This window comes from Apium graveolens, chromosome 2 (assembly GCF_009905375.1).
Source record: "Apium graveolens cultivar Ventura chromosome 2, ASM990537v1, whole genome shotgun sequence".
Lineage (NCBI taxonomy): Eukaryota > Viridiplantae > Streptophyta > Magnoliopsida > Apiales > Apiaceae > Apium > Apium graveolens.
In genome coordinates this window covers 54171922-54244010 of record NC_133648.1, presented here as the reverse complement: position 1 = coordinate 54244010, position 72089 = coordinate 54171922, and the positions used below count along the sequence as shown (strand labels likewise).

Genomic DNA, 72089 nt, shown 5'->3' with positions numbered 1-72089 from the left:
AGCTAACTCCAACTATTCTACCAGCTTGTAAGAAATGACTGTTTGGATAATATCTTGCCTTGAGAATCCTTGACACTAAAGCATCTGGTTCATTCACTAATTTCCAGCACTGTTCCAGAAGTGCAAAATTGAAACCATTGATATTCCCGAAACCTAATCCTCCATCTTTCATCGACATACACATTTTGTTCCACTCTAACCATCTAAACTCTTTATTGCTCGATGTCTGAGTTTGCCATCAAAATGCATTCCTCGCTCTCTGAATTTCCTGACATAAAGATTTAAGTAGCAAAAAGGAAGATATTACATACGCTGATATTGATTGCACCATATTCTTCAATATCATTAGTTTTTCAACTCGAGAAAGCAGCCTTGAGCTCCACCCTCTAATCTTTTGAATCACCATTTTTTTAAGTACCTAAACACAGTCTTCTTTGAATGTCCAGTCAATGATGGTAATCCAAGATACTTATTGTCACCTATATCTTTATGAACACCAAGCTCCTGTTTGATCTCCTTTTATTTATCCCTCCGTATATTATAGCTAAAACAGATTGTTGACTTTTGATAGTTAACAACCTGTTCTGATTGAGCTTCATATTCATTCAAAACTCCTTTGAATGTTGATGTTTTAGCTGTAGTAGCTTTAAAAATAGAAAATTGTCGTCAGCGAATAATAGATGGGTTATCGAAGGTGCTGAGTTGCATATATATACTGTTATGGATAAAAAACCAAGGTTATCACTTGCTGTATTTAATACTAAGATTCGGGAGCTCAAGGCCTTTAATGGCTGCTCTCGTGTTTCGTGGCTCGATCTGCCTTTACGAGATGCCTACGTATCTCTGTGAATTAGAGAATCAAGCCAAAAAACGTAGTTCTGATCTGTGGGGTGAGGCCCCTTATATAGATGTTGGGAGTCCTTGAATTGGACTTGGTATAGGAGACTTGGTGGGCAAGTCTCATAATTAGAATGGACTTTGGAGTCCTAGATAGTAGGAAACTGATTCCTTATCCTTTCAGGTCCCCTTGAGGCTAATCTCCAAGGATTTATATCCTTATCGGGACTCTTTTCAACATCTGTTTTGTCCCTTATTAATTAATTACGAAATTAATTAATAATCAGGGCTTTTGGGCCTTTTTTATTCCATCAGGCCTGATCTGGTCCATCAGGCTTAACCTTTCTGGTCTGAGTATCATTTATCTTTTTATTGGGCCTGGCAGCCCACAGCTTGTACAATTAATGCAGTATTTAATTATACAATCATAATTTATTTATCCCTATCATTTGCCCCCCAACTTTTGGGAAACATCGATTAGGTTTCGCAGAAGTTAAGTCTATTCGTTCCCTTACAGGGTTTCATTTTTCCGTAAAGTGTGGAGCGACCTACACATTTACAATGAATTTTTCCTTTTATTCATGAATTATCTTAATTTCCAGGAATTTTTCCCTTATTTAAGGGATTCTTCCCTTATTTTCTGGGATTTTCCCTAATTTTCTGGGATTTTCCCTAATATTCTGGGATTTTTCCCTATTTTCTGAAAATATTTAAGGAATTTCTGGATTTTTTCCCTAATTTCTGGGATTTATCCTTTAATTTTTCTGGATTTATTCCTAATTTCTGGGATTTATCCTTTAATTTTCTGGATTTATTCCTAATTTCTGGGATTTATCCTTTAATTTTCTGGATTTATTCCTAATTTCTGGGATTTATCCTTTAATTTTCTGGATTTATTCCTTATTTCTGAAAATATTAATATTTTTCAGAAAATATTTAAGGAATTTTCTTATTTTTCTAATTAAATGATCAGAAAAACAGAACTTTTGCTGCTCAATACATCCTAGGCGTTGTTGATCTACGCCTAGGAGACAGTTTCCTAACAACGTCTAGGAAACTTGCGTCCTGGGCGTTGTTGGAGGCTGATGCTTCCTGGGCGTTGTTGATCCACGCCTAGGAGACGGTTTCCTAACAACGTCTAGGAAACTTGCGTCCTGGGCGTTGTTGGAGGCTGATGCTTCCTGGGCGTTGTTGATCCACGCCTAGGAGACGGTTTCCTAACAACGTCTAGGAAACTTGCGTCCTGGGCGTTGTTGGAGGCTGATGCTTCCTGGGCGTTGTTCATCCACGCCTAGGAGACGGTTTCCTAACAACGTCTAGGAAACTTGCGTCCTGGGCGTTGTTGGAGGCTGATGCATTCATAGATCCTAGACGTTGTGCACCCACGCCTAGGAGACAGTTTTCTAACAACGTCTAGGAAACTTGCGTCCTGGGCGTTGTTGAAGACAGATGCTTCCTGGGCGTTGTTGTACCACGCCTAGGAGCCAGTTTTCTAACAACGTCTAGGAAACTTGCGTCCTGGGCGTTGTTGAAGACAGATGCTTTCTGGGCGTTGTTGTATCACGCCTAGGAGCCACACTTCTAACAACGTCTAGGGACGAGGCATCCTGGGCGTTGTTGAGGCTGTTCGAGCCTTGATTCATTCAATGAACTTTGATTTTAAATCTTTTCAAAATTCAAATCTTATGGGCTTCCCGCCTTTTTCTTAGGCCCAGGCCCGTTTGTGCATCTTTGAGCTCCTCTATATAAGAGGTGGAGTATGAGTTCATTTCTCACACTTTACTTTCACAAAAATTTCTAAATTTCAACTCTGCAATTAGTCTCTCAAGAATCGCCACCTCCAAGCGATTTCCGGCTTTCTACTCCGCCGCTTTCTGGGCTTATTTTGAAGATTCCGTTTGAATCTTCATCTTCTTTACTTACTTTCAAGAGCTTCCTGGGTTTTTGTCTTCATCCATGGCGGATTCCGATTCATCTCACTCCCATGTCCCCCAAGCTGTTGCCCGTCCCTCTAGGGCCAGCCGAGGTAAAAAATCTCTTGTACATTCCTCAGTTATTTCTCTTAGGGATCTTTTAACCGAATTTGGGCAAGCCTTTCCTAATATGTTACACTTAGATGCATATAATTATCCTTCTAGATTTGGTCCAGATCAAGTAGGTACCATAGCCCGTCTTTTTGGCATTTCTCACCCTTATAGGGCCGAGGCTCCAGGCCCAAATGATAGGGCCTGCTACCCAAAACCTGGGGCCATTCGGGTCTATAAGGAAACCTTCTATGCTGGTTTTCGCCTACCTCCTCATCCTTTTGTTTTTCGCCTTTTGGCTGAGGCCCGAGTCTGTCTGACCCAACTCACACCCAACTCTTGGCGTTTTATTCACTGTTATATGGCCCAATCTCGTAAACACGGTTTTGAGCCAAATGTTTGTGTCTTTCGTTATTTATTTAAATTTGTAAATGCTTCTGAGGACCAAGGATGGGTCAAAATAGTTCATAGATCCTTGGCTCGTTCCTGCTTTATTTCTGGCACCAATCCTGACTCGTATCCAACATGGAAGAGTGAGTGGTTTTATATATTTCTGGATTCCGAGGAGGGTTGGGACCATTTTTTCAGGCCTAACTTCTCAAAAAGTATAGACGGGTCTTTAAGAGACCTAAAATTGGGGATAGATGAGGATTCGGCCATCAAGGCCATTACTGCTGATAACTTGCACCATTGCGCTCTCATCCTTTCAGAGGGTAATTTGCAAGGTTTAGGTCTAAGTGACCTTGGTCCCGAGGGTATTTCTTTCCCCTTTTTGTTCCATTTCCCTCCATTCTCTATTTGTCCTTTTTTCTTACGTGCTCGTATTTGCCTGCAGCTAGGGCTGCTTTGGACACGATCTTTAAGAAGCGGGAGGCCCGTGCCGCCAAGGGCTCTGCTGTTGAGAGCCACCGCGACAAGCGGGTTAGGATTGGTGATGGCCCTTCAGTCACGGTTCAGGAGGCCGTCCCTACTTTTTTATCCCAGAGGCCTCCTAGCCTTGATGAAGATAACTCTCCCTTCACCGTCACTTGGGGCCTTCAGAGGAGGGACACGGTGGTAGGGAGTTCCGAGGCTGCCGCCGTTTGGTCTCAGAGTGTGATCACGCCTCGTGACAGGGCTGAGATCGTCGAGTCTTCTGATGACCTACAGATTGAACGTCTGGGTGCTCAGGCCGTGGCTTCTGTAAGCCTCTTCCTTTTTTTTTTTTTTTTTTTACTTACTGTACTTTGATATGTTCGTGCAGATGAATACCTATCTCCAGGCTGCCCTTCACAATTTGAAGGATGTGAGGACCAGCCTAACTATTACTGAGAGGGACAGGGATAGGTACCTCAAGGCTTCCGAGGCCAACTTCACTCGTTTCCGTGAGGTAGAGAAGGAGCTGGCGGACGAGAAGGAGAAAGTTCGTAAGCTGGAGCTGGATGCTCAGAGGGCCCGAGCTGAGGTGATAGCTGAGTATAAGGCATCTCAGGACTTTCAGGATGTCCTAAATGCTGAGTACGATGCTAACTTCCCGGAGACCTTTTCTAGCTGTTGGGAGCAGATAGTAGAGGAGATTGGGAAGAAGATTCCGGAGGTGACTCTCACTGCCTATCCAGTCCCTGATATTCCTGGGAAAGAGCCTCTTCTTGATGATATCCCTCTTTCTCCTATTCTTGCTTCTTCTGCTGAGGCCGAAGCTGTTTCTCCTCAAGGTGCTGATCCTGTTCCAGTTCCTTCTTCTGCTGCCAATGAAGGAAACATCGATGATGACTTCTTCAAGGATCTTTGAGTATTTTGTTTTTCTTGTTTGGCCCATTGTGGCTTTCTATGTATTGACTTAATCGTATTCAGAACTTATTACCCTTCGGGGCTTGTATTCTATATGTTGCTTTTCTTGCCTCTTTATATTTTGACTTTACAATCTTAATATGCATTTGAATCTTAAACATCCTTAGATTGAAATAATTTCAAACTCTTTAATATGAAGTCTGGTTTTTCAAAACCTTACATAGCATGGGTTCGACCCTAATTAATAATAACTAGACAAAGTAAATTCTACTGGAATATAAAATCCTACGCAAGCAAAGCTTCAAGGTGCTTTTAAACCTACTTGTCATAATGACAAGTGAGAATCGTACTTCACCTATCTTACACGTAGTAAACCTTCAGGTTTTGTGCGTGCCAGGTCCTCGGGACTTCAAAACCATCCATAGTTTCCAGCTTGTAGGTTCCTCTACCCTGAACGCTCTTGACTCTGTACGGCCCTTCCCAATTTGGGGCTAGCTTTCCTTTCTGTCCGACACCAGAAGCCTCTATTTTTCTCAAGACTAGATCGCCTTGTTTAAAAAACCTTTCTTTAACCCTTAGGTTGTAGTAGAATGAAGCCTTTTTCTGATATTCTACTACCTTTGCATGTGCCGTATCTCGCACTTCATCGATCAGATCCAGGGCTAACCTCTGCCCTTCCTCATTTTCTACAGCATTGAAAGTCTGAATCCTTGGAGAGGAATGTGATATCTCCACGGGAACTACTGCTTCCGCCCCATATGCCAACATGAAAGGAGTTGCTCCTGTCGTGACTCTACAGGTAGTCCTATAGGCCCATAATATTGGAAGTATCTCATCCACCCAATTATTTCTTGACTTCTCGATCCTCTTTTTTAGTCCATCCAGGATTATCCGATTTGCTACCTCTGCTTGCCCATTGGCTTGCGGGTGAGCCACAGAGGTGAATCGTAACTCAATTTCATTTTCTTCACAATACTTCTTGAATTCCTCATTGTTGAATTGTGTTCCATTGTCAGTGACGAGGATACGGGGAATTCCATATCGGCACATAATGTTTTCCCACAGGAATTGTGCAACCTGCTTAGTTGTGATTTTGGCCAAGGGTTTGGCTTCGATCCACTTGGTGAAATAATCAATGGCTACAATCAGAAATTTCCTTTGTGCCGTGGCCATAGGAAAAGGCCCTAGAATATCCATCCCCCACATGGCAAAGGGAATAGGCGAGTTGATAGAGGTCAGCATTTCGGGGGGTTGTCTAACAACTGGTGCATGCTTCTGACAGCGATCACACTTCTTCACATATTCTTTGGCATCAGCCATCATTTCTGGCCAATAAAAGCCTAAACGAGTTATCTTATGAGCCAAGGCCCTGCCCCCCAAATGTTGTCCACAAATACCTTCATGCACTTCTTCAAGAGCCAAGCGTGCCTCATCGGGCCTGAGACACCTCAAGTAGGGAACCACGAAAGATCTTTTGTAAAGAATCCCATCTATCAAAGAGTACCTTAGTGCCCGAACAGTTAACTTCCGTGCTTCAGTTGCATCACTTGGCAACCAACCGGTCTGAATGTGAGCCTTGATGGGATCAATCCATGACGTCCCCAAGCCTATGGGAGCCACCAGCTTAACATCTATGCTTCGTGTCTTCAAAACACGGAAGTACACACTTCCTGAACTTTCTTCAATCTCAGACGAAGCGAACTTTGATAGCGCATCTGCCTTAACATTTTCTTCCCTTGGAATGTGTTCAACATAGCATTCATTAAATTGGGTCATCACAGCCCTTACTAGGCGGACATACTTAGCCATCGTTTCATCCCTTGCCTCAAATTCTCCCTTTACCTGGGATATGATCAGTTTCGAGTCTCCACGGACCTTTAAGTTTTTGACTCTAAGTGTCCCAGCTAGACCAAGGCCAGCTATCAGGGCTTCATACTCTGCCTCATTGTTTGTGGTTGGGAAGTCTAGCTTCATAGCATACTCAATTAAGAATCCATCAGGGCTTTGCAAAACCAATCATGCTCCACTGGAGTTTGTTTTTGATGCCCCATCAAAATAGAGAACCCAATATTCTTTATCATCCTTCTCTTTGTCCCCATTATCGACTCCCTTGTCTTGAGGTATGGTATCTTCCTGCCCCCTGACTTCTTGGTTGGGTATGGTACATTCCACCACGAAGTCAGCTAGTGCCTGGGCTTTTATAGCCGTGCGCGGCTTATACTTGAGATCGAACTCTCCCAACTCTATTGCCCACTTAATCAGTCTCCCCTTGCCTTGGGACTGTGAATGATGTTTCTCAGTGGCTGATTTGTTAGCACTTCAATCCGGTGAGCTTGAAAATAAGGACGCAGCTTTCTTGAAGCCATTACCAAGGCTAAAGCGAATTTCTCAATGGCTGAATAATTCAACTCAGCACCATGCAAAATTTTGCTAACATAGTATACGGGTTTCTGGACTTTCAGTTCCTCCTTAACCAACACGGCGCTCAAGGCGCTCTCTGAAACAGCCAAGTACAAGAATAAAACTTCATTCAGAATTGGCTTGGCCAACAACGGGGCCTGGCCCATATACTTCTTTAACTCTTCAAATGCCTTCTGATTTTCCTCACTCCATACAAAGTCTTTGATGTTCTTTAGTGTCTTGAAAAATGACAAACACTTGTCCCCTGACTTGGAGATGAATCGTCCTAACGCAGCAACTCTTCCTGTGAGCTTCTGAACATCCTTAACAGTTTTGGGGGGTTCCATGTCCTGGATTGCCTTTATTTTATCGGGGTTTGCCTCAATTCCCCTCTTCGAGACCATCAATCCCAAGAATTTTCCAGATCCTACTCCAAAAGCACACTTCGTCGGATTCAACATCATCTTGTGGTACCTCAGGACCTCAAAAGCTTCCCTTAAATGGGCTATATGATCAGTCTTTACTAGACTCTTGACTAACATGTCATCAACATAGACTTCCATAGTCTTACCAATAAGATCCTTAAAAATTCTATTCACCAACCTTTGATAGGTGGCTCCTGCATTCTTGAGACCAAACGCCATAACAAGATAACAATAAACACCAAAGTCAGTGATAAATGATACCTTTGGAATGTCATCCTTATGCATTTTGATCTGGTTGTATCCGCTAAACCCATCCATGAAACTCAGCATCTCATGTTCAGCGGTGGCATCAATCAAAGTATCAATTCTAGGCAGCGGAAAACAGTCTTTGGGGCATGCATCATTCAGATCGGTGAAGTCTATACACATCCTCCACTTTCCATTAGCCTTCTTCACCATTACAGGGTTTGCTAACCACTCCGGAAATTGAATCTCCTCAATGAAACCAGCCTCTAAGAGCTTTTCCACTTCCTGCTTTATAGCCTCTTGTCTTTCCGGGGCAAAATTTCTTTTCTTTTGTTTCACTGTCTTCCGGCTTGGATCTACGTTTAGCTTGTGAGTAATTAACTCCGGGTCTATGCCTGGCATATCAGCTGCTGACCATGCAAACACATCACTATTTTCTTGCAAAAATTTCACTAACTTCCCTCTAAGGGGCTCCTCTAATGTGGCTCCAATGAAAGTCGTCCTCTCAGGATTCTCGGGGTCTAAAGGAACCGAAACCAATTCTTCTGCTGGCCTTCCTCTATTCTCATCATTTTCTCGAACATCCATATCTTCAATAGGAAGAACCTGCCCCCCGACTCCATCTGCCCTCAAAGAGGCCACATAACAGCTTCTAGCCATTTTTTGATCTCCTCTCTCTTCTCCAATCCCGTTTCGGGTGGGAAACTTCATGACTGAATGGTAGGAAGAGGGGACTGCCTTGAAGGCATGTATCCCTGTTCTCCCCATGATAGCATTATAAGTTGAACTAGCCTTTACCACCACGAAATCCAGCATCTGTGTTGCTTGCCTTGGCTCTGTACCTATGGTGGTTGGCAATTTGATTATCCCTTCCACAGGACATTCTACTCCAGCAAATCCATATATCGGCATGTCGGTTGGTGTTAACTGGGAGTCGTTATACCCCATCCTTAGAAAGGTGTCGTGGAGCAAGATATCCACAGAAGCACCATTATCCACAAGGACCCTCTTAACCGGGCTATTTCCTATTATTGGTGTTATGACCAGCGGGTCGTCATGGGGAAACTTCACACCCTCTAGGTCGGAATCATCAAAAGCCAATGTTACTTCTGTCCTGGCCCTCTTCGGGGCTTCTCCAACAATATGCATAACCTCTCTAGTATATGCCTTTCTGGAATTTTTGGACAATCCAGCAGCAGTTGGACCTCCAAAGATCGTGTTTATCACAGGCCCTCGAGGTCTCGGCCCTCCATAAATGGTGTTTATAACTGGTCCTCTAGGCTGGGGGTTTCGCCCCTGATCGTCTTGGTCCCTCCTACAATCTTCAAAGTTCTTCCTTCCATTATTATTTCTGTCCCCTCCATCTCCAGTATACTTGTTCAATCTTCCTTTTCGAATCAAAAACTCAATTTCATCTTTCAATTGCCTACACTCATCGGTGTCATGACCAACATCTTTGTGAAACCTGCAATACTTGCCCTTATCTAGCTTGGCGGGATCAGCCTTCAAGGGCTTAGGCCAGCGAATATCTCTGTCTTTCTCAATCTCCATCAAAATCTGACTTTTGGGAGCATTCAGCTTAGCGTATTCAGTGAACTTTTGCCCAGGTCCTCCCTTCTTGGGGGTTGAATCAGGGTTTTGTTCAGTTCTAGGATATTTGTCCTTAGCGATATACTCCAAATCAGTTTTTCGTTTCTTGCCTCCAGTAGGCTCATTACTTACTACGGTCTTCCTCATACTTTTTTCAACCTTGATATACTTCTCTGCCCTCTCTTAGAGCTGCAACATGCTCTCAGGGGGTCATTTGGCCAAAGACATCTTGAAAAACTCATCCCTAGTTCCTTGTTGCAGTGCTATCATGGCTACCTTATCATCATGGTCTGGGACTTTTAAAGCCTCCTTTGTAAAACGATTCAGGTAATCTCTTAAGGATTCCTTAGCTCCTTGCACAAGACTCATAAGAGATGCTGAACTTTTCTCATGGACTCTTCCACTGATGAATTGCTTAATAAAAGCCTGACTTAATTCTCTGAATGATCCAATAGAATTTGGGGGTAGGCGACTGTACCATCTTTGAGCCATACCCGACAGGGTTTGAGGGAAGGCCCGACATTTTATAGCATCATTCACGGGTTGCAGCAGCAGTGCATTAGAGAATGTCCTAACATGATTAGCGGGGTCTCCCGTGCCATCATAGGCTTTGATAGTGGGCATCTTGAATTTCCTTGAGATATGGGCATTCATTATCTCCTCTATGAAGGGTGGAGTTGGATCATCAGGATCTCCAAGGGGAAGGAGATTGCTTGGATCAGTTCTTGGGACAACAGCCCTTCTTCTTACCGGACCATCCAGGTCTATGATAGGAGGAGGATTTCTCCCCCTAGGAGGTATGTGGGGTCTGGTGGCTTGGTGAGCCTCCAAATCACGCCTCAGCCTTTGGATTTCAGCCTCATGAGCCCTGATCTTTTCCTGCACTTCTTGGGGATTCGTGTAACACCCCCAGATCCGGGGTCGGGGATCCGGGTTGTCACGGTCTTTCTTTCCACAATATCACTTCACTTAATTAATAATAAATAACCTCATGCTGTGACCCCATACTAACACACACCACAACCCGTTATAGTCTCAGAGATGAAATTGAAATAAGTACAAGTCTTTGAATCCACAATTTAAAATTATTACAACCCAAAATGATTACTTGATAATTTACAGTTAATTGCCATTATCTGCCACAAGTTATAATTATACATAATTTGATTCTCAAAAGTAGATGGTCTGAACTACAATGGATCTACCTCTGCAGCTATAGCAGCTACAACATCATCGGGAAGACGCGGGGCGCTTCCCACGCGCTTGCGCTGGGTCTGCTGGAGTCTGGCCATCTCTCCTAACTGTTGTTGTGTGATGAAGAAATAAAGCAAGAGTGAGCCTTACAGCTCGCAAGATAATATACATAGTGATAACAATAGTATAAGTATCTAAGTGGATACTTAATAGAATCTCTATCATATGCAAGATAATTACTTACTAGATATAAGTAAAAACAAGGAATGAAGTTACCAATACTTCACCACACTTATATCATTTATAAAGCTACTTGAACTACCACCGTTCAAAGTATTATAAGTTTTAAGAAAAACATCCCATAGATGAGACCACAAGTTAAGACTTGAATAGATTCAATCTTTGAAATATTATTGAATGAAAAAGTTATGAGATACTTTATTTAGTCCCGATATATATATATCCACATATATATATCTCTGTAAACATTTCCTGGAACCTCTGTTATGTAAAGTATGAACAGAGTTTGAAACATCCAATGAATTTTGGAAAGGAAAAGAATTTTGGCATAAACCAGATATCTTGCTGATCAGGCAAAGATACCAATAAGTAACCTTTTCTACTGTAGATGGATGAATTCCTCACCGGTCATCACCCTGGCCGCATTAGGACCTCGCGCTAGACCGTTACCCGGCCCCTCACGCGTTGATGGACTGCCACCCAGCCACTTACACAATAATAGACCGTACCCCGGCCTGTCGCTTATGCCGACTCAATTAGATGGGCTTACTTCCCGAACGTTGGGCAAGTAATCAATTCATTTACCAAAACTGCAACCTCGTTGCGAATATAAAATACACCACAGAGCCGGATTCCCCAGGTTTTGAGCGAGTATTTAAATCCCCTTAAAAGGAAGATCTTAAATATAAAAAAAAGTTTTGGGATCCACTCTGACTTTTAAAAATCATTTTGAAGACTCGAAAACACTTTAAAGAGTGTTTGGAGTAAAGCTGATTTAATGAAGTAAATCAGTCCCCAGAATATTTAGAAAATGACCGAATATTATTATTTAAATAATATTCCCATAAAGAATAGTCTTTATAAAAATAATTGAAGTAGAAGTATTAAAATTTATACTTGAAACGAGTATTAAATAACCAAAGATATACTTATATGAAAGTATTATCTTTATTTGAATAATCGAAAATAAGTTTGATTATTAACACCTTATTCTTTAATAAAATAAAGAATATATTTCAGCAAATAATCGGAGTCATAGATCCTCAAATGAATATTCAAATAATATTCAATAAATAATATAAAAGAGTCATAAGCCCTCGAATGAATATTCAAATAATATTCAGATAAATAAATAAAAGGAGTCATAAGTCCCCGAATGAATATTCAAAATAATATTCATTAATAAAATAAAGTGAGTCATACATCCTCAATTGAATATTCATATAATATTCATTTAATATAAAGGAGTCATACGCCTTCGAATAATATTCGAAATAATATTCAATAATAAAATAAAGTTAAAGTTATCGAATAAACCTTATTCGATTTATAGTTTTGAAAACTATGACCATATATATATATAAATATATATATATATATCCATATCCATATATATACAAAATCTACTCGGGATCCTCGACTCCCGGTTTTAGAAAATATTTTCACCTTTGGGTCCCTATACTAAGGGTATATGCAAGTTACCGCTATCCTCTAGCATAGGTATTATCAACTGAACCAACAGATATATATTTCAAGAATATGAAACAGGCATGCATATATACCATATCACATGCTATAATATATCGCAAGAATTTGCTAAATAACCAACATGCATCTATCGCAAGATAATGCATATACAAGTGTATACATCACAACAACAGTATAACGGATAGAATACTTGCCTGAGCGACTTGGGGGTGAGAAAGGCTCGGGACGAGTCTGGTAACCTATAAACAACAAGTAAGTTGGAATTAAACCAAAATCACTTGTAAATCTATACTTTAACTAACTTAGACTCTAACGCTTGTTTTGCGCTCACCGATTCGCTTAAGTCACTCGGGTACCCTCGGCTCCACCATTTTTAATAATTTAACCTTTACGAGTTTTAAAGCGATTCCTTCGCGAATGTCTTACCAACTGCCTAACACACTTACCATAAATGTTTCATACATTAATTAACCCTTTTTGGTCTTTAACCTACATTTCAAAGTAAGGCGAGGGAAAAAGTTTCGTTCGCGAAACGCCGTTACTTGAAACGGTCGTTTCTCCTAAACCGTGCATCGGAATCGAACGAACTACATATCAAAACGAAGCTCGTAACATGAGCTATCTAATCATGGCAGTGGTCATAATCTAGAAGGGGGTTCTCGGGTCCTAATTCTATGCACAAAAACAGTCCAAAGAAAATCGGACGTTACGACGGCTATATTTACGCGATTTCCAAATTTTAAACCATACAAAACCAACCACAAACCAACCTCAAATCCAACATACAACCAACCTCCATCCTTATCACATCATAACAACCCCAACCAATTCAATTTAATCATTCATACTTATGCTTAAACTTAACTTTAATCATACTTAAGTTCCTTTAAATCAAAACCACAACAATTACCATTCCATTTCACTACCATTCCAAATCCCAAACTCTAAATCATAACAACAAGCTACAATATCAACCCACTAATCAAAATCATCTTATAATATATAGGAATCTAGGGTTTGGAGATGGTATACCTTCCTTGAAGTGGTGGGTGGAGCTAGGAAGCCTTAAGAAGCTTTGAGAAGTCTTAAGAATGCTTGGATCTTCAAGAAAAACAAGAAAAAGTTCAAGTTAAAAACTTGAAAACACTATTCATTGTCTTCTTCTTTGATTAAATGAAGAAGATTGAGAAAGAATTAATGGCTTAAACTCATGATATAGTCCTAACTAAGCATGAAGATGATTAGGGAATTATCTTACCAATTTAGGAAGCTTGGATCTTTGATTTTGAAATTCTTTGCCTTTAAAAATGCTAAAAAGCCGAGAGCTCTCAAGAACAAGCCTTGGTTGCTTTTGATTTTTGATGGAAATGATTTTTACTTGGCTTGGTTGACTTGTTTTGTATTTGATTTAGTCAATTACCTTCTTGCCCTTGAAATTGTGTGGTTACAAAGCTACCACACCTCCTTCCTTCCCATGTCATGCTTATGTCATCCTCATGATGTCATCCTCCCTTCCTTGTCCTCTTTCTATTGGTTGGATGACATCATTCCCACTAATCCCTTTGATTAACTTCCTAATCGTTTGCCTAATGACCGCTGATCTGTTATACGGTTTGCTTAACTTTCGTTCTCGTTTATCATTTGAAGGATCATACCCGGGATCTTATTACTTAGGTTCCCTTAACCTTTCTCAATACATTATATTCCTTTTTATGATCCTCTATTATAATCCTTTAATTTAAATCCTTTTTATCCTGTTACCTTATACTCAATTCTCTCCGTATCTTGTGGATTTCCGGGAAAAACCAAAGTGTTCGGAATTGGATTCTGACGATCTTTACATACACTTATATACTTCATAGAGTACTAATAATATCCCAGAATATCCATAACAGAACCCCTACATAGTGTGGCGTGAAAAGTTTTCTCATTCAGCTAAAACACTATTCACAAGGGTTACAAAAAGTTGAAAATTTTGGGGTTATTACAGTCTCCCCTCCTTAAAAGGATTCCGTCCCGGAATCAAACAGAAAACAAATGGGGGTACTTTTCTAGCATTGTGCTCTCTAGTTCCCAAGTTGATTCTTCCACATTATGATTCTGCCATATTACTCTGACTAGCTTGATCACTTTGTTCCGAAGCACCTGCTCCTTCTTATCCATAATCCTTACTGGCTTCTCCACGTAAGTTAGATCTGGCTGCATATCCACCTGCTCGTACTTCACTATGTGCCTGGCATCCCGATGATACCTCCTTAGCATTGACACATGGAACACATTATGAACTTGTTGCAAATTAGGGGGTAGGGCTAGCTCGTAAGCTAACTTTCCAATCCGTCTTAATATCTCAAAAGGTCCAATGTATCTTGGGCTTAGTTTTCCTTTCTTTCCGAACCTCATTAATCCCTTCCAAGGGGATACTTTCAACAGTACTAAGTCCCCTACTTCATATTCCTTGTCCTTTCGGGCTAGGTCTGCATATTTCTTTTGTCTGTCTTGGGCTGCTACAAGTCGCCCTCTGATAAGATCCACTATATCTTTGGTCCTTTGGACCACTTCGGGTCCGAGCATCTTCCGCTCTCCTACTTCATCCCAGTATAAGGGAGATCGACACCTTCTTCCGTACAGGGCCTCATAAGGCGGCATTCCGATGCTAGCATGAAAGCTATTGTTATAAGAAAACTCGATCAACGGCAGGTGTTCATCCCAACTTCCTTTAAGGTCTATTGCACAGACTCTCAACATATCCTCTAGTGTCTGGATGGTCCTTTCACTCTGTCCATCCGTTTGGGGATGGTACGCGGTACTCATATTTAACTTGGTCCCCGCACATTCCTGAAAGCTCCTCCAAAATCTGGAGTTGAACCTGGGGTCTCGGTCTGAGACAATGGACGCTGGGACTCCATGTCGCGTCACTATTTCCTTAAGGTAAATGTCCACCAGTCTATCGACTGTGTATCTCTCATTGATAGGAATGAAATGAGCTGACTTTGTCAGTCGGTCTATAATTACCCAAATGGCGTCGTGATTGGCTTTCGTCCTTGGCAAGCCTACAACAAAATCCATCGCTATCTGTTCCCATTTCCATTCGGGAATCTCCAGGGGTCGCAAAAGTCCACTGGGTCTCTGGTGCTCTGCCTTTACTCTTTGGCAAGTCAAATACTTGTTCACCCATTCTGCTACGTCCCTCTTCATGTTGGGCCACCAGTAATATTCCTTCAAATCCCTATACATCTTGGTACTTCCCGGGTGAATGGAATACCTTGAACTATGGCTTTCATCCAAAATCTCATCTTTAAGTTCTTGAACATTCGGAACCCAAATTCGGTAGGAGTACCTCATTATCCCTTTATCATCTTTCTCAGTATGGATCTCCTCTCCAGTCATTGACTCTCTGTCTTCATTCATTATTTTCTCCTGGCACAATCTGATCTTTTCCAATAACTCTGGCTGCATTGAGATCTCAAAAAGCTTTTCAGTTCCGGTTCCGGTTACCTTTACTTCTATTTCCATTTTCTCAAAATCCCTTATCAACTCTTCCGAAGTCGTTATCATTCTGAGTCTTTCCTTTCTACTAAGGGCATCAGCCACCACATTGGCTTTCCCTGGATGATAGAGAATCTCACAATCATAGTCCTTGATTAGTTCTAACCATCTCCTCTGGCGCATGTTGAGCTCTTTCTGCGTAAATATGTACTTGAGGCTCTTATGGTCTGTGAAAATCTCGCACTTCTCTCCATACAAGTAGTGCCTCCAAATTTTTAAAGCAAATACTATTGCCGCGAGCTCAAGGTCATGAGTAGGATATCTAACCTCGTATTCCTTCAATTGTCTCGACGCATACGCAATAACTCTACCGTGCTGCATAAGCACACCTCCTAATCCTTTGTGCGACGCGTCACTATATATCACAAAATCTCCTTTTCCGTCCGGCAATGCCAATACCGGAGCCGTTATCAACCTTTTCTTTAATTCCTGAAAACTGTTCTCGCATTTCTCCGTCCATTCAAACTTCTCTGTCTTACGAGTAAGTCGTGTCAAAGGGGCTGCGATCTTCGCAAAGTCCTGTACAAATCTACGATAGTAGCCGACCAATCCTATGAAACTCCTTACCTCTGTGGGTGTGGTTGGCCTTTCCCAATTTGAGACCGCCTCTATCTTGGAGGGGTCGACCAATACTCCTTCTTTATTGATCACATGTCCTAAAAACTGTACTTCATTCCGCCAGAATTCACACTTCGAGAATTTGGCATATAACTGTTCCTCTCTGAGTATTCCTAGAGCTATCCTCAAATGCTCTGCATGTTCTGCCTCAGTCCTTGAGTAGATCAAAATATCATCGATAAAAACTATCACACACTTGTCCAAGTACTTCTTAAATACTCTATTCATTAAATCCATGAAAGCCGCTGGGGCGTTGGTTAATCCAAAGGACATTACCAAGAACTCATAATGCCCATACCTGGTACGGAACGCTGTCTTGGAAATATCTTCGGGTTTAATCTTTAGTTGGTGATATCCAGTTCTCAGGTCAATCTTGGAAAAATAAACAGCATCCTTTAGCTGGTCGAACAAATCGTCTATTCTAGGTAATGGGTACCTGTTCTTTATGGTTAGCTTGTTCAACTCTCTATAGTCGATGCACAACCTCATGCTCCCATCTTTCTTCTTAACAAATAAAACTGGTGCTCCCCACGGAGACACATTGGGTCTTATCATACCCTTATCCAAGAGTTCCTGCAATTGGATAGCTAATTCCTTCATTTCTAACGGGGCTAACCGGTAAGGTGCTTTTGAAACTGGCGCCGTCCCTGGGGCCAACTCAATAGCAAATTCAATCACTCTATCGGGTGGTAATCCCGGAAGGTCTTGTGGGAATACATCTTCAAATTCGTTGACTACTGGAATATCTTGTAAGTTGGGCACCTCCTTCTGCGTGTCCACCACATAGGCTAGGTAGGCCTCACTTCCTTTTCGTAGCATCCTTTTGGCCTGAGCCATAGTCAAAAATTTCTGCGTCTGCCTCCTTCCTCTAAATATAACTTCTTTCTTCCCGGGGATATTTAACTTAACTTTCTTCCCTTTACAGTCTATCTGAGCATCGTTGCTAGATAGCCAGTCCATTCCCAAAATCACATCAAACTCCCCTAATTTAAAAGGAATCAGATCAACACTGAAAGATTGCTCCCCTATGCCTATCTCACAGGCGGGGTGAATTTGGTTAACAGGAATAATTTCACGATTGGCTATTTCTACTTGTAAGGGTTCTATCAAGAGTTTAGCCTTAAGTCTTAACTTACGCGCAAAGTCCCTTGATATAAAAGATTTAGTTGCTCCCGAATCAAATAAAACATTTGCACTGACTGAATTTAGAGAAAGGGTACCTGCTATCACATCTGAATCTTTCATAGCATCCTGGACTGTCATGTTGAAAGTCCTTGCAGTAGGTGGCTTATTGGAAGCAGCCCTGCTTGCTCCCGAAGCTGCTGGTTTGTTCATTGGGCATTCCCTCTTCCAATGACCTGGGCGTCCACACAGATGACAATTGGTGGTTGGAACGACGGCAGGGGTTGATGATGGGCACTTATTTGAATAGTGGCCCTCCCGACCGCACTTAAAACAGGTTACTGGCCTTTCTTTACACTCCCCAGTGTGATTCCTTCCACATATGTTACAGGCTGGCAATGGGGGCCGAGACTGGTTGGAATAGGACATTCTTGACTTCTGGCCGCCCTGGCTCACACTCACACTCATTGGTCGCTTAAACCCAGTGTTCCTTCCTGGCAGGGACACTACTCCTCGATTAAATCTAGTTGGGAAGCTCCTTCCTGCGGAACCTCCACCCATGCTCATACTTTTCCTCTTTATTCCTTTCTTCTCTCTTTCCTTCTGCATCTGTTCACTTCCGACTTCTACAATCGTTGCCTTTTGCACCAGAGTGGCATAGTCCGTAAGCTCAAGGATTGCCACCCTATTCTGAATCCATGGTTTCAGTCCCTGCTGAAACCTCCTAGCTTTCTTTTCCTCGGTGCTCACAAACTCCGGCACAAACCTTGATAACTCAGTAAATTTCGCTTCGTACTCTGCTACAGACAAGTTATTCTGCTTTAGCTCCAAGAACTTGAGCTCCATCTGGTTTTCCATAAACCTCGGGAAATACTTTCCCAGAAACAACTGACTAAATCTCTCCCAGGTTATAATAGCATCTGTCTCCATGTTTTTCTTGGCCTCCCACCAGTAGTTAGCTTCTCCTTTCAGAAGGTAGGTAGCAAATACAGTCTTCTGTGCCTCCTCGATACTCAAAATCTCAAAAGATTTCTCCATTTCCTTTAACCATGCTCTTGCCTCAACTGGGTCGGCTGATCCGTGGAACTCAGGGGGCTTAAGGGACTTAAAAGCCCTGAAAGAGTTTGCCACTGCATTGTTACTTCCTTGAGGGGGTGGGTTGGGTTGACGTTCCAAATTCTGCCTTAGGAGTTGCATGAACTGGCTCATGGGATCCATGCCTGGGTTTGGTACTGGTTGCTCAACCTCGGTTTCTCCCTCTTCAGCCTCTATCTCAAATCCCTCAACATCATATGTTTCCTCTTCCTCTTCATACAGGGAGTCATCCTGTTCCACATAATCCTCATCTTCCTTTTCACTGTGTTCTTGGTTTCTATTGTCCTGATTATGGCTTCCCTGGTCCTCAGATCCAGGGTTCGCCCTAGTTCCAATCTTTCTTGGCGGCATGATTCTGATAATAATAAAAACAATTATTGGGAAAATTCAACGTTAGGTCACAATCATATACAACATTGTGCCTTGCACAGCTCTTATAATGGGGAGAACGTATATCGCAATTCTATTATTTTAAGAAAGTTCTAATACGAAGTACAGTAATAATAATGATAAAAACAGTGATCCCGTCACTATGGAACTGAACTGAAAGGAAACAAATATATACATAATGCGAGAATACATAGTTTGATCTGGTCAAAAGTACAACAGTGCTACAGTCATCTGTCCCAAAAGTGATACACAAGAGTCTATCTGTCTAGTCAGAAAAAGGGATGCTATATACAAGTCAACTATCCCGGAAAATTGGCTCTTACTAAGGCCTCGGCTAACTAGACAACTAGACTATTCCATCATCAATCCTGAATCACACACCGGAGCGGGTCAGCTCCCAAACCCTTTCCATCGCACGACGGAAGATATAGTCGGCCTGCCGCCTGGAGATCCTACCATGCCTGTCCCCCTGGAGAGATCTGAGTCTCGCTCGGGACGTGAGCTCTATCCCCGTAAGCTCCCTCCTCAAGGATCGGGGTATAGAAGCCCTGGTCTCATAAGCTCGGGTACGCCTACCCGCCCTCTCTGCATCCAACTCCCTCCTGGCCTCATCTAGTCGGCCCTCGGCAACAGCCACTCGGGTCCTCAATACATCCTGAACATATCCATGAGCTAACGAAGACTGCCTGTGGGCAGGGTCAAGAGGTGGTGAATCCGGAGCCGCTGAGGGTGCCTCCTCGGTCTGCCTAGGCTCGGAAGTATGGGTCTCTGAGCTGTCATCATCAGGAATCCAAGATAGTGGTGGAGGGGTAGGGGCTCTGACCACCGGAAGTGTGGGTAAAGGGATACCAGCATACACTACCATAGATACAACACGCTCCTCAGCTACTGGGACCTCATCCGGGTCCTCCTCATCTGGAATAGCAATAACCTCTGTCTCTGACTCCTCTGAGGGGTCCTCCTCATCTGAAACAGCAATGACCTCCGTCTCAGGCTCCTCTGAGGGGTCCTCCTCATCCTCCTCCATCTCAGGCTCCTCCTGATCCTCAACATCTAGCAATGCCTCATCATGCTCACGCTCGAACATCTCAGGGTCCTCTATCTCAGGCGCCTACACATTAAACGAGCTAAGTTACTATCATGATACTTATAAGGGTTCCCGTAAGGGTTTTAACTGTCAGCACTACTTTAAGTAGTCCGACCATGAACTTGGCAAGAGTTCTTATTATCTTTGTGAGTTTGTTATTATATCGACGCATCATCTCTGAGGTTTATAACGCTTGGCTCTGATACCATTTCTGTAACACCCCCAGATCCGGGGTCGGGGATCCGGGTTGTCACGGTCTTTCTTTCCATAATATCACTTCACTTAATTAATAATAAATAACCTCATACTGTGACCCCATACTAACACACACCACAACCCGTTATAGTCTCAGAGATGAAATTGAAATAAGTACAAGTCTTTGAATCCACAATTTAAAATTATTACAACCCAAAATGATTACTTGATAATTTACAGTTAATTGCCATTATCTGCCACAAGTTATAATTATACATAATTTGATTCTCAAAAGTAGATGGTCTGAACTACAATGGATCTACCTCTGCAGCTATAGCAGCTACAACATCATCGGGAAGACGCGGGGCGCTTCCCACGCGCTTGCGCTGGGTCTGCTGGAGTCTGGCCATCTCTCCTAACTGTTGTTGTGTGATGAAGAAATAAAGCAAGAGTGAGCCTTACAGCTCGCAAGATAATATACATAGTGATAACAATAGTATAAGTATCTAAGTGGATACTTAATAGAATCTCTATCATATGCAAGATAATTACTTACTAGATATAAGTAAAAACAAGGAATGAAGTTACCAATACTTCACCACACTTATATCATTTATAAAGCTACTTGAACTACCACCGTTCAAAGTATTATAAGTTTTAAGAAAAACATCCCATAGATGAGACCACAAGTTAAGACTTGAATAGATTCAATCTTTGAAATATTATTGAATGAAAAAGTTATGAGATACTTTATTTAGTCCCGATATATATATCCACATATATATATATCTCTGTAAACATTTCCTGGAACCTCTGTTATGTAAAGTATGAACAGAGTTTGAAACATCCAATGAATTTTGGAAAGGAAAAGAATTTTGGCATAAACCAGATATCTTGCTGATCAGGCAAAGATACCAATAAGTAACCTTTTCTACTGTAGATGGATGAATTCCTCACCGGTCATCACCCTGGCCGCATTAGGACCTCGCGCTAGACCGTTACCCGGCCCCTCACGCGTTGATGGACTGCCACCCAGCCACTTACACAATAATAGACCGTACCCCGGCCTATCGCTTATGCCGACTCAATTAGATGGGCTTACTTCCCGAACGTTGGGCAAGTAATCAATTCATTTACCAAAACTGCAACCTCGTTGCGAATATAAAATACACCACAGAGCCGGATTCCCCAGGTTTTGAGCGAGTATTTAAATCCCCTTAAAAGGAAGATCTTAAATATAAAAAAAAGTTTTGGGATCCACTCTGACTTTTAAAAATCATTTTGAAGACTCGAAAATACTTTAAAGAGTGTTTGGAGTAAAGCTGATTTAATGAAGTAAATCAGTCCCCAGAATATTTAGAAAATGACCGAATATTATTATTTAAATAACATTCCCATAAAGAATAGTCTTTATAAAAATAATTGAAGTAGAAGTATTAAAATTTATACTTGAAACGAGTATTAAATAACCAAAGATATACTTATATGAAAGTATTATCTTTATTTGAATAATCGAAAATAAGTTTGATTATTAACACCTTATTCTTTAATAAAATAAAGAATATATTTCAGCAAATAATCGGAGTCATAGATCCTCAAATGAATATTCAAATAATATTCAATAAATAATATAAAAGAGTCATAAGCCCTCGAATGAATATTCAAATAATATTCAGATAAATAAATAAAAGGAGTCATAAGTCCCCGAATGAATATTCAAAATAATATTCATTAATAAAATAAAGTGAGTCATACATCCTCAATTGAATATTCATATAATATACATTTAATATAAAGGAGTCATACGCCTTCGAATAATATTCGAAATAATATTCAATAATAAAATAAAGTTAAAGTTATCGAATAAACCTTATTCGATTTATAGTTTTGAAAACTATGACCATATATATATATAAATATATATATATATATCCATATCCATATATATACAAAATCTACTCGGGATCCTCGACTCCCGGTTTTAGAAAATATTTTCACCTTTGGGTCCCTATACTAAGGGTATATGCAAGTTACCGCTATCCTCTAGCATAGGTATTATCAACTGAACCAACAGATATATATTTCAAGAATATGAAACAGGCATGCATATATACCATATCACATGCTACAATATATCGCAAGAATTTACTAAATAACCAACATGCATCTATCGCAAGATAATGCATATACAAGTGTATACATCACAACAACAGTATAACGGATAGAATACTTGTCTGAGCGACTTGGGGTGAGAAAGGCTCGGGACGAGTCTGGTAACCTATAAACAACAAGTAAGTTGGAATTAAACCAAAATCACTTGTAAATCTATACTTTAACTAACTTAGACTCTAACGCTTGTTTTGCGCTCACCGATTCGCTTAAGTCACTCGGGTACCCTCGGCTCCACCATTTTTAATAATTTAACCTTTACGAGTTTTAAAGCGATTCCTTCGCGAATGTCTTACCAACTTCCTAACACACTTACCATAAATGTTTCATACATTAATTAACCCTTTTTGTTCTTTAACCTACATTTCAAAGTAAGGCGAGGGAAAAAGTTTCGTTCGCGAAACGCCGTTACTTGAAACGGTCGTTTCTCCTAAACCGTGCATCGGAATCGAACGAACTACATATCAAAACGAAGCTCGTAACATGAGCTATCTAATCATGGCAGTGGTCATAATCTAGCAGGGGGTTCTCGGGTCCTAATACTATGCACAAAAACAGTCCAAAGAAAATCGGACGTTACGACGGCTATGTTTACGCGATTTCCAAATTTTAAACCATACAAAACCAACCACAAACCAACCTCAAATCCAACATACAACCAACCTCCATCCTTATCACATCATAACAACCCCAACCAATTCAATTTAATCATTCATACTTATGCTTAAACTTAACTTTAATCATACTTAAGTTCCTTTAAATCAAAACCACAACAATTACCATTCCATTTCACTACCATTCCAAATCCCAAACTCTAAATCATAACAACAAGCTACAATATCAACCCACTAATCAAAATAATCTTATAATATATAGGAATCTAGGGTTTGGAGATGGTATACCTTCCTTGAAGTGGTGGGTGGAGCTAGGAAGCCTTAAGAAGCTTTGAGAAGTCTTAAGAATGCTTGGATCTTCAAGAAAAACAAGAAAAAGTTCAAGTTAAAAACTTGAAAACACTATTCATTGTCTTCTTCTTTGATTAAATGAAGAAGATTGAGAAAGAATTAATGGCTTAAACTCATGATATAGTCCTAACTAAGCATGAAGATGATTAGGGAATTATCTTACCAATTTAGGAAGCTTGGATCTTTGATTTTGAAATTCTTTGCCTTTAAAAATGCTAAAAAGCCGAGAGCTCTCAAGAACAAGCCTTGGTTACTTTTGATTTTTGATGGAAATGATTTTTACTTGGCTTGGTTGACTTGTTTTGTATTTGATTTAGTCAATTACCTTCTTGCCCTTGAAATTGTGTGGTTACAAAGCTACCACACCTCCTTCCTTCCCATGTCATGCTTATGTCATCCTCCCTTCCTTGTCCTCTTTCTATTGGTTGGATGACTTCATTCCCACTAATCCCTTTGATTAACTTCCTAATCGTTTGCCTAATGACCGCTGATCTGTTATACGGTTTGCTTAACTTTCGTTCTCGTTTATCGTTTGAAGGATCATACCCGGGATCTTATTACTTAGGTTCCCTTAACCTTTCTCAATACATTATATTCCTTTTTATGATCCTCTATTATAATCCTTTAATTTAAATCCTTTTTATCCTGTTACCTTATACTCAATTCTCTCCGTATCTTGTGGATTTCCGGGAAAAACCAAAGTGTTCGGAATTGGATTCTGACGATCTTTACATACACTTATATACTTCATAGAGTACTAATAATATCCAAGAATATCCATAACAGAACCCCTACATAGTGTGGCGTGAAAAGTTTTCTCATTCAGCTAAAACACTATTCACAAGGGTTACAAAAAGTTGAAAATTTTGGGGTTATTACAATTCGCCCCTGGGGTGCTTTGGGGGCGTTGCCTTCCATCGGCCATTGGCTCTTTTCCAGGACGCCTCCTTCTCGGGGCCACTTCATCATCCGAAGATTCGGAGTCTCTCTCAGTGTATGGACCAGAAAATTCCCGATCCTCGGGGATAGGATCCAAACCTCGTATATAGGGGGGCGACCGCCCTCGTGCTTCGCTTCGCCCAGCATATCCGCTTCCTCCAACCTCAGGGTGAAGGGGCATCCCATAAGGGGGGTTAGTAGTAACAATAGTTGAATATTCATACCCGACGGGTCGAGAATTCACAGGTATATGTATTTGTTGAACTTGAGGATTCGTACCTTGAATCGGGGGAGTTGTCCCTTGTAGCTGGGGTTGAGTTGCCCCCGTCTGGGTTTCCCCCTGAGTAGATGCATAAGTTGAATGGGGAGGAACCTCCACGGTTGATGAAATCACCTGGGTTGTCTCTGATGGTGTTCCTTCCTCTAGAGCTCCAATTGTTCTCCGTGTTCTCGCCATGGTTGTTGTTGCGTTTCCCACAGACGGCGCCAAATGTTATGGATAAAAAACCAAGGTTATCACTTGTTGTATTTAATACTAAGATTCGGGAGCTCAAGGCCTTTAATGGCTGCTCTCGTGTTTCGTGGCTCGATCTGCCTTTACGAGATGCCTACGTATCTCTGTGAATTAGAGAATCAAGCCAAAAAACATAGTTCTGATCTGTGGGGTGAGGCCCCTTATATAGATGTTGGGAGTCCTTGAATTGGACTTGGTATAGGAGACTTGGTGGGCAAGTCTCATAATTAGAATGGACTTTGGAGTCCTAGATAGTAGGAAACTGATTCCTTATCCTTTCAGGTCCCCTTGAGGCTAATCTCCAAGGATTTATATCCTTATCGGGACTCTTTTCAACATCTGTTTTGTCCCTTATTAATTAATTACAAAATTAATTAATAATCAGGGCTTTTGGGCCTTTTTTATTCCATCAGGCCTGATCTGGTCCATCAGGCTTAACCTTTCTGGTCTGAGTATCATATATCTTTTTATTGGGCCTGGCAGCCCACAGCTTGTACAATTAATGCAGTATTTAATTATACAATCATAATTTATTTATCCCTATCATATACAATAACCATTCATTCTACCATTCTCAGCAGCTTGTCTTAAAGATAAAGACAGACCTTTCACACATAACAGAAAAAAATAAAGTGAAAGGGGCTCCCCTTGTCGGAGACCACGAGTTGGAATTATAGGCCATATCATAATACCTTGAAAATATATAGAATAAGAGATAATTGTAACACATAGCATTACCCACTTAATCCATTTCTCCGAAAAAACCCATATTAAGCATTATATAACGAAGATAATCCCAGCTAACACGATCATATGCTTTGCTTATATCCAACTTTAAAGCCACCACTCCATCTGGGCCACTACTGTTATATTTTATAAAGTGCAACATCTCAAAAGCCACTAGCACGTTATCTGTGATATCACGTGTTAGGTCACACAACACTGTAGAAGGGGTTTGAATACAGTGTTTAATACAAACAAATTGATTTCGCACAAAGTAACAGTAAACAGATATATTCAATATAATAAACTCTGTTATAATGGAACTGTTCTCTCTCAGTACTGAACAAATATCACGAGAGCTGCTAGGTTACAATGTATGATCTTCTCGATAATAATAACACATATAGTGTAAACCTATGTCTGTATTTATATAGTACACAGTTACAAGATAACTTCTAATTGATATGGAATATAATTTTTTCTCCTAAAATATATCAATCAGATATCTTATACAATTCTTTCAGTCCTCTAACTCTTTCCATGCATATCTTCTTTTGTATTAGTCTCGATCTTCTTTCCTGTAAATCAGCTTCCTTCCTTAACTGTAAGTCCTCTCGTACTTAAGTTCTGATATCTATCTTCTGATATATATCTTCTGATAACCTAAGTTCTGATATCTTTAAGTTCTGACTTCCAGTACGTACTGATTCCAATAAGTACTGATATTTCCTGTTTGTTAAGATCTGAAAACTAAACATGAAACATATTAGACATGACATCTCAAATATATCTAACAATCTCCCCCAACTTGTAAATTGTGCAAAAATATACAAGTTAATAGATTTGATGATGTCAAAAACATTTAGGTTCAAAAGCAATAAGAGTTTAATAAGACTATTAACTACAACTTACAATCCTTGTAGCTTTACCAACATCACTAGATCAATCTTAATCCATAATGATTCTTAACAAAATCTTTTATCAGCTTATCTTCAGTTTTTCTCAAAACTTCAACTAACTGTGCTTTGACCTGCATCAGTTCTTCAACTTATCACCAATTTGATAAATGGCTATTCTGAGAGCTTGAATTGATGTTCTTTCAAGTCCATCACCAAGTCTGATAACTCTAGGATGTGAAGAGTTTTCATTATAACATAAGCATCTTCCTTTCAGAATAACTTCCACTTTAGCAGAGTTCTTCAGCATAGGAATTTCTCTTCCATCACCTTCAGTAATCATTCGTATATACTGAGAAGTCTTTGTACCAGAGATTCTAAGTAGACCTCTTATAGCCTTCAAAATGTATTATGACCATCTTCTTATAACATCAGATTTTACTTCCAGAAGATAGTGAATATGTTGAAGCTCTCTGACAGACTTCTTTAGCACATCAGTATCAGTTAGTCTGTAAGTTAGTCCATCATTGAGAAATAAAATCAATTTCTCCTTTAGATTATCCTTATCATAAGCATCTATCACAATTTAAGCAGACAACACTTTGTCAAGGTGCTTTTGTTTGATTTGTTCATATGGTTTGTCTGTCAACATGAAAGGATCTCTTAGAGTAACTTCTACTCCTGTTTATATCTTCTCTTCATCAGAACCTAATCCAGCTCTATATCTAGGTTGCTTGGATTTCAACCCAAATGTTGCGAGTTGATTCATCATAAGATTGGATTTTGGTTCAATTGGAGTAGATTTCTTCCATAACAGCTTCTTCTTATCAGCAATTATCATCTTTTCCAAATCAACTTGATCAAAATTTGTTATTTCTTCTATAACTTGCTGTTCTTCATTCTGAATAACTTGAGCAATGTCAGAGGTTATTTTAGATTCTTCAATTATCTTTCTTCTCTTCAGTATTTGAACAGTTTCATCTTCTATCAAATCATCATCATGCATTGTAGTTTGATAGACTGGAACGGAAGAACTTATCTTATTCTCAATCTTTAAAGGTTCACTAACCTTTTCTTTTCCTTTTGACTTAGGATCAATATCAGTTTGTGATCTAGTCTTGGACTTTGAAGTCTCAGAATTTGACTTTTCCCTGATCACAATGCCTGTTTCCTTAGGCCTTGGAGGTTTTTTTTGCATTAGAAGCTTTAGACTTAAGATTTATCTTCTCAGCTACAAATCTAGCTTCTTCCTCCTTGAGAGTTTCCAAATCCGTTCCTGGATTTTGTTTCATAAATAATCTTCTAGCTATCTCCTCATCAAGTGTCTGGATTTTAGGATCTTTGTAATAAACAATAGTCTGCTTCCCCTTTAGCTTTAGGTTTGTAAAAACTTCTGTGAGTCTTTAGATCCTGACTGAATCAGAATATCAGAACTTGATATCAGACTTTGTTTATCAAAACTTGACTTCAGACTTTTAGCATTCACAACATCAGAACTTGACTTGTTCTGTGTAGAAGATTTTCCTTGAACTTTTCCTTGACCTTTGCTCTTATCAGAGTTTCCGTGGTTATCACCTTCATCATCCTTCTTCTTCAGTAGTTGAGTAGGTGAGCATTTGGACTTAACTACCTTCTCCCCCTTTTTGGCATCATCAGGAAGTAAGAGAGAGAGAGAGAGAAGAAGAAGAAGTTCAACTGAAGATTGGATTTCATCCAATTGAGCTTTCTGAGAAGCTTGGTTAGCCAGGACCTCATTAATTTGAGCATGTTGCTTCTCTTGAATCTTCTCAATGGCTTCAACTTTCTCAAGAGTAGGTCTGATATATCTATTCTTGTCAAGCTTGATCTATAGATCTAGATTATCAGCATGTTCCTTTAGTGTACCAACCTTTTCATGAGTAGAAGAATGTAGACCTTGAAGATGTTTGGTAGACAGAGCTATGATCTTGAGTTGTGTCTTGAAATCAGCATTTGTGAGCAACTCATCAGCTTTAGCAATATGCTCTGTCAGAATTTTAGGGCTTGGAATAAAATCTGATTTATTCCACTTATTGGTCCACTCCACACCTCTGTGAGTATCCTCCCAAGGAATTGGTGCATCCTGTTCAACAAATTTCTTTACCAATGCTTCCTTGCCTAGTATGGGAACTAGAATCTCAACAAGAAAACTGTCTTTAGAACTTGAGGAAGACTCACTATGTTCTGAAAGCACAACAGTGTATGAAGCAACTGGAGATTCAGGAACAGCTTCATTTAAATTCTGAGCATCAGAATTTATCTCCAGAGCTGGTGTGGTTGGTGTAGATGGTATCTCAACATTTAAAATTGGAGAATGAGTTGGAGATTGCTGAGCTACTGTGGATGGAGCTTCTAGATAAGAACAGTTGATATATTCAGATTATGAATATCTATTTCAGAAGTTATAGTTTGTTCTTCAGCATCATCTATAGCTTTAATAGGAGAGACAGGAGGTGTTGACACAGTATTTTGAGCTTGAGTAGGGAATGGCAGAGCTTCAATTACCACAGGTTCTAATAAGATCAGAGATTCCTGATCCCCTTCCTCAGCTTCAGTTGAATCCTCAGATATAGGCTTGGCCTTGTACCTTTCTGCCCTCATTTTCTTTAGTCTCCTTGCCAGTGAAGGAGTTGCTTTAGCAGCTTCAGAACTTACAGATTTCCTCTTCAAAGTATCAGAACTTTGAGCTGCAGTTTTTTTTTGAGAAGTAACATTCTCAGCTCCAACTGTCACAGGTTCTGATGCATGAACTTGTGCTTCAACTGTTTCATCTTCACTATCAAATTCATCTCAGAGAATCATCTTCCTTCTCTTTTGTGGTGGTTGAGGAACAAACTTTGTCCTCTTTGGCCTGGAAGATGAAGATCTGATGGTATGTGCTGATGATTCAGGTTGAGATGATTGAGTTGATGGTTTGAAATATGTCCTGATGGTAGATTTTGGTTGTGGTTGAGAAGTATGAGGTTTTTGGGTAGTGGTGGTAGGTGCTGATGGTTGAGGTTCAGATGGTTGGACATCAGGATATAGTGCAGTGTATGTAACTAGATCATAGGTTATTAAGGCTTGTTTGACAGATAAAGGAATTTGGAGGGGTCTTAACACAGCCTTCTTATTATCAGTAGATAATAAGTCATTAAAAGCTCTTTTAGCTAGTCTAAATGGTGAAAGTGATTCACTAGCTAATTGGGGTTATCAGAACAACAAACACTATAGATAAGCTGACAGAATCTAGCAGAATAGACAGTATTCCTATCTTCTGTCATCCGGTCCCCAATAAAGCCTAAAACAGCACTTGCATAATCAAAATTAGTTTGATTAATGAGAGCATACCTGATTTGTTGACTGAGTATGAGGATTGCATCGAAATTAGAACATTTGTTGGCGAAGGTCTTTGTAATGCAGTCAAAGAAGAAACTCCATTCCCTCCTTATGTAAGATATCTTCAATTGACCCAGCTTGGCTAATGTCTTTTCATACCCCAGACTAGCCATCATATTTTGAAGAACTGGCTCCTCAACAGTTGTATAAGCGCAGTTCTCAGGCAACTGCAATGCATAGCGTACTGTAGCCAAAGTCATGACATGCTCATCCTCCCCTATTGTAAAGATAATACTTGGGGACCCTTGAGCACCACCATCATCATATATTCCACTTCTCCAAAACTCCAGCACTTGGGTTCCAGAGATTACTTCAGGTTGGGTCAAAGCATACCCAATATCAGAATTAGCAAGGAAATCCTGAATAAAGTGAAGTTCCGATGGAGCTTCAGCCTTGCTAAGAATAGACGAGTAGTTGTTAGGAACAAACTTAGCTCCATTGAAAATCAAGTCTTTTGGTGCCATCTCTGTAAAAAATTAAGTGAGAAAGATAGTGTTTGCAAGGTGTTTGATAAAAATCTTGTAAGAAAATGCTTCAGAGAATATTAGAGAGAGAGATAGAATAAAAGAGATTAAGAATAGAATAGTAAGTAAAAGATTAGAAAATCTTTTAACTCCCATATATATATTCTCTCCACTCAATAGTTATATTTTTGAAGCATAGGATACACTTTACACCTGGCAACATGTGAACAGTCGGTAAAAAGTTAAAACAGGAGTTAATGGGCACGTAAAATAAGCAATAATTACCGTGCACATGAAGTTTTTCAGGACAGACACACTTACCACTAACCCTTAATGAACATGACTGTTTTTATCTCACCTAAATATTCTGATTAAATATGATTGTTTCAGTTTTTACCATAAATAAGTCATGTAAAGAATAATGCCACGTAAGCATCAAAGATTCCATCAGGATTTAATATCAGAACTTAAACTTATATCAGATTTTAACAGTCATCAGAATATGGCTTCTGAACTTAAAAAGTGAATATCTTTTTCTGTGATTCTTCATACAAATACTGACTTGTTTTCTTCAGAGTTTAATCATCAGAACTTCCATCAGAACTTGTCCTCAGAATTTATGCAAATGACACTTAACTGTTTGTCAAAAACAACTTAATCACCACAGTAATTTTCATTATTCATATGGAGTGAAAGTGTGTGCATTCAGCAGAATACCAGATAAAGATTAAAGTCTGATAAACTTCAGTACATCTAAGGCATAACTAAGAAAAGTGCTTAAAATATGCCATCAATCACAAAGTCTACTAAAGAACAAATTTTTGAAAGAATCCACCTCAATTGTTTGTGCTCATTTTATGCATCTTTTGAAATTCCTTTTTACAGTGGCTTCCCAGTATAAGTGAGTCACAACTGCTTATCAGAATTTATGCTATTATCAGAGTATTTCTCCAATAATCAGAGATTGTAAAAAGTCACCAAGAAAAATTTATTTGCTTTTCTAATGCATATTACTTAATACCAGCAATGCTCTTGGGTCTTCCCTTCCACATTATTTTCTCTAGATCTCAAAGGAGTACCTGACTTTTATTTTCTTTTCTTTTTTTTTGATAAGTGAGGCTTATCAGCATTTAGTTCATCCTTAAGATTTACTGACATCAGAATCTGACAGATAAGAAGCAAGAATCTAGTTTGTGACTTAGTAATAAGATACACAAAGTAAACTTGACTAAGCTCAAAATCAGAATTTGCTTGTGTTAATGAGTTTCCACATAAACAACTAATTCAAACATGGGATTTCTAGTATGTTAAAGACTACTAGGTCAGCATCTAGCACATTTATCCTCATTGGATTGAATAGTCACAGAACTTTCAAAATACTATCAGAGTTTAAAAGATCCACATCAGATAACAATCAGCATTTAATGAATTTCAATTTAAGCACAGATTATATGAAAATAAAACAATTTGTAAACACTGATCATAAAGTCTGATGCATGAGAACAAAAACTAAGCAGATTTAGAGAAAGAACCTGAAATCATTCCAAGTTCATTTACCAATCTTGTAAATGTAGCTACACATAGTGGTTTTATGAAGATATCTTCTAGTTGTTGATCTGTTGGAACAAAATGCAATTCTATTGTACCTTCCATCACATGTTCCCTTGTGAAATGGTACCTAATGCTGATGTGCTTTGTTATTGAGTGTTGAACTGGATTACCTGTCATAGCAATAGCACTTTGATTATCACAGTAAATAGGGATTTTAGAAAATTCTAACCCATAATCCAGTAACTGATTCTTCATCCAAAGAATCTGTGCACAACAGCTTCCTGCAGCAATATATTCTGCTTCTGCAGTTGATGTGGAAATTGACTTCTGTTTCTTGCTAAACCAAGAAACCAATCCGCCTCCAAGAAATTGGCAGCTTCCACTAGTGCTTTTCCTGTCTATTTTGCATCCTGCAAAATCTGCATCTGAGTAACCTATTAGCTTAAAATCTGATTCTCTAGGATACCATAATCCTAGATCAGCTGTACCCTTAAGGTACTTGAAAATTCTTTTCACAGCTATTAAGTGAGGTTCTCTTGGATCATCCTGAAATCTTGCACAAAGACAGGTAGCATACATGATATCAGGTCTACTTGCAGTTAAATAAAGTAATGAACCAATCATACCTCTGTAGTTAGTAATATCTACTGTTGAAATAGTATCTTTATCTAACTTGGTTGTAGTGGCCATAGGAGTGGATACAGTTGAACAATCTTGCATTCTAAATTTCTTCAGTAAATTTCTGGTGTACTTGGATTGACAGATAAAAGTACCTTCTTCATTTTGCTTGACTTGAAGTCCCAGAAAATAGCTGAGTTCTCCCATCATACTCATTTGATATCTTAACTACATTAGCTTTGCAAACCTTTCACAGAGTTTGGCATTTGTAGAACCAAATATGATATCATCAACATATATATGTACCAAAAGTAAGTCCCTTCCATGGTTGAGGTAGAACAGTGTTTTATCAATTGTACCTCTGTGAAATCCACTTTCTAGAAGGAATTGAGCTAAAGTCTCATACCATGCTCTAGGAGCTTGCTTAAGGCCATAAAGTGCTTTGTCAAGCCTGTAGACATGATTTGGAAATTTTGAATCTACAAAGCCTGGAGGTTGTTCAACATAGACCTGTTCTTCCAATTCTCCATTGAGAAAAGCACTTTTCACATCCATTTGAAAGACTTTAAACTTTTTGTAAGCAGCATAAGCCAAAAAGATTCTTATGGCTTCTAATCTAGCAACTGGTACAAATATTTCATCATAATCAATACCCTCCTGTTGAGAGTAGCCTTTAGCAACCAGCCTTGCTTTATTCTTTGTTATTATGCCATCACTGTCAGTTTTGTTTCTGAACACCCATTTTGTGCCAACTACTGATTTATTCTTTAGTCTTGGCACTAGGGTTCAGACTTTATTTCTTTCAAATTCATTTAACTCTTCCTGCATTGCTTGCACCCAATCAGCATCTTGAAGAGCTTCTTCCACTTTCTTTGGTTCAGTCTGAGATAGAAAAGAATGATAGTGACATTCATTTGATATTGCAGTTCTAGTTCTGACACCTGCTTCAGGATCTCCAATAATTAAGTCAGGTGTATGTGATTTGGTCCACTTCCTTGCAGATTGAAGTTGACTTCTAGAACTGGATACTCCCCCATGATCCATGTTATCTCCATCAGCATTTTCTGATGCTCCCCCTGTAGTTATGCTCTCTGAGACTTCAGAATTTGACTTGGATCCTTCAGGATTTGAAGTATTAGAGTTTCCAGAATTATCAGAATTTGCCTCATCAGAACTAGATAGATCAAAACTTGAAGAGCCAGTGTCAGGTTCTGATGCTTCTTGAGAGTCTTGAGATGTGGTAAGATCTTCAGCTTGCTCCCCTAGACAGGTGCATTTTCCTTTGGAGTTGTTACCACAGATTCAACGACATCAGTACTTACAGGATCAGAGTTTAAGTCATCAGAATTTACAGAATCAGAATTTAAGTCTTCATTTTCAAATCTCAGCTGATCCTGATCATTGAAATCTTCAAGTCCAGTAATCTTCTTATCATCAAAAGATATATTGATAGATTCCATGACAATCCTTGTTCTTAAATTGTAGACTCTAAAGGCTTTTGTGGAAAGTGGATATCCAACAAAGATTCTTTCATCAGCTTTTAGATCAAATTTTGATAGTTGTTCAGGATGAGTCTTAAGAACAAAACACTTGCAACCAAATACATGAAAGTATTTCAGATTTGGCTTCTTTTTCTTCACCATCTCATATGGTGTTTTTCCATGCTTGTTTATGAGTGTTGCATTTTGTGTAAAACAAGCAGTCTGCACAGCTTCATCCCAAAAGTAGGTTGGTAGCTTTGCTTCATCAAGCATAGTTCGTTCAGTTTCAATGAGAGTCTTGTTCTTTCTTTCTACAACTCCATTTTGCTGTGGAGTTCCAGGTGCAGAAAATTCATGTTTAATTCCATGCTCTTTGCAGAACTCTTCCATGATTGAATTCTTGAACTCAGTATCACTATCACTTCTTATAATTTTAACAGAATCTTTGACCAACGTATCCAGCTGTCTGACATGATCAGTTATAGTAGATGCAGTTTCATTCTTCTTGTGCAAGAAGTACACCCAAGTGTACCTTGTGAACTCATCCACTATAACCATAGCATATTTCTTCTTTGCAATAGACATGACATTGGCTGGACCAAATAGATCAACATGCAGTAGGTGATAAGGTTCAAGAATTGATGACTCAGTTTTGCTCTTGAAAGAATATTTTCTTTGTTTTTCCTTTTGATATGAATCACAAAGGCCATCAGGAGCAAATACTGATTTTGGCAGTCCTCTCACAAGATCTTTCTTTACAAGCTCATTTATGTTGTTAAAGTTTAAATGAGAGAGTCTTTTGTGCCAATTCCAGCTTTTTTCAATAGATGCTCTACTCAACAGACAGATTGCAGAACCATCAGAACTTGTTAAAAGCCTGGCTTCATAAATATTACCATGCCTGTAACCTTTCAGAACCACTTTACCTGTAGAATTGCTTATAACTTTACAGTGTTCTTTAAAGAAATCCACATGAAAATTTCTGTCACAGATTTGACTCACACTCAGCAGATTGTGTTTAAGTCCTGAGACAAAAACTACTGTTTCAATGATGACATTCCCAAGATTAATATTTCCATATCCCAGAGTTTTTCCCATGTTGCCATCTCCATAAGAAACTCCTGGGCCAGCTTTCTCCACAAAGTCTGAGAGCAGGGCTTTATTTCCAGTCATATGTCCTGAACATCCACTATCCAGTACTAGGATGTTTTTCCTGTTGCCCTGCAATCACAAAGACCACTAATGGTTAGTTTTAAGGACCCAGACTTGCTTGGATCCTTTGGCCTTTTTAAGTTTATTAGCATTTATAGCGGATTTAATATCAGAGTTTATGCTAACATGCTGTTTATCAGAACTTATATCAGACTTTGTATCAGACTTTACACTAGAAGGAATTAAAGCAACTTTCTTCAAAGAAGGTTTTATTTAATAATAATCATAGTACAAACTATGATATTCCTTACAAGTATAAATGGAATACCATAAACTACCACAATGAAAACAAGGATTTTATGGATTAAATCTAACAGACTGACTCTTAACTCCTGACTTAGGAGGTAAAGAGTTTATATTCTTATTCTTCCTGCAAAAAGAGGCAAGATGGTTAGAGTTTCCACAGTTATAACATTTCTTTCTAGGAGCATTAGGAACAGGCATATAATTATTGCTTTTATTCACACCTTCCTTTCCATTCCTATTTTTTTTAGCTGCCTTTACCTTGTTAACACTCCTTATTTCTTTCAGTTTATGCTTAAGTTGCTTCTTAGTCATTAAGCCTGTGTTAACTTCAGCTGGTTTATCCTGTTCTAATTTGTCAGAAGTTGACTTCTCCTTAACTTCTGTTACAGACTCTTTCATCTTTTTAGAATCAAACTTTTATAGTTTTAGCTACAAACTTAACAGGATTTACCTTTGGCTTAGCAGTTCGTTTAACAACAATTGGCTCAATTTGTTCAGTTCCTTTTTCACTTTTATCATCTCCATAACCTAAGCCCTCTTTCCAGTTTCCACTACTTAATAAATTATGAGTTGTTCTGCCAGAGTTAGTCCAACTCCTGATAATCTCTTTTTCTTTTTCTAACTCAGTTTTGAGAGATTTCTTGAATTTTAGCAATTCATCTCTAACATAAAAAGCATCATCTCTTTCTTTCTGAGTTTGATGGAACTTAACTAACTCCTTTTCTAAATAGTCATTCCTTTTCTTATAAGCAAGATTTTCAGAAGTTAATCTTTCACATGTTAAAGTTTGATCTCTGTAGCTAATAAACATGGTTTTAAGATATAATCTCAACTCAGTAATATAATCAATATGAAAAGCATAACTTGTTTGAGGTACCTTTAATTCAGCAGTATCAGGGCTGCCATCAGCATTTGCCATTAAAGCATAATTCACCTCATCTTCAGAATCTGAAGAGTCTGTCCAGCTTTTCTTCTTTGTGATAAGTGCCTTGCCTTTGTCACACTTTCCTATCTTGCAGTCAGAAGATATGTGGCCTCTTTCACCATAATTGTAGAATTTGACATTTGAGTTGTCTTCTCTGTCAGACTTTGCACTTTTTTCTTCATACTTTCTGAACCCTTTCTTATCAGTACTTCCACCTTTCTTGGAAAACTTCTTTCCCGATCTGAATTTCCTATAGGCTATCTTTATGATACCCTTCACCATAAGAGCACACAATTTCATCATCTCTTCATCAGCATCTATTTCAGGTAAACTTTCAGTTTCTAAATCATCATCATCAGAACTTGATGATTCTAAATCAAACTTTATGATGAGAGCCTTTCATTTGCCTTTCTTTGAGACATCCACTTTGGGGGATTCCTCCTCTGCCTTAAGAGCAACTGTCCTTGACTTTCTCCCATGTCTCTTGCTTCTTTGATCCATCTCAAGTTCATAAGTCTTGAGAATACCATAAATTTCATCAAGAGCATAGTTGTCTCTTATAGTAGTAGACTTCAAATCCCAACTTTCAGGAAGAGCTAAAAGGAATTTTAGATTTGAATCTTCAAGATCATATTTCTTGTCCACCAGTGACAGATCATTCAAGAGTTTGACAAACCTGTCATATAAGTCAGTTAATGACTCATCACCTTTTGAGTCAAAGTGCTCATACTCTTGAGTGAGTATAGTCCTCCTGTTCTTCTTGATTGCATCAGTTCCCTGACATCTTGTCTCCAAAGCATCTCATATCTCCTTTGCAGTCTTGCAATGAATTACCCTGTTTGACATGACATTATCAATGGCACTATGCAGCAAATGCCTTACCTTTGCATCTTTGGCAATAGATGAGATATTTTGAGTTTCTTCAGTTTTGGTGGGCTTGGTTGGATTTTCTGCTTCTTCAGACATGATTGTTTTGGGTCTTTATTCTTTTTTCAAATTTATTTATAATTTACAACTGTATATGTGTTAACAGATAGGCTCTGATACCAATTGTTAGGTCACACAACACTGTAGAAGGGGGTTGAATACATTGTTTAATACAATCAAATCGATTTCGAACAGAAGTAACAGTAAACAGATATATGCAATATAATAAACTCTGTTCCAATGGAACTGTTCTCTCTCAGTGATGAACAAATATCACGAGAGCTGTTAGGTTACAATGTATGATCTTCTCGATAATGATAACACATATAGTGTAAACCTATGTCTGTGTTTATATAGTACACAGTTACAAGATAACTTCTAATTGATATGGAATATTATTCTGTCTCCTAAAATATATCAATCAGATATCTTATACAATTCTTTTAGTGCTCTAACTCTTTCCATGCATATCTTCTTTTATATTAGTCTCGATCTTTTTTCCTGTAAATCAGCTTCCTTCCTTAACTATAAGTCATCTCGTACTTAAGTTCTGATATCTATCTTCTGATATTTATCTTCTGATAACCTAAGTTATGATATCCTTAAGTTCTGACTTCCAGTAAGTACTGATTCCAGTAAGTACTAATATTTCTTGTTTGTGAAAATCTGAAAACTAAACATGAAATATATTAGACATGACATCTCAAATATATCTAACATCACGACCAGGAACAAAAACTGACAGCTCTTTCGATATGACACTTGGGAGGATTTTCCGCATCCTGTTCGCTGAATTAAGATCTCATTCAGTTTTTCCTTCCCCTCGTAGTACATTTGGATTCCGTCATCATCCTATCTGTTTTTAAACTCATCAATAACCCTCTTCTGCTTCAAACTTTCTCCCTAAACATATTGAAAAACTTCCTTCCCCACTTCGCCACATATTTTGAGATTGCTAGAAGTTTTGGTAACAGGTGTATTGCTGGCAGATTTTTCCAATATTCAGCTACCTCATCATGGAAATTATCCTTCTTTAGCCATGTATTCTCAAATATAAAATGAAATTGCTTCTTAGAGATAGACGTGGTGAACAACTCATGCTTGATAGGGTCATGGTCCGACTTTATCACATGAAAAACCGTTAAGTTATATAACAAAAAATTTCCCCACCACATATTATTAGCAAAGCACCTACCTAATCTTTCATGAACCCGACTAGTTATCCCTCTACTCTCTTCCCAAGTGAAATTACCACCTTTAAGCTCTAACTGAATCAAGTAACTGTCCTCAACAACATTCCTAATCCTGTCCAGCAAATATTGAGGATGCTTGTTTTTCCCTTTCTTGTCACTGCTATACATGAGATCATTGAAGTCCCCAAATATACACCAAGGAAGTTACGAATTGGAGGCGAGATTACAAAGAAAATCTCTGAAAGCTTGTCTTCTTTCCCTTTTAAGGAAATCGTAGATACATGTCAGGCGCTAATCTCTTCTATTACTTTATGTTATTATGATGTCAATATAATTTTGAGACGAATCTAACATATTACGTATCATATTATGCTTCCATGCCAATCTTACTCCTCTACCCTATTTATCAATTGAAAAAACTTGGCATAACCTAATTTTGAAGCAATAGCTTCAATTTTATTACTATCATCTAAAGTTTCAGACAAAAATAAGAGATCAGGCTTATGAAATTTTATTATCTCCTTCAACACACAAATTGTACGAAATGAGTCCACACCTCGACAGTTCCATCCTATGGCATTCATTTATGATGGTTGGCTTGCCTTGCAAGCTCAGCCGGACTCTTGTTCGTAGATACTAATAAATCCCCATTAAAAATACCATTGTATGTACAGTTCTTTTCTTTCTGAAAAATATTTAAATGGTGGCCCAAATCCACTTTCATATGGCCCAACTCATTCTCTATGCCTCTCCTACATTTTCGTTCCTCAAACTTAAGGCTCTCATTCTCATCCTCAATCTGCTCATACAAAAGATTAGATGTAGTTGTAAATCCCTTTAAATTAGCTCCATTTAATATCATTGATTTTTTGCTTTCATCTCGGTGATCTGTTACAACCCCCATTCTAAAATCACTCGCCACATTTATCTCCTTTCCTTTTTTCGAAAACTTTTCCCTCGAAAAGCTCTGTTGGTTATTGTCTCTATCAATCCTAGCCTCACATATGTCATCATTCTCCTCCCTTAGCCATTTGCTCTGAGATTACCTTGCCACCCTGTGCAGCGGTGCTTTGAGCCATCTTCCCCAATCTTTCACCACCTCTTCATCTCCTCTATCATTGTGGCTCCTGGAAAATCTATCTGTATGACTAACGCATAAAAAAAAAGAACTCCCCCAATATTTCATATTTGCACTCAACTATAACTACAACTACTTTCCTATCCTTCTTGACTATTTTCTTATTCCTCTTCAGTGGCTTTCGTACAACAATTCTAATTATCACCCCCATACAATCCCTCCAAATTGATGTATTATTTTCTGTGTCGTACTCGAGGCTCCAAAGAAATTTCCAAACTGCTTGCCCACCGCTTCCATCATGTACTCCACTGGGAGGTTGTATAGCTGAATCCATATGTTCAGGAATCGAATCAGGGTTTTATTTGTGCTGGATTTTCACCTGCTGCTACCTTCTCCAAGGCTAACATTGTATTATCAAAGGACCAAGACCCTCTTTTTTCTACCTATTGCATATCTTCTTTCCTATAGAATTGAAATAGATATATGCCAGATTGAATATTCTTAACATTTATTCCCATCATAGGTCTCCTCGCGATTTTAGACTTCATAGCTTTTGTATTGACACTTTTTTCCTGTAAGCAATCTCCGTACAATACAGAGTTCATGTCTGTTCACGCTCTCGTCAATGTCCCCTTTTAACACAAAAACTTCATTTTCCTCCTCTGCAATTACTAGACTCGCCATATTTTGCCCAATATCTTCTTCATTCACATAATGATCACGACCTAAAACTCCCACAATGTACTTAATCTCTTACGAATATGGAGAGAAAAACAAAACTCTCACATGAATATGGAGAGAAAAATAGTTACTTACAAATTAAAAGACACAATTTGATCACGGTAACAATCGATGTACTAATGATCGGTAAGGTACGAAATTTTTTTACAAACAAAAAAATAAATAAAATCTCCTAATGATTATATTCAACCGTGGTCTATATGTTATAAAAATTGTCTAATTCGACAAAAAAAGTGTGAAATAATTAAATTATAGAGATGTAAAGTGGTACACTCATCCATTATTGAAATTGGGTTGTTGCCCTGTACTGGTGTTGGGCTTATGTAGTCCTTATTCAAATTCATCTATCGCTTTTGAGTTGAAGGTTCCATAATTTGCAAGAAAATACGACTGAAAATGTTGTTATTTTTTTTTTGAAAAATAAAAAAAAAGTTGAATTCCTTTACATTTCACGAAGGGTATATTATTACAGTAATATTTTTTACCGTGGAAGTGAAAAGGCTCAAATGCCACGTCCTTGGTCATAGGTGGTTAGAGACTTCTTGTAGTGTACATCATAAACTCTTGGAAATCAATGTTCCTAGAAATGTGGACGGTCTATCAAATGCTTCATCTCAATTCTTAATAAACTTATACATAGAGTTCTAGGAACCCAACCTTCCACAGTAAAAACAGAGCATATTCTGTTATAAACAACAAAATGGCTTCCTCAAATATTCAAATTCCATTGAAAGTGTTGATCCATAAAGAAGAGAAAAGAGTGATATTTGCTGAGGCAAACAGTGATTTTGTTGACATTCTGTTTAGCTTCCTCACAATGCCAATGGGGACTATTGTTAGACTCTTGTCCAAACATCCTAATTCTGCGGAACAACCAACCATCGGAAGCTTCAACAATTTATATAAAAGCATAGAAAATCTTGAAGCAGAGTATTTTGCATCTGAAGCATGCAAAGATATGTTGTTAAATACAAGAAACTCAGCAGAAAGGGAGTGTCAAAAGCTTAAAATCAACATTGATGATAATAAGTCCGTCGATTATTATACGTGCGAGGATATGGACTGTACAAAAAATAATTCCCCTTCCTATTTGAGCACCTACCGTGGTGTACTATGCAAAAACTGCTGCAATTATTTAAACAGAAAAGCACATTTTATTCCGATAAGGTCGACAAGGGGTCTTTGTTCCCACGAATGCATGCTTCGTGATAACAGATGATTTAAATGTAATTCCTAATATTCCGTCATCAGTTTTTGGATCATTTAAAAGTTCTGGAATTACAGATTTTGGAGTACTTGAAGAGAAGACTTTTAATATTGGATCCATTGAGGTAATTTTTTCTATTAAAATTTTATAAATGTTATTTACATTCCACACATTGCTCTTCTAATCAATATTAATCCTTCTTGTGACAGATAATAGATTTGCTTAGATACTCAATCCTGTCGAAGACTCCTTTAACTAGAATGTTTTTTTGCAATAAGGAAATTATGATCAACAAATCAGTTCAACCTGTTAAATGCAAGATGAGTACAGAGGGCATCATTAGCTTCTTCTGTTTTATTCTGCACAAGATTTCTAGTAACCTCCAGAAGATGACGGTTAAAGTGCTGGTGCAGAAATCGAGTAGCAAGATATTGTTAGCTCAGTGTTCAGAAGATTTCATAAACTTCCTATTCAACTTGCTCACCCTTCCATTAGGAAATGTTATTAGCATGTTGGAAAGCGATAACAGTCCAGCACTTTGTGCAAAAAATATACATCAAAGTGTATCAAATTTGAATGTTGGTGAATACATCGAATCGCAAAAAATGGAAGATATTTTACTTTTCCCTCAATTGTCTATGTTTAATCTATTTCTCAAACAACAGTTCCATTTTAAAGAAAATAGCATTCATAAATTTTACTGTTCCTCTAAAGTTGCATATGGGAAATTTTTCTTCTACCAGTTGACTACCAAATATGCTGGTTCACATTGTGAATTAAATTTAGTAAGTCCGGTGGATGAATGGGGGATTTTAAGGCGGCCTACAAAGTTTATGGTGACAGATGACTTGGTAGTGACTCCATTATCATCAATGTCTTATGTCAAATATATCCAGAGTTCAAATGTTTCTCCAAGTGATATTGAGGAACAGGTGATCCACATAGGTAGGAAAGAGGTGAGGAATCCCAATTAAATAAAAAAGAAGAAGCTTAATTGTAGTGCTATGTACCTTATATTATGTGTTATAATTATGGTTTGTTTGAAATACATATTGCAGGCATTTACCTTATTGAGGGAAGCACTCATGTCAACTTCAGTTTTAACCAATAGCCTCAAGCATTTGATACGGACCAAGCCAGACACGAAGAAATTAGTGAGGAAGCCAAGTGGTGCTGAGGATCTCGAGGTAGCCCGGAAGAGGTAATAAAGTCAGAAACAGGAAAATTGCTTAATTTTAGAGTAATTTGGCTTGATATGAGTTGACAAATGTCTAGTTTAATAAAATGCAGGCTAATAACTCACTGAGGGGATTACTGTTATCAGCTTCATCTATAATGAATAACCTACAGCACTTGATACAGAGCCTGGGAGGCAGCCCCAAAAGGGAGTAGAGCATACTCAATACCTGAAAATTGCTATCAAGAAGATGGACATTGGTTTAATGTTGACAAAACTGGACGAATGAGGTTTTTTTTAATAATGTACTTGCTAGTTGGAACAGGCTTAATATTGCACAGTACTTGTTAGTAAAAACATTCGTCAAGTTGATATTCTTTGCCATTGTTTATTCTGTTGGTAAGTAATTCTGGGCCTTTTCTTAATGAAAGTTTACGTATTAGTACGAGTTGATGGAATTAGTCTTTTTATGCCGTTGTATCTGGTTTCTATGTTCTTATTTAAACTATAAAAATGTTCTTTTGGAAAATAGAAATTATAGTCATCAATCATCATATGCTTTTGCAAGTTCAATATGAAACCTTCAAATCTACATTTCTGTATGAGGTCTTAAATAGAATTTGTTATAATTACTTAAATTGATGACAGAAATGACGGTTAAAAAGATTGGTGTCTCATGTATTGAAATTGGTTTGAAAGTGTTGATCCATATTGCAGATAGTGACTTTGTGGATATTCTTTTCCATCTTGACATTGCCAAGTTCCAACTGTGGCATCTGGCAAGACTCTATGCATATAGAAGCATTGCAAATCTTGAAATCAAGTATTTTACAACACAACCATGTGAAGATGTTAGTATGTTGCCTTTTACTAGAAACTCCTCAAAACTTAGTGTCAGAAGCTTAAGATCAACAACAATGATATTGAACCTTCATTTGTGAAGGGTCTGTGTTTTTCCATAAAATGCAGATATGCTTCTTCTTTTTTCAGCACTAGGTTTTTGAATTTGAGATGTATGTAAAGTTGTCTTTGTTATTACGGGTGGTGCTAAATGGAGTATCCCTCAGTTATAAGTTATAACCATGCCAGCATTAAATAACAACTTTCTAATCTTGTAAACATTAAGAACATATATAAGGGTAACATGCAAATCTGTTAGCTAAAAAATAATTATCTAAAATTTTACTTAAGGATTTGTACTATATAGGTGTTACATATATTCAAAATATTTTTTATTAATTTTAAATATACAATTAAAATAAATTTAAGTTAATTTTAATCAATACAACTGAAAATAAAACATGTATTTAACAAAAAGATATTCAATAAAAATATCTTTATATTTTCATATTTATGTAAATATTTTAAGTAAATATTATAAATAAAGAAATATTACAATTATAAATATGTAACATATTAAAAAATAGAAAAAAATAAAATTAAAAAACATTACTTATATAAATTCTAAAATATATAATTAAAACATAGTTTATTATATTAGATTTTAATTTTTTTATTAAGAATTAAATAATATTTAAAAATGATTTGAAGTGATATGTTATATTTTTAAAAAATAAAAAGAGAACATTATGTTAGAGCATCTCCAACCATCACCACTATTGTTAGCTAAAAAGTCTAGGTGGCATAGTTTTATACATATTAGCTAAAAAATATACTACTCCAACCATGATATATTTTAGCAAAAAATTTAGATATCTGTATTCCATTTCTATATCTGTTATCTGTTTGTTGATCTGTAGCCATTAGCTAAAATATCAACGGTTTTATGTCAATTTTTTACCTTATTTTAACCTAATTTTGCACATCAATATAAACATATATTCATATTATATTTATAATATATATATATATGTGTTAAATTTTTTATTTCATATTTAATATTTTAACTTTATGTTATATTAAGTGTTAAAATATGATTTTATATTGGACCAATTCTATTAATTATTTTAAGAAACATTACATATTTATAAAAATATTAATAAATCTAATCTAATATATTAAAATATAATATAAATATAAATGTAAAATTTTATTATACATATAAGTTATATATTTTTAACACATATTAAGTGTCTTATTAAAATTATATAAATATATATTAAATATTTTAACTATTAGGTATATTTAGATAATGATAATTTAACTAACCATTTATCTACCTTGGGTACATAAAAATAAAACATTTTTTTATATGAGTTTTGATTTTTGCACGTATTTTAATATTTTTTGATTGAATAATTAAAAATATTATTTGTATTTTTTAAATAAAATAGACAATATGTGTATATTTTAATTTATAAAATATTATTTAAAAATTATATTTTTAACTAATCACAAAAAGTATATTAAAATATTAATATATGTATAAAAGTAAAAATGTCTTAATAAAAATAAAATCAAAGAAATATTTACAAACAGTGAAGGAGTGTATGTGAAATTGGGAATTGATAAGTTATTTATGACCATGTATGTATTTAATGTATTATTTATTTTCGTCAACTTTGCACAGAAAAAGATGAAAAATTACTGCAGGGAGAATTTTTTTACTGGATCATGGTTATGAAGGCTGCATATGTGTTTACTGCAATGATCTAAAAGTTGGCATCCCAAATTTTGGAGTGTTTGAGAGTAAGACTTTGGAACTTAGTTTTAATTAGGTATTTCTATATTGTTTGTCAAAATATAACTTTTCACGCATTCCTAGTCACCTATTTCCATATATTCTTGAGGAATAAGGATGAATTATATTGTTCAATAGTTGCTATATTTCGATCAGTTCCAACCAGATGCCGCGCAATGCCCTGAAAATTACCGGGACTCGAATTTTTAACATAAACCGTGTATGTACTATAATAATTTACTATTGTTTAATAATTTTTCTTAAAAATGTAATTAAGTTTTACAATTTATAATTTGTTTTTATTTAATACTTCCTTTTTCTAGGTAAATTTCTTCTTAATTTTGACAAGGTGGTGAGATAAAAAATCACTAACAAATACAATATAATAGAGGGTAAAAAATAAATTATACTAATTTTTCGAAGATCCGGGCTCTCAAACACCCCAGGCCCCAACCCACTTTTGGTTCAGCTGTGATTTTGAACTATTTAGGCTCCGTTTGGTATTTCTGTTGCAGATAGTTACAACAATTTTTTTCTGTCAGAAAGATATTTGGTAAATTCTAAAATCTGTTGTCTGGAAAAACGCTTTTAGTCTAAAAGTTCTGTTAGCAAAAGCATGTGCTGTTTTCAGCTTTTATAAAAAATAGTTATCAGTTTCACCATCAAACTTTCTCAAAAACATTATTTTTATATATTATATCTCAAAATATTCATAGATTAAAAAAATTACAATATCACACTTTTTCCGCACTTTTTCTCGCACTCCAAACAGGACCTTAATCTCCGAGTAAAGATTATGTTATTGGCTTCAAAAATTACAGAATTTCCGCCAACAATCTCCCACTATTCAATCTCCAAATACAAATTAAAGGATGACCGTAAAGATGGATAACTATACTCTTTCAACTATTCAATCTCTTAAGAAATTCTCGGATTAAGTGATAATTGAACCAAATACCTAAAACAATCTATACTCTTTATTAATAAGAGAAAATGTATAATTTGGTGCTAAAAGTACCAAAATACCAAAATACCAAATTTTGGTACTTACCTGACATAAGTTGACTTCTATTCTCTATCAACTTTGTTTTAAACACAACTCGACTTCTATTCTTTATAAATTTTATTTTCTTTTTCGTTAGTGTTCATCCAATCGTTTTTTTAATTTATAAAATAAAAATATTTTTTAAAAGATTTGTAAATTATATTAAAAATTTATTAAGTTACGTTAAATTAAGTAAAATAACTTATATTTATTTTTAATTTTAGAAAAACTACAAACTACTAACACGAATTGACTTATATTCTCTGTAAACTTTTTATTTATTTATAAATTATATTAAAAAACTATTAAATTACGTTAAATTAAGTAAAATAACATATATTTACTTTTATTTTGAAAAATTACTAACTACAGAGTAAACTATTAATACGAATTGACTTCTATTCTCTGTAAACTTTATTTTCTGTAGTATTATTTTAAAAATAATTAAGTAATAGCAAATGACTTTAGTAACATTTATTAACTTATAAACTGATAATTATTGATTTAACGATCGTATTTGTTACTGTCCATCACAACGTTTATATACTTTAAATTAAAAAAATGTATTTTAACAGTAACAAATTTATGGCCTGTATTTAGATTATATTTAGTAATATTAAATTAAGTTTAATAATATCTATTTACTTTTAATTTGTAAATTATGTTTTATCGATAATTAAGTAATATTAAATAAACTATATTGAAAAAGTTAATTATAAGATAATTATCAAATTATATTAATTAATATTAAATTGTCTAAAGAACAAATATTTGTTCATAAGATAGGGATACAATTAGTTTCACAAAAATAAAACTAATATGTTAGATTTTTTTTATATCAAGTAAAACAATGCAAAACTACAATTATATTGGAAAATTTTATAAGTGATTCGATTCTTTTTAACTACATAACTATTTTTTACAAGTACCAGTTTAATATTTGATATTAATATATTAATTTTAATTTGTGTTTCACACGGATTATGAATAATTATCTACAAATATTAATTCGAAATTTTTAGTTTCGGTCCCGTGTTTCGCACGGGTTGTCAACTATTTATACTAATAAGCGAAACCATGTTTAGGTCCCAAACCTGGGTACTCATTTGAAAATTATACAACTATTTTTAAAATTTTATGTAATAAAATCTCAACATCTCAACTGACAAAACTTAACTTTTACTCTCTGTAAATTTTATTTTCCATAATTTTTATTTGTTGTTGAACATCCAAGCATCGGTTTACTTTAAAATAATCGTATTAATAAGTTAATATGTCAGATTTATATAAGTAAATAATTAGGCGCATGCATAACTCGAACTATACGGTAAAATTTTAGAGTTACACTTAACTTCGATTTTTTTAACTACATATTTTAAAAACATTTTATATATTATATTTAGATCTGTATTTTGCACGAATTATGAGTTTCAGTTTTATGCAAATAATAATGTGATACTGTTATTTTTAATTTCGGGTCCGTGCTTGACACGGGTTATTAACTAGTACATAATAAATTCTTAATCACTTAAATAATCCAACTGTGCTCACCAAACAAAGATTTCTTAATTAACTTGAAACTTGTAGTAAAAAAGAATTTTACTCACCAAACACTTATTTTTTAATTAACTTGGAATTTGCAATAAAAACTTATTTAAGGGAAAGTTCAAATTCCTAAAAAAAAAATTGACTAAACAAAATAGGTAATTTCTTCAATAACATCACAAAGAGATAACTATTGTGTTGTTCCTTTAATAAAAACTAAATGTAACAATAATTAAATGTTGTGATTGGAACTCGTAGATTTAAAAGCCTTTTACGATGAATTAAATGCAGTTTACATGCAAGTACAGTACAGAGAATTTGGGGATTCTAAGCGTCATCAAAGGCTTAGTTCCAAAAAAACTCTTCACATCTCATGACACTTGTTATATATTCCGGGGGACGCTGCCTTGGCGCATCAGTGCTAAAACTCAAACTCTGATCTATGAAATGGCTCCCTCAAATATTCAAATTCCCATCAAAGTGTTGGTCCATAAACAGGAGGAAAGAGTATTATTTGCTGAAGCCAACAGTGATTTTGTTAATATTTTGTTTAGCTTCCTCGTGATGCCAATGGGGACTATTGCTAGACTCTTGTCTAGCCAGTCTGATTCTTTACAGCCACCGGTAAATGGAAGCTTCATCAATCTTTATAGAAGCGTATCAAATCTTGAATCAAAGTATTTTGCAACAAAAGCATGCAAAGATATATTGCTGAGAACAAGAAAACCAGTGGAAGCTGAGTGTCGTCGTAATCTAAAAATTAACATTGATGATACTACATTCGGGTATTATATTTGTGAGAATTTCAACTGTTCTGGTTATTTGAGCTTTTACGAGGATGTAAAATGTAAAAAGGGCTCTAAGTTTTTGAACAGAAGAGTTTGCTATTCGGGGATGACACTACGTGAAAGGATTGGTGGATCTCAAGAAGGAGTTTTTGTTTCAACAACGGCAACATTTATTATAAGGGTTAATTGCAACGTGCAACCCTTTGGTTTGGTCCATTATCAGTTTGGTATTTATACTTTGCATATTTGCACTTCGCACCCGGGACATATTAGTGCGCTGCATATTGCACCCTTCCGTCAGTGTTCCGTTAGATTGTGCCGTTAGTTTGGATGTAGGGAAGAGTAAAATTGTCCTTAAAATTGTAAAGTGCCCAACGGTCATATCCTCCTTCTCCCTCCTTATATAAGTTAAGTTGTATGTTATATGTATATGCCCATATAACTAATTTGTTGAATAAAAATGAGTGAAAGGTGTGTATGTGGAGCATGGCTTATTGTCAAAACTGCTTGGACAAACTTAAATGTCGGTCGACGTTTTATATCGTGCGACCGATGTCGTCATTTTCAGTGGTTGGATGCACCGTTGTGTGAGCGTTCAAGAATCATCATTTATGGGCTTTTGCGGAGGATTAACTATCTTGGAAGCCTTCAAAGTGAAGCTGAAGTTAGGAGCAATGTAGCTTGTTTGAATGAAGTTGATGGGCAAAGAATGATGCCAGATGAAAAATCAAGTAGCAAAGTCACACTAACTTTGTTGGTTGTGACATGGATGGTGATCTTACTCTACTGGATTTGCAAGACATAAGTGGTAGAAGAGGTGTAATAATTCATGGGCCATAAAACATCTCTAACATCTCTTTTTTTTAGCTGTTGCATTTAGTATAGTTGGTGGCTGTTGCATTTAGTTTAGTTTAATTTTATGTAGTTGGATGTTGTTGCATTAAGTGTATCTGAATTTGGTAGATTGTAATAAAATCGGGGTTGCTAAATTGTAGTTGGATGTTTATGAACAATTGAAAGTTGTACTTTAACTTGAGCAAACCAAAACATAACACGCAAAATAAGTTCCAAATTGCCATAACCTTAGTTCCAAACTGTCATAAACCTAGTTCACTTACACATAAGCATGATTACCAAAAGAAGTTTACCACAAAATAAGACAACACAACATTATATCAGTGTTGCCAGAGGAAGTCACCATAAATTCACAAAAATAGTTTGGCACACACGGATATGATGTTCTAAATGTCTAGCAGCAAGCAAGTCACTTAAGTAGCTTTGTTCTTCCTTTTTCCCAACATACTTTTCTTCTACATTAGTGCAGATTGCAGTTGTTTTAGTGTTATGAATTGATCACCATCTCTGTCCACACATTCCACCCTGATGGTCCTGCCTGTGCTGGTGGTTTGAAGGGCTTCACAATTCCTCCACGAGACTTGGTATTCTTGGTATTGTCATAAGCCCTCCTTGGTGCAGATGCTTTAGCACACATTTCTGTTTGAGCTTTTTGAAGATTAGACAATTTCTCCTTGAACACTCTTTAATCTTCTGCATTATTTTCTTTGGTCTTGGTTTTAAGGTCAACTTTCTACACATTTTTTACAAAAGTTACAAAAAAAACTAAACTCAAGTTGATGGAGCAAAATGTAGAGTTCACTCACCCTAGAGGTGCAAGACCTTAAGTTGTGGCCTTTCTGTTTGCAATATGAGCACCTTGGAATTGTAGGTTCCCACTTTAGTGCTTCTTCACCATGCTCTTCTTCAGGTTTCTGCAAATCAAATATCAAACAATATGTTATTGTAAACATATGAAATAGGAACACCTTATGAATGATAAATATGAAATTATGAAATCACACCTTTCTTGGGCAACTTCTGACATTGTGCTACCACTGGCCACAGTGTGAGCATCTTAGACTTGTTCCTTGTCTTTTAAGCATAGTAGGATTATTGGCTCTAGTTAGAGGAGCATCATTTTTTTTCTCCCTAACTTTTTTCGGCCTATCAGGTGCTGTTTTCTTCAATGGAGGCAATGGTTCCTCAGCTTCAGTTACTTCCCAATAAGGCTCCCCACTTATTGGCTCCAAAATGTGGCTATAAACATGCATGTATGTCTCCTTGCTATAGCATGGATGAATGAAATCATGAGGGTCCAATTTCTGAAAGTGTATGTAGGCCACAGCATGGAAGCAAGGTATTCCTGTCAATTGCCATTTTCTACAAGCACAACTTCTCTCCTTCAAATCTACCACTACCTCATGCCCTCCTGCTGACATGGTAACATGATACTTATCTCCACCATTCCAAACTGGACTTGCTTTAGCAGCCAGTTTAATTGCCCTAAGTGACATTATTATATGTTATACAACACTGTCTAGGCAAAATAATAGCATTTAGCACATAAACTGACTTTCAAAATGAGGGGAAACTTACAAATTTATCTTTTTTAAGGCCTTGGTACAGAACCTGGTCTTCTTCTTTTCCATGGATGCTTTCCTTTGTTGTATCCTCTGCATACATGTCTTATGGATATTCTTGAACATTGTTACAATCTCATTATCCCTGTATTTCTTGATTGCATTGTTGAAACTCTCACAATTATTGTTGACAAAGACATCTGATTTACAAACATCTCTAAAACCAGACCTAGACCATTGGGACCTAGGCTTGGCTTCTAACCAATCAAAACAGGTCTTGCTCATCTGCCATTATTAGAAAAAATTACAAATAAATCTAAGTCTAACTGAGACCAAATTAGAAAAATTTACAAAAAATTCTAAGTCTAACTGGGACCAAATTAGAAAAAATAGAAAAAAATAGAAAAACTTAGAATAACCTTTTTGATGGATTCCATGTTCATTTTGAAGAAGTAATATGTGGTTGACCTTGCAGCTAACCACATTGTCTTTGAAATGCCAAGTCCCTTGCATAAACTCTTCATGTTGTTGTAAGGGTGCATTACACAGAATCTATGCTCTGATTCTGGAAAATGCCTTTCAAGAGCATTTACAAGACCCTATAATTTAACAGATTATTGTGTAAAGAAGTGAACACATAAAAGAAAAAAAGACAAACATGAACAAAGTAAGTTGTACCTTTTGCCTATCTGAGATGAAAGTGTAAGTTCCAGTATTTTCAATCATCAAATCTGCCTTCAACAGTCTCAAGAACCAATTCCAGTTTGATGTATTCTCTGCTTCAACTTGTGCCCGGGCAATGAGATACATCCCTTCATATGGATCTGTTCCTACTGTAGTTAGTAATATGCCTTCAAAGGGACCAGTTAGGTGACACCCATCTAGACCAATCAAAGGTCTACACCCATGAAGAAAACCTTCTTTTAAAGGCCCCAAACACATATACAGTCTTAAAAATCTTCTGCCATCAACACCCATCTCTGCTGCTTCTGTCATCAACTTGACAGTGGAAGTTGGCATGACCTTCTTCACATCATTAGCATAGTGAGATAACATTTTGAATTCATCTTCATGTTTTCCAATTATTGCTTCTTTTGCTTTTCTCAAAGCTCTATAAGCCATATGCTCTGAAATGTGGCATTGTAAGTCATTCACCACCTTAGCATGAAATGCTGTTGTTGGCCAAGTAGGGTTCATCCTCACTTCATTTTCATAAGCTCTTGCTATCCAAGTAGAATTGACTTGCTTCTGAACCCAAGTAAGGTTACATGTGTGTTTATTGTACAAAGTCCTTATTTGGATATTAGTAGATCTTTGTTGTTTAATACTATAACACTTCCATTGGCACCCATCTACACACACCCACTTTATTTTATCAGAAAGGTTTTTCTTCAGTCTAATTCCTCTCTGGTGTGCAATTGCATGCTTTCTCACAGCCTCTCTAAAAATTTTCCCACTACTAAACAACATCCCCAACTCAAACTTAGGATCTTCCATGTCAGTCACTTCATTAAATTCTGGATACTTTATGTCTTGCTCATCACAAAATAAAATGGCCATCCTTTCCTCACTACTATCATACTCACTTTCCTCAGATTCACTCTCATAATTTCCATCTCCACCTTCATTTACCACTTCATCACCTTCACTGAGAACAGCCTCACCTTCATTGGTTACCCCCTCACCTCCATCACCTTCACATTCATCCTTGTCAAACATGTCTTCATCTGTTGGATGCAACTCCTCCTTACCTTGTTCCACATTTTGAACCATATCAGTCACCATTTCCACCTATGTTTTCTGCTTGTCATTTTGCCCCATTTTCACTGGACTGTCATGATCAACAATTTTTTGCCCTTCCCTATGTCAACCTTTTTCTTCCCTGGATTGTTAACACCATTATCTTCATCAATTATCACAGGTGTATCTTCTGTGTTCTTAAACAAACCCCCCAACATAGAGTATCTTCCTCTTCTTCTTGTCCTGTAAGGGGGATTTGGTGGTGGCACTCTCTTCACTCTCTTCTTAGGCTTGGGACAAGCAGCATCACTTGAGTCCAAATTGTAGGTGTCTCCATGAAAGCTGGAAGCATCTATATCTTTACATTCCTCTTCTATATAATTTAAAGCATCTTCTAGTAATTCATTCAAATTTCCCTCTACTTCAACTCTGATGTCTTCTACCCTTTTAATTCTATCATCAACAGCCATTTGAGTGAAGGAGAAATCCATCATATTTTCATCTTCAGAGCATGGACCATTAGGGGTTGTATATAACCTTACCAAATTGTAATTAGACTCCACTAGTTGAATTATATGTTCCAGGTCTTTATTAGTCTCAAGAGGAATTATACCATCAACTGACATATCCAACTCATCATAAGTGTACCACAAATCCATGTCTAAACTATTCAATCCAATTTCACAATACATGGCTTCCATTTCAGTTAAATCTAATTTTTCTACAGAACACATATCAAAATATGCTATCTTCCCACCACAGTATGAGGTGAAGTCACAGTTGAATTTGCCACCATATCGAAGTTTAATTGAGAAGTAAGGACTATACACTGCATAAAAAAAACCCATTCCAACAATTTACAATACATAAACTTGACAACAATTATCACACAACTGACAAATTATAAATATAACAAGAATTATAACAAGTCACACAACAGACAAACACGAACAGATCACAAATAAGGTTTTACTTGAACAACTACGTAGACATACACATGCAAGGTTCAAACAAGAACAACATAGAGAAAGATATTGACTTTCGTAATCGGGGACCTCTTTCCCATCCGGAAGACCATAATCGACAAGAACAGGACCTTCATCACTACAACCGGCTTCCTTCGTCGATTTTTGAAGGGTTACATGATCAACATCCAAAACACATCTTAATCGGCCTCTCATTGCTCTCAGATTAATGGAGAAAAACTAAGCTAATTTACAGATTTAGGGTTTCACTTTGTTTGGTTTCAATTGGCATGATAAATTAGGGGTTGTTTGTTTGATTAAGGAAATAATAGTGAAATAAACCGGGAAATAATAGTAAAATAGAAAATAATAGTATAATGGATGACTATTCATTTACAAAGGATTGCAAAAAGACAAATATAACCCTGCCGTTAAGGAGGTAACGTTGATTTTTAACGGAAGTTGGTCAACTGAGTGCAATATGCAGCGCACTAATATGTCCCGAGTGCGAAGTGCAAATATGCAAAGTATAGATACCAAACTGATAATGGACCAAACCAAAGGGTTGCACATTGCAATTAACCCTTATTATAACAGATGATTTATGTGTAAAACCTAATATTCCAACATCAACCTTCGCAATATTATACAACTCTGGGTTTACAGATTTTGGAGCATTTGAAGAGAAGACTTTCAATATTGGTTTCACTGAGGTACATATATAAATTTTGTTTCAAATCTTTTGTGAAAATGTATTAGCTTTCATCGAGTATTTATTGTTGTGTTTTCACATTCAGATTCATAATTTGTTGAAGTACTCCTTTATGTCCAAGACTCCCTTAACAGCTTTATTTTTCGGTAAAAATTTTATTATGAGAGACAAATTAATTCAAACTATTAATCATCTGGTGAGTACTGATGGCATGGTCAGCGTTAAGAATATGACTTTGAAAGTGTTGGTGAAGAAGTCAAGTGACATGATATTGTGGGCTTTTAGCTCAAAAGATTTTGTAGACATCATTTTCAGCCTTTTAACTGTTCCTCTGGGAAGAGTTTTAGGTCTGTTGTGTGATTACGACGCTCCAGCACTTTATGTAGAGAATGTATACCAGAGTGTATCGAATTTGAATGTTGGAGAATACTTCAAATCAAAAGAAATGAGAGATATGCTACTTTGCCCTCAGTTGCCAATGTTGCACAAGTGTTTCAACCAACTATTCCCTATTAAGGAAGAAAGAATTCAGAAATTCCATATTCATAAAACTTATACTCCTCTAGGGCTTTTATGACGTCCCATATTTGACCAAAGATTCTGCATCTGCAACTCATGAGTTGAAATTAGAAAGTCCATCATATGATGGGGTATTTTCTGGGCCAACAATGTTTATGTTGACAGATGACTTGGTAGTCACTCCGTTATCCTCAGTGTCTTGCATCAAACATCTGAAGAGTATGAACATTTCTCCAATTGATACCGAGGAACATGTCATTGACGTAGGCATGAGAGAGGTAATGATTTTCTTTTCTTTTTTTTTCCTTCCAATTTTTATGTAATATCAAATAGCCTTTTTTCCAATGACAAATGGCATTTTTCATTTAATTTCCTAGGCTGTAATTTTACTGAGGGCATCTCTGGCATCTACTTCAGTTTTAACAAATGGCCTAAAGCACTTGATACAGCGCAAGCCAAAGACAGAGAGATTATTGAAGAAACCAAAGGTAGAGAAATGAAGGGGCAGTGCCGAAAGGGATGCAAGCATATTCAGTAGTTGAAGATTTTTGTTATGAAGAGATAACTGAGGATAAAGCTGTTAATTTTAATGTTGAACCCACTGGATGCATGTGGTTTCTTTATAATTTGCAGTAACAGCTTGTTTGAGGTGTATCTTGCTATTTGACATAGTTTTTCTCAGATTTCCAATTGCAAATGCTTATGTGCCCGCTACAAACTCTTTTCTATCAAGTATCCATCAATCACAGAAAAAGGCAACAATATAAGACAGATTGGCGGATTTCCAGTTTTTATCTTTACAAATTTTTTAGCAAGTAATTATGTCATTGTATCCAATGTTAAAAGGCTCTATTTTAACTAATATCAAATTTCTCTTCAAACAATATCAAAAGTTTCTCTCCTAGTACTCCAAAATCAATAAACAAAGAGATGGAGTGACTTAACTGGATTACATTTATATAGTAAGTTATAAAAATGATTCAGGCTGGATAAAAACTTAAAAGATACTGGGAAGAGTCATTCCAATTTCCATCTGACAGGAGAAATGGTTCACTAGCCACCTATACTAATCTTCCCATTTCTAAGAAGATTCCGGTAAAAAAACTCACCTCCTTGACCTTTAAATTGTTGTAAAGTTGTAACAGAACTAAAGTATGTTTTATGGTTAAAGAACTCCCGGCGTTTGGACCCTTTACCCGCTTAGAAGTGGATTCGTCCGGAACAATTTTTGCATTTTTGCACTATTGTAGATGCTCAAATTAGCAGTTAAAATATCTTAGACGAAAAATAATCCATAGGTTAAGTATATCATCAAAAAATCATTAGCTTATCTAGCAAAAGAAAAAGGAATAAGAATCAGTAGCATTACTTTGCTAGAAAGGAAAAAATTAGTAGACTTATGATCTTTAGTAACAAAATTAAAATGTGGGAAAATACGAAACCAAATATTTTCTTTATATCTTCGGCTAAGAAACCAAGAACAAACACTACTATGAGAATAATGATACATTTGTAGAAATGCATGCACTTTTGCACATACCTTTCTTTTATTTCTATACCTTGGGACTACTTTCTCCGTGCCCGGATTGCTTGGTAATAAATGCCTTTGGACTACTATCTCTCTCTGTGCATGGATTGGTCAGTAACAAATGCTTGAAGCCATTGGTTAAAACTGAAGTTGAAATCTGTGATTCTCTCAACAAGTTAAATACCTACAAAAATATTTTTGTAAACTGACTGTTAAGCATTTCATGTATAGGGTACACAATTAGAAAATAAAGTTTTTCCTGGACTTGTTACCTCTTCCCTGCCTATGTCGATCACCTGTTCTTCAATATCACTTGGGGAAACTTTCCGACTTTTCATATATTTCACACAAGGCATTGAAAGCAATGGAGTCACTACCAAGTCATCTGTCACCGTAAACTTTGTTGCCCTTCTTAAAAAATCCTTCTTTACCCACTGGGCTTACAATTTTCAGTTCTCTATTAGTATGGGAAGATTAACTAATCTTACAGTAGAATTTTGGTCCATAACAAACTTTTAAAGACCAAAATAATTTCTGAATTCTTTCTCCTTTAAAAAGAAAATATTGGTTGGAGAGTGGATAAACCATAGACAGCTGAGGATAGAGTAGAATATTTTTCATTTTTTGGGATTTGACCAATTCGCCAACATTCAGATTTGATACACTCTGATGTATATTTTCTACACAAAGTGCCGGAGCATGTTCTTTTTTAAGCAGGCTATAATAACTCTTCTCAAAGGAAGAATAAGCCTATTGAATAGAAAGTCGATGAAATCTTCTGAACAATGAGCCAACAATATCTTGTTATTCGACCTTTGCACCCACACTTTTATTGTCATCTTCTCGACGCTAATGATGCACTTATGCAGAATACAAGAGAAGAAGCTAATGATACCTTCTGTACACTGGTTTTTAGATTGAACTGATCTATTTACAATATCATTGTTATTTCCCAAAAGCATACGTGTTAAAGGAGTCTGCGACATAATTGAGTGCTTCAGCAAATCATGTATCTGTCAAAAACATGAAAAGAATATTGACGAGGAATGTGACGAAATTTAATTTATTACGAAATTTGAGAAGTAAATGAATTGACGTCACTGGAACGAGAATTAAAAAATCTTCTCTTCAATTATTTCAAGATCTGTAGGTGCAGAACTTTTCAATAATGCAAGGACTGAAGACGGAATATTAGGAATTACTTGTAAATCGTATGTTATAAAAAATGATGCAGTCTGCGGAACAAAAACTCCACCTTGTCCTCCAACTTCAGTAGGAATAAGGTAAGCTCTTCTGTTCAGGAGCTTGTCGCAAATTTTGCATTTTACACCATAGTACATGCTGAAATAGGCAGGATAATTATTCTCAGTACAGCTTATATCTCCACACGTGAAGTAGCCTATGGTTTTTGTATCATCAATGTTGATTTTAAGCTTTTGACACTCCCTTTCTGCAGAGTTTATTGTATTCAACAACATATCTTTGCATGTGTTTGGTGAGAAATACTCGGCTTCACACTACGCCATAAGTGGGCTACATAATGCAAGTGTTACAAGGAGCGTTACATTAGTTAAGAGATTTGTGGCCTATTGTAACATCTCTCTTGAAATGTTACAATAGCTATGAAAGGCATATGTCATAGCCTATTTGTTTATTCGAGGATTTAACTCAACTCAAATAAGAATGTAATAAGTAAATAGTGGATCTGTCGTCAGAGAGATCTCACAAAGTAACATCTGTCAAAGGGTTAAGGAATATTATTCATCTACAGACTTGAAGACTTAATTCACTGGAAGAAGCTCAAGAAATTGATCAAGCCTCAGTGATATAAATCAAGATTGTGGATTTAATCAAGTGACAGAGATCTTGTCAGGGTATCAATTAGTTACAAGGATTTAGTCTGAAGAAAGTCAGAGTATCAAAGTCAAGACATGAAGAAACGTCACGGAAGTTAGTCACTCATGAACCAGACAGTACATCGAGTGTCAACATTGAAGTGGTGAAATTGATTCATAATTTCAGTGATTTTCAGAAGATATTCAGAAGAATGGATGCTGCTCAAGATTAGTATTAATTCTCTATTAATTAATTAAGTCATATAATTTAGTTAAGAAAATAAATTATATCTGCAAAGATTAATTTATTGATTAATTGAATTAATTGATTAATTAATTCAGAATTAATATTAAGGATTTTCAGGATTCTAATTGGTTTAAAATCTATTTAAATTCAAACAAGACAAACTAATTGTATTAGTATGACAATCGGTATGACAATCAATAGTCATACCGAAAGTCATGATAATTTATTTAATTGTCTTGTTAAATTTTTTATTAGATTAAAAATCTGTTATTAATTTCAGCAAGACAATTTGATTGTACTAATATGACAATCGGTATGACAATCAATAGTCATACCGAAAGTCATGCCAGTACAGTTGATTGTCCTACCGAAAGTCTTGTTAGTTCAAAAGAATAGTCCTACCGATTGTCATTGCAGTTCATTTCCATTTCGACTGTTATGATAAAAGAAGCAGAAGACATTCATTAAACATACTTGAATACACAGCCAACCATTGAAGAACACAAAACAAACAGAAGCAGAGAAATTATTGTAAAATCCTCAGAGCATTTATTTCTAGCAGTTATTGTAACTATCTAGCGGATCAAAATCCCTAGAACTTAATCTCAAATCGCTTTTAGCATTTGATTCTAATTATTGCAAAAATAGAAAAAGTTCATGTCGAATTTATTCTAAATTTGTTATAATTAATTTGAGATTAATTCCTTGTAACAGATACCGTTGTTGTAACTCATTTCAAGTTTAATAAAAGTTTTATTTAACTTGAATTTTGTTTCAATTCTTATTCCGCATTTTATTCGATTAAACGGTATAGTTTGTATTCAACCCCCCTTCTACAAACATATTGGGACCTAACAATTGGTATCAGAGCCTTCTGATTAACGTACAAATCTAGATCCTAGACTTTTGTGTTTCTTTCACTCCTTGAATTTTTTATTCACTCAAAAAATTCATAATGACTACACAAAAAGTTGGAACCGTTAAAATTCCACTTTTCGATAAAGAAAATTATGTTATGTGGAAGAAGAAGATGCTACTGTTTTTACAAGTTGCTAATCCCAAATATCTGCAAGTGTTAAAGAAGGGTCCAAAAATTCCTATGGTTATTGAACCAGAGGTAATAGAAAATGATGTGGTGATCACCAAAGCAAGAACTTATGTGAAAGATCCTGAGGATTTCTCTCCTGCTGAAATAGAAGAAGCCTCCCTGGATGCTAGCCTTCAATTGATTTTAGTAGATTCCCTTAATCCCTTGATGAATAGACATGTGATGAATTGTAAAGATTCCAAACATATCTGGGAAACTATTGAGGTTATTAATGAAGGCACAGAGGAAGTTAGGGAGAACAAGTTAGAAATCCTAACCTCTGAGTATGAATACTTTAAATCCAATTCAGGAGAAGGAATCACTGAAGTGTTTGAGAGGTACAATGCATTGATCAACAACCTGAACATTAATGGTAAATACTATTCCATCAGGGAGGTCAACAAAAAGTTCCTTTTAACACTGCCAACTCATCTCGAACATAGAATCACTGCCATAAGAGAAGCAAGAGATCTGAGTGAGATTTCTTTGGAAAGGCTCTATGGTGTGTTAAAGACTTATGAGTTGGAGCAGATTCAGCAGAAGGAAGTTTACGGGAAAGGAAGAGTGGTCAGCACGTCTACTGCTCTAGTAGCTGATGAACATCAACAATAATCTCAACAGTCCGAAAGAATGGTACAGTCTTCCAAGGTTGAAGAAAATGTGATAGTAGCAGAATTTGATCCTCCTACTACAAATCAATCAGGAGATGATTATTATTCCTTGGAAGAACTGGAGCAATTGGAGGATGAGTCAATGGCCCTTATTGTCAAGAGATTCTCAAATGTCAGATTCAAAAGGAATCCCAAGTTCAAGTACAAGTCCAACTACAACAGATTCCAGAAAGGTGGATCTTCATCCTCTAACACCAGCAGTGGTGGGTATAAAACAGGGATGGTTGATCAAAGCACCATTCGATGCTTCAACTGCAATGAGTTGGGACACTTTGCCACAGAATGCAGGAAGCCAAAACAAGTTAGGAAGAACTCTTACGATTCTAATCAGAAGAGTAAATCTGAAAGGGCTTACCTGGCAAAGGGAAGAAGCTGGGATGATACTGACAGTGAAGATGAAGAAGTTGGGAATCTTGCTCTCATGGCTAGTGATGCAAACACCTCATCTTCAAGAAAAGAGGTAAAATTTACTGATGCTGAATTAGTTTATCATCTAGGAGGTTCCTTAGATTGTGCTCGTCGTGATAATGAATTGTTAAATCAACAAATCAAAGACCTTGAGAAAGAGGTCAATGAATTAAGACTTGTGCACATTAATCAAGATAAATTAAAAGAACAAGTATCTTTTCTAGAGAATAGAGTTGACTGTTATAGACAACTTGAAACTATTCTCAAAGACAAGATCACCGGTCTTGAGGCTAAGGTTAAAGCTTACTTTAATTCTTGTTCGAAGTCCAAAGAGTTTTACAATAAGCAAGCTGTTAATCAAACATCTGGAATAGGTTATGATTACAATGCTGCTATTGGAAAATTAGGCATAAACTCCCCTCCTCATGTCTGTGCTAAAGGAAGGGAAGTACCACATGTGCTTAAGGGTGTTGATGAACCCCTATATAAAGAATCAATTGCTGAACCATTTGATGAGACCTCATTTATTATTCAAGAAGAAATATGTGCTGAAGATAATGCTAATGAGAAAGCTGTCTCCAAGTCAAGTGTGTCAAAAGTTCCAGTCAAGGTTGTGAAAGCAACTGAGACTAATTCAGACACACATGAGTTGGATAACACAAATGCCATGTCTACCATGCATAAGTTGCCTATTGTTAATCCCTCTCATAAAGCATGTGGTGTTCCTGATTGTATGTCTTGTGCTTTTAATCTGATGTATGCTTATTTTAATGGTAAGCATGTTTCTAATGATAAGACTACTCCTCGTCAGCATGTGAATAATAGAAAGCATGATAGGTCTAAGACTGCTAGTCCTCCTAAAGCTAGAAAGGAGACATTTGTACCTAAGCCTAAACAGAAATTTGTCAAGGCTGTTCACAAGGTCAAATGTTCAGTCATTGAGAACGTTGAGAATATTAAAATTAAGAATGTTGTTTTGCCTGATAAAGGCCAATTTTACAAGTATGTCGGACTCAGCCAAGCTTGGGTTCCGAAGAAGGTCTAATCCATTTGTATTGCAGGGCATTAACAGGTACAACTGGTAGTGTGGATTCTTGACAGCGGATCGTCAAGACATATGACCGGAGATAGAGCCCTGCTATCAAATGTGGTTGAGAAAGCTGGCCCAGTAGTTACCTTTGGAGATAACAGCAAAGGTTTAACGGAGGGATATGGCTATTTGCTAGCTGGAAATGTTATCATTGAAAATGTGTATGTTGTGCAAGGACTTGAACACAATCTGCTTAGCATTAGTCAGTTCTGTGACAACGGCTACAATATTTTATTCGACAAACTGAATTGTCAGATTCTGCACAAGAAAAGTGAAAAACCCTCCTTAATGGGAATCCCGAAAGGAAATCTGTTCGTAGCTGACATGAACTCTGGAAGCAATCCTGAAGTCAATTGTTTCTATGCAAAGGCATCGTCAGATGAGAGTTGGCTATGGCACAAGAGACTTTCTCATCTCAATTTCAAAAAAATGAATTCTCTTGTAAAAAGAGAATTGGTAAGAGGTCTGCCTCAGCTGGAATTCTCTCCAGAAGGACTATGTGAGGCCTGCCAGAAAGGAAAGTCAAAGAAAGCAAGTCACAGAGGCACTGACACATCTTCCATAACTGGTGTTCTGCAATTATTGCACATGGATTTATTTGGACTAGTTAATGTCCTTTCGATGTCAAAGAAGTGTTACTGTCTTGTGATAGTTGATGACTATTCCAAGTATACGTCGGTTTTAGTTCTTCACTCTAAGGATGAAATACCACAAGTTGTGATTGATCATATCAAGATGATTGAGTTAGATTCTAATGTCCCTGTTAGAGCAATAAGGTCAGATAATGGAACAGAATTCAAGAATTCACTTCTCAATGGATTCTGTACAGACAAAGGGATTACCAGACAATTTTCAGCTCCTAAAACCCCTCAGCAAAATGGAGTGGTAGAAAGGAAGAATCGTACATTGATTGAAGGTGCAAGAACGATGTTAAGTGAATCAGGTCTTCCAATGTACTTTTGGGCTGAAGCTGTCAATACTGCATGTTATACTCAGAATCGAACTCTAATCTACAAAGACTTCATGAAAACTCCTTATGAGATTTTGAATGAACAGAAACCTTCTATCAAATACTTTCATGTATTTGGTGCCAGATGCTTCGTGCTCAAGGATGGAGATGATCGTCGTGGTAAATTCGAGGCAAAGGCATATGAGGGTATTTTTGTTGGATATGGAAGAAGATCATACAGAGTGTATATCATTGATCAACACAAAGTAACTGAAAGTATCAATGTTACATTTGATGACACTAAACTCCCTAGTATCCAAATTGAAGATCCTTCTGAGAAACTGAAGTTTGATGATATGTCAGATTCAGAATCAGAACATGGTCAAGAACCTGAGGTTGTTGCTGGTGAAGAACCTGGTAATCATGATGATACTCAAGGTAATAGTGATGGAAACTTTGGCAACAATGGAGATACCACTGCTACTGACGGAGAATCTTCAAGTCAAAATGGCAACAACTCAGGGGGAGATGCTGAAGGATCATCTAGTAGGACACAACATCCCAATAAATTTCAAGGCGAATCATCAAGATCAAATCTTCCAAGACAGACTGTCTGGAATAAAGCTCATCTTTTTGAGTTGATTATTGGTGATCCAGATGTTGGAGTCAGAACTAGACGTGCTACTCAAAATGAGTGTCTGTTCTCAGGATTTCTTTCTGAGATGGAACCTAAGAAGATTGAAGAAGCACTAACTGATCCAGATTGGGTGATTGCTATGCAAGATGAACTCAATCAGTTTGAAAGTCAACAAGTCTGGAAACTGGTACCTAGACCTACACACAAGAAAGCTGTTGGTACTAGGTGGGTATTCAGGAATAAACTAGATGAAGATGGTGTGGTTACAAGAAACAAGGCAAGACTGGTAGCAAAAGGGTATTCTCAAGCTGAAGGCATTGATTATGATGAAACCTATGCTCCAGTGGCTAGACTTGAGGCCATCAGGATATTTCTGGCATTCGCAGCATTCTCAAACTTTAAAGTTTATCAAATGGATGTCAAGAGCGCCTTTATGAATGGAAAGCTGGATGAAGAGGTATATGTAGAGCAACCTCCTGGTTTTGAAGATCCAGATCATTTGGATTTTGTCTTCTTTCTTTTCAAGGCTATCTATGGGCTCAAACAGTCTCCAAGAAAATGGTATGACACTCTCTCTGAATTTCTTATTGAAAATAGCTTTATTAGAGGTGTCATAGACAAAACTCTCTTTTCTAAAAAACATAAGAATGATACTATATTAGTCCAAGTCTATGTGGATGATATAATATTTGGGTCTACTAATGATGATCTCTGTAAGAGATTTGCTAAGTTAATGCACAACAAGTTTGAAATGAGCATGATGGGAGAGCTGAAGTTCTTTCTTGGATTACAAAGTAAATCAAAGGTTAGATGGAACATTTATTTGTCAATCCACGTATCTCAAGGAACTCCTCAAAAAGTACAATCTAGAGGATTCTGCATCAGCAAGGACTCCATCAACTACAGCTGTCAAGCTTGGACCATATGAAAACTCCATTAAGGTAGATGTCACAAGCTATAGAGGTATGATTGGCTCGTTACTCTATCTTACTGCAAGTAGACCAGATATTATGTATGCTACATGCTTATGTGCAAGGTTCCAAGCGGATCCTAGAGATATTCATCTCGTTGCTGTTAAACGAATCTTAAGATATCTTAAGGGAACACCAAATCTAGGTATTTGGTACCCTAAAGAATCTGGTTTTAACCTTGTTGGATATACAGATTCAGATTATGCAGGAAGTGTTGTTGATAGGAAAAGCACCTCAGGGAGTTGTCAATTCCTAGGTAGCAGACTAGTCTCATGGTACAACAAGAAACAGCAAACAGTTTCCAACTCAACGGCCGAGGCTGAATATATTGCTGCTGGAAGCTGCTGTGCTCAGATCTTGTGGATTAGGAACCAACTACGAGACTATGGCTCTGTATTGAACAAAATTCCTATTTTATGTGACAATACAAGTGCAATAGCCATCACCAACAACCCTGTGCAGCACTCGAGGACAAAGCACATTGACATCAGGTATCATTTTATTAGAGAGCACATCATGAATGGTACTGTTGAACTATTTTTTGTTCCAACAGAAGAACAAATAGCAGATATTTTCACTAAACCACTTGATGAATCCACATTTACCAGATTAGTTGGTAAATTGGGCATGTTGAATAGTTTTAGTGATTAATTTAGTTAATATCTGAGATCTGTTCTTGAATGAATTTACAAATGAGTTTTTCATAAATGAAAAATTCATTTGCAAATTTATTTTATCATTGTATCATATTTCTTGCTTATTTCTATGTAATTTCTATTATCTTATCTTATTTATTTACTCAACTTGTTAATTTTAATGTCTCAGAATATTTTATTTTCTCTAAAAATATTTTTCTATGAATTTAATTTATTAAAATTCAAAAGAAATCTATTTTTGGACTGAAAATATTATTATCTCTGAAATATTTAAATTATTTTAATTTTGTAAATATTTTCTGAATTTTTACTAAGTTATATAAGTCTTTATTTCAGTACATATTTATATATATGTGTGTTTCTGTGTTTATTTTTTTTTTCTTTCTTTTTTTTAAAGCTGATATGACAATCGGCAAGACAATTGAAATTGTCTTGCTGAAAGTCATTTCAGTTTAAATTTTGATTATTATGATTATCAGTATAGCTTTATACTGGCAAGACAATCGGTATGACTATCAATTGTCTTGCCAGTTATAAACTTTTATATATATATTTCTTTTATTTTATACTGGTATGACAATCGGTATGACTATCAGATTGTCATACCAGTTATAAATTTAGTGTTTATTATTTTTTACTTCTTTTATTTGTTTTCTTTCTTTTACCTGGTATGACAATCGGTATGACAATCCCGGATTGTCATACCAGTTATACTACTTAATCAGTTTTGTTGTTTTGTTTTATCATTTCGTACAACAGTTTTCTCTCATCATTTTCAAACCGAACAGTCCTGTCTCTCTCTCTCTTCGAACCAACAGATCTCCATTGTTACTCTTGTGCTCGAGTTCTTACTCAGCAATTTACTCCTGTTATATATACATACATATATATACATACAGGAGTGCTGCCAAAATTTTTTCAAATTTTTTTTTTCGAATCATTGTGTTTATTGATTTTGGGTATTTTTTATTTTAATTTTAATTTCTGTTTTGTGTCTTTTGGCTTTTCAAATCTGCGTTTGTGAGTTAAGAATTTTAACGAGATACATTTCTGTCTAAATTTTTCGATTATAATTAATTTAATTCGAATTATTAAATTAATTTAATTAATTCGAATTTTCTTAATATTATTCTTAAAATTCTGAAAGTGTGTGTCTTATTATTATTTTAAATGGCTCTCAATTTCCAAATTGTCGCACATAATCAGGTTGGTTATTTTAATCCAGAAAAATGTGATGTGAAAAAATTTAAGCCATGGATTAGATTTTTAAATGACCATTCGATTGTTAGCTCTGCTATTAAATCAAATGTGATTTTAAATGTCGATCTGCTTAGACTGATTTGCACAACCTCTACTGTGGCCGATGATTCAAAATCTTTTTCATTCACCGTGGCAAACACACAGTATATAGTTGATGAAACAATCGTCAATCAAGCGTTAAATTTTCCATTGGACAATTTCTGTAATTTGTCCTCTGGAAATGATATCACAAACTTTTTCCATGCTATTCACTATCAGGGGGTGATCAATTTAACCAAACTTTCAAAATCCAATTTGGTGTCTGAATGGGATATTTTCTTCGATACACTTTCTAAAGTGTTTGCCAACTGCACTAAATCCAACTTTCACAACATCACTTCCACTCTGCAGTATATTGGTCTTGCGGTTGTTTTCAATCAAAGGATCAATTTTGGCAAACTAATTTTTCCCATTCTCTTGAGACGTCTCACTACTGCTTTACGTGATCATTCTACAAATCGTAGGGTATCATGTTACTATGCTCGTTTTCTCATGCTTATAGCAGATCATCTTCTCACACCTGAGCACAAAGCCCTTTTTGCTAACTCTACAGTAACCGAACCCCCTCCAGTAAGCAAAAAGATTTACACCCGCCAAGACACAACCTTCAAATTCATGCAAGTTCCAATACTTGTATCTGCTTTCATGGCCATTTATATTCCCTTACCTATTTTCAATCTTCCCGGTCATGAACAACAACCTCAACCTCCAGTGGTTCAAGCCACCCAGGCTCCTCCAACATCAGATGTTCTTCCATTACAGGTAGTAATTCCTCACTCTCACTCCATTCCTACTTCTGTTGAAAGACCCCCAGTGGTCGATAGAACTGACCATGAAGTTGTAGAACCACAGCTTCAATCCCAGGTCATAGAGCCAAACACAGAGTCACAACCTATCTCAACCTCTCCCCCACTGTCTAAAATGTTACCCAGAAGATTAATAGGAAGTAGTGCATTGTTAAATATGAGTGAACCCTCAGCTCTGCCTCCTCCAAAGAAAAGAAGAACTTATACTGAGGCATCTGAAAGCCCATCCTTGTCCTCCCAACCGGACATGGACTTTGAAATGGCCAATGAACAGTTACTAGAGACATTCTCTCAACAGGATGAATCTATTGAAATTTGCCATAGGGCCATGACATCTTGTACTGAGTTAAGCACAATTCCATTACTCACAATGGAACCCTACATACCCACAGATGATACTCAGGACATAGAGCAAGGAGTGCACATAGAGTCTGTTACAGTGACTGCCATAGTTACGGCAGAAGAGCAGTCACATGCTTCTGAGGGAAAATCTGACTCTCAGCCACCCTTAATAGAGTCATTTTCTCCCCTCCCAGATCAAACACGTCTGGCTCCCTCACGGGATTCTCCACTCGCAGATTTATCTGGAGAAAGTGGAGGGCAACTCGGTCAATCTATCCCTGAAGCAATTCAGACATCTATTTCACATGAAATGATAGGTTTGACTGAGGATCGGGACTCGCGAATTCCCATTGCACCACCACTGACCTCTCTTGAAGAGGCTATGCTGATTTTAACTGTAGGTACAGAAGAACAGCAACAGGAAGACTCCTCACGAGCAATTATATTGAGAGAAACACAAGCACGTGAGGTGAGTGAACCAAACACGAGTGAAATTCAGGTGAGAGCACACACAGACACAGATACTGAAAACCTGTTAGCTCAAATTGCTGCTCTAAAAGAAGAACTTGCTAAAAGCCAAGCTGAGCCTCAAGCATTCAAAGCACAAGTGGTTGAACGGTCTTCTTCTTCCACCTCTGTCAACAATCAGCTGGCACTCATAAGGAATGATATCTCAGATCTCAAGAACACTGTCACACCAAAGCTCAATTTCATTCAGGAAACTCCAACTTTATCAGCTGATGACATTTCTAACTTCTGCTCTCTACATACAAGGATGACTTCTCTTGAAGATTTGGTTGAAATGAATCATTCACTGGATTCCTCCAGATTTCTGAAGATAGAGACAGGTATGGAACATCTGAATGAAAGGATGAAGCACCTGTACTACATGATCAAAAATTCTCACTGTCCCAATGAAGAACAAAGGACTTACTTTGAAGGGCCGTCTGGTGGAGGCTCAGGCTCGGGAGGTGATGGAGGTCATGGAGGATCTAAGGGAAAGTCCGTAGAGGATCCCTCAACTAAGGGGGAGAAGAAAGGGAGTAGTGGAAAGGGAAAAGAAAAAGATACCTCTGCTGGAGACAAAGGAAAGGTTGATGATGTCTACTACAGTAGAGAACAGGATGACTTTGATATTTTTGACATTCCCACTGAACCAGTCTTGGAAGATAAAGATGGTTTATTTGAAGCTGAAGAGGAAAGTGATTTTGGAGAATGGGAAGAGGAAGCTACAGTGGATCCTATCTTTGAGAAAGAGTTTCAGCAGCAGCAGTCAGAGATGAAAAGAAAAGAAGCTGAACTCAAAAAGGTCTCCCAGATCATTAAAATGAGGAAAGACATACAAAGAACAGAAACTCTTCAAAAGCAACGTCTTCATGACATTAAGGCTCAAGAAAGGAGAAGAGATGTCAGACTGAAGATTGGTGAAAAATGGGATGAAGCTAGGAGAGTACTTGATATGCCTCAGCTGAGCACTAACAATGATAGGCAGTTCCTACATCTTCTTGACAAGCTGGAAATCTCAAATCCTAACAATGACATGTACATGAATGCTATCAAGACTGAAGTCTCAAGGATCACAGCTGCTTTTGACAGATCCCTAAATGAGATGAGCATTTTTGTATATTGTCAGAGTGAAGGATCTTTCAAGGTGTCACTTCATCTGTTTGAGAATCGTTCTTTGTCAGAGACTTGGGTTCTTCTCAACAAGGTAAAAAGAAGCTCAGAATTGAATGAAGTTCTTCGAGAAAGGCTTAAAGAGTTTTCCAGCAGGGCTAGTCCTCAAGTGGTCAACAATCCTCATCAGGTGAGATTCTTTAAGTCTGATTGTCTTCAAATCTGTCAGCTAGATGTACAATCTCTTAAAGACTACTCAGCTAAGCATCTGGTCTGGATGGAACATTATTTAAGAACTGCTGGATACTCATCCATGTTGAAGACTCAAGCTGCTGATTTGATTCAAGCTTATTGTGAAAAGAATATTAAAAGGTACAATCAGATCAAGAATAAGCTGAAGTCAGTTGGAGTTCAACCAGTCAGACCAGCAAGCTTCACTTCAGAAAAGGATCGTGTGTTTGACAAAGAGTTGCTTCAAGATTTAGAAGAAGGTGAAGTCAGAAGAGAAGACAACTGAAGTCAATTAGCTCAAAACTCAATGTAATATGATTAGAGCTTTATGAATCAAGATAGACTAATGTAGTTATATGTTCAGGCTAGAGGAACATCTATCTTGTATTCACTTGTAAATTTCTTATGGAATCTGGAAAATGTTAAATATAATCCAGAACTTTTCTGCTATTTACTTTGCATTACTGTTTATATCTTTTTCTTATTCGTTAGTTGAGTTGTCCTCTAGGTATTTGTTGTTATTGTCTAACAAGCAAATAGGGGGAGATTGAAAGGCATATGTCATAGCCTATTTGTTTATTCGAGGATTTAACTCAAATCAAATAAGAATGTAATAAGTAAATAGTGGATCTGTCGTCAGAGAGATCTCACAAAGTAACATCTGTCAAAAGGTTAAGGAACATTATTCATCTACAGACTTGAAGACTTAATTCACTGGAAGAAGCTCAAGAAATTGATCAAGCCTCAGTGATATAAATCAAGATTGTGGATTTAATCAAGTGACAGAGATCTCGTCAGGGTATCAATTAGTTACAAGGATTTAGTCTGAAGAAAGTCAGAGTATCAAAGTCAAGACATGAAGAAATGTCACGGAAGTTAGTCACTCATGAACCAGACAGTACATCGAGTGTCAACATTGAAGTGGTGAAATTGATTCATAATTTCAGTGATTTTCAGAAGATATTCAGAAGAATGGATGCTGCTCAAGATTAGTATTAATTCTCTATTAATTAATTAAGTCATATAATTTAGTTAAGAAAATAAATTATATCTGCAAAGATTAATTTATTGATTAATTGAATTAATTGATTAATTAATTTAGAATTAATATTAAGGATTTTCAGGATTCTAATTGGTTTAAAATCTATTTAAATTCAAACAAGACAAACTAATTGTATTAGTATGACAATCGGTATGACAATCAATAGTCATACCGAAAGTTATGATAATTTATTTAATTGTCTTGTTAGAATTTTTATTAGATTAAAAATCTGTTATTAATTTCAGCAAGATAATTTGATTGTACTAATATGACAATCGGTATGACAATCAATAGTCATACTGAAGGTCATGCCAGTACAGTTGATTGTCCTACCGAAAGTCTTGTTAGTTCAAAAGAATAGTCCTACCGATTGTCATTGCAGTTCATTTCCATTTCGGCTGTTATGATAAAAGAAGCAGAAGACATTCATTAAACATACTTGGATACACAGCCAACCATTGAAGAACACAAAACAAACAGAAGCAGAGAAATTATTGTAAAATCCTCAGAGCATTTATTTCTAGCAGTTATTGTAACTATCTAGCGGATCAAAATCCCTAGAACTTAATCTCAAATCGCTTTTAGCATTTGATTCTAATTATTGTAAAAATAGAAAAAGTTCATGTCGAATTTATTCTAAATATGTGATAATTAATTTGAGATTAATTCCTTGTAACAGATACCGTTGTTGTAACTCATTTCAAGTTTAATAAAAGTTTTATTTAACTTGAATTTTGTTTCAATTCTTATTCCGCATTTTATTCGATTAAACGGTATAGTTTGTATTCAACTCCCCTTCTACAAACATATTGGGACCTAACAAGCTATAAAGCTATTGTTGCGGTAAATTTTCGGTGTTACACAACATGTAACACCAACAACCGGTGTTACATTAGATACTTTTTAAATTTTTGGAAATATTAAAATAGAAATATTATCATAAATTAGTATAAATTATATTCTGATTTACTAGTGAATGATCAATGTAATATATAATATGATTTAAATCTAGAATTTCTTATAAATAAATTCAAAGACTTTTTTTATTTTCCTATTTATCTGAAATTATTTGTATGTTTTTTATTTAATAAATAATATTTTAATAATTAAAATTAAAAGTGAAATGAAAAAAAAATATAAAATAATATACATTTTACTAGGTGAATTATTGGGCGGCATTTTTCCCACCTAAATGACTAATTGGAGTTAAACAAAACTCGGTCCTCGAGACTCTCTCTCCCCAACATTATTTCTCGCTCACTTTTTTTTTCTCTCTCTCAAACCTCAGCGACCACTACACTACACGACGCCCCTCTGCAATATCATCACACTGTCTCTACAACCTCGTCTTATGTTTAGGATCTCAATTAATTCATGGGATGAGGCTGATATTTGAAATTAGGGCTTTGAATTTGAGTTTAAAATATGGGTTTCTTCATTTTTGAATTCAATTAGGGCTTATATTTACCTGAACTTCAACTATTGGCTCTCTATTTATGTGTGCAGGGCTTCTTCAAATCTTCGAATTTATAACAGAGAATGACGAAGTTGAAAGAGTCGCCTCATTCCAACATCAATTTGACAACTAAATTGCTTCTCGGGTACTATTTCT

General features: G+C 36.7%; 3 protein-coding genes across 3 annotated transcripts; 2 read left to right on the top strand and 1 right to left on the bottom strand.

The window, feature by feature from the left end:
- The first annotated feature begins 41005 nt into the window (after positions 1–41005).
- On the top strand, positions 41006–48297 carry LOC141689758 (uncharacterized). The gene is made up of 7 exons (XM_074494145.1): positions 41006–41369; positions 41557–41636; positions 41722–42468; positions 42571–42713; positions 43015–43088; positions 43338–43544; positions 48179–48297. Exons 1-7 carry the CDS (start codon positions 41006–41008, stop codon positions 48295–48297), a joined length of 1734 nt encoding a protein of 577 aa, XP_074350246.1.
- Positions 48298–48367: 70 nt separating this feature from the next.
- On the top strand, positions 48368–49033 carry LOC141689750 (uncharacterized). Its single transcript, XM_074494132.1, has one exon. It carries the CDS (start codon positions 48368–48370, stop codon positions 49031–49033), a length of 666 nt encoding a protein of 221 aa, XP_074350233.1.
- Positions 49034–50248: 1215 nt separating this feature from the next.
- On the bottom strand, positions 50249–52910 carry LOC141689744 (uncharacterized). Its single transcript, XM_074494119.1, has 6 exons — positions 51804–52910; positions 51545–51724; positions 51142–51410; positions 50700–51048; positions 50370–50477; positions 50249–50296 (listed from the first exon to the last, which is right to left on the bottom strand). Exons 1-6 carry the CDS (start codon positions 52908–52910, stop codon positions 50249–50251), a joined length of 2061 nt encoding a protein of 686 aa, XP_074350220.1.
- Between the last annotated feature and the right edge of the window lie 19179 nt (positions 52911–72089).

Coding starts and splice junctions, on each gene's coding strand:
- LOC141689744 (XM_074494119.1), bottom strand. CDS start 52,910: ATGGTGACTGATATGGTTCAAAATGTGGAACAAGGTAAGGAGGAGTTG. Junction 51,411..51,544: donor ACATGGAATCCATCAAAAAG/GTTATTCTAAGT, acceptor TAATAATGGCAG/ATGAGCAAGACCTGTTTTGA. Junction 50,478..50,699: donor CACCTGATAGGCCGAAAAAA/GTTAGGGAGAAA, acceptor TTTGATTTGCAG/AAACCTGAAGAAGAGCATGG.
- LOC141689750 (XM_074494132.1), top strand. CDS start 48,368: ATGGCTCCCTCAAATATTCAAATTCCCATCAAAGTGTTGGTCCATAAA.
- LOC141689758 (XM_074494145.1), top strand. CDS start 41,006: ATGGCTTCCTCAAATATTCAAATTCCATTGAAAGTGTTGATCCATAAA. Junction 41,370..41,556: donor TACGTGCGAGGATATGGACT/GTACAAAAAATA, acceptor TTCCGTCATCAG/TTTTTGGATCATTTAAAAGT. Junction 42,714..43,014: donor CTCGAGGTAGCCCGGAAGAG/GTAATAAAGTCA, acceptor TAGTTGGAACAG/GCTTAATATTGCACAGTACT.